The 70908-nt window shown below is 32.0% G+C and overlaps 8 protein-coding genes and 5 non-coding genes across 19 annotated transcripts; 9 read left to right on the forward strand and 4 right to left on the reverse strand.

The window, feature by feature from the left end:
- Positions 1-301: 301 nt before the first annotated feature.
- LOC108343534 (scarecrow-like protein 13) lies at positions 302-3941 on the forward strand. Of its 6 annotated transcripts, XM_017581878.2 has the most exons (3): positions 302-503; positions 1517-1651; positions 1975-3941. In XM_017581878.2, the coding sequence occupies exon 3, from the start codon at positions 2183-2185 to the stop codon at positions 3842-3844; it is 1662 nt and encodes a 553-aa protein (XP_017437367.1). In that variant the 5' UTR covers positions 302-503; positions 1517-1651; positions 1975-2182; the 3' UTR covers positions 3845-3941. The 6 variants fall into 6 exon arrangements, with proteins under 6 accessions (XP_017437367.1, XP_017437366.1, XP_052734969.1 ...); XM_017581877.2 differs by lacking the exon at positions 1517-1651; XM_052879009.1 differs by lacking the exons at positions 302-503; positions 1517-1651 and adding an exon at positions 530-624.
- A 1404-nt stretch (positions 3942-5345) lies between these two features.
- LOC108343392 (uncharacterized) lies at positions 5346-6737 on the forward strand. The gene is made up of 4 exons (XM_017581647.2): positions 5346-5420; positions 5738-6233; positions 6325-6501; positions 6576-6737. Exons 2-4 carry the CDS (start codon positions 5858-5860, stop codon positions 6716-6718), a joined length of 696 nt encoding a protein of 231 aa, XP_017437136.1. The 5' UTR covers positions 5346-5420; positions 5738-5857; the 3' UTR covers positions 6719-6737.
- A 3263-nt stretch (positions 6738-10000) lies between these two features.
- LOC128197619 (small nucleolar RNA SNORD96 family) lies at positions 10001-10089 on the forward strand. Its single transcript, XR_008250247.1, has one exon. It is a non-coding gene; the product is annotated as a small nucleolar RNA SNORD96 family (small nucleolar RNA).
- A 205-nt stretch (positions 10090-10294) lies between these two features.
- LOC128197596 (small nucleolar RNA snoR109) lies at positions 10295-10399 on the forward strand. The gene has a single exon (XR_008250226.1). It is a non-coding gene; the product is annotated as a small nucleolar RNA snoR109 (small nucleolar RNA).
- Positions 10400-10740: 341 nt separating this feature from the next.
- LOC128197620 (small nucleolar RNA SNORD96 family) lies at positions 10741-10829 on the forward strand. Its single transcript, XR_008250248.1, has one exon. It is a non-coding gene; the product is annotated as a small nucleolar RNA SNORD96 family (small nucleolar RNA).
- Positions 10830-11127: 298 nt separating this feature from the next.
- Positions 11128-11253, forward strand: LOC128197644 (small nucleolar RNA snoR86). The gene has a single exon (XR_008250272.1). It is a non-coding gene; the product is annotated as a small nucleolar RNA snoR86 (small nucleolar RNA).
- A 1391-nt stretch (positions 11254-12644) lies between these two features.
- On the reverse strand, positions 12645-16546 carry LOC108343391 (thymidine kinase a). Its single transcript, XM_017581646.2, has 4 exons — positions 16089-16546; positions 14076-14220; positions 13734-13855; positions 12645-13101 (listed from the first exon to the last, which is right to left on the reverse strand). The coding sequence occupies exons 1-4, from the start codon at positions 16403-16405 to the stop codon at positions 12846-12848; spliced, it is 840 nt and encodes a 279-aa protein (XP_017437135.1). The 5' UTR covers positions 16406-16546; the 3' UTR covers positions 12645-12845.
- Positions 16547-18068: 1522 nt separating this feature from the next.
- On the forward strand, positions 18069-18149 carry TRNAL-CAG (transfer RNA leucine (anticodon CAG)). The gene has a single exon. It is a non-coding gene; the product is annotated as a tRNA-Leu (tRNA).
- Positions 18150-20873: 2724 nt separating this feature from the next.
- Positions 20874-24250, reverse strand: LOC108343362 (U-box domain-containing protein 4). 2 transcript variants are annotated; one of them, XM_017581595.2, is made up of 2 exons: positions 22225-24250; positions 20874-21309 (listed from the first exon to the last, which is right to left on the reverse strand). In XM_017581595.2, the coding sequence occupies exons 1-2, from the start codon at positions 23533-23535 to the stop codon at positions 21247-21249; spliced, it is 1374 nt and encodes a 457-aa protein (XP_017437084.1). In that variant the 5' UTR covers positions 23536-24250; the 3' UTR covers positions 20874-21246. The 2 variants fall into 2 exon arrangements, with proteins under 2 accessions (XP_017437084.1, XP_017437085.1); XM_017581596.2 differs by having other exon boundaries at positions 20874-21398.
- A 12686-nt stretch (positions 24251-36936) lies between these two features.
- Positions 36937-38674, forward strand: LOC108342682 (cytochrome b561 and DOMON domain-containing protein At5g47530). The gene is made up of 2 exons (XM_017580476.2): positions 36937-37728; positions 38471-38674. The coding sequence occupies exon 1, from the start codon at positions 37095-37097 to the stop codon at positions 37665-37667; it is 573 nt and encodes a 190-aa protein (XP_017435965.1). The 5' UTR covers positions 36937-37094; the 3' UTR covers positions 37668-37728; positions 38471-38674.
- Positions 38675-53613: 14939 nt separating this feature from the next.
- On the forward strand, positions 53614-55702 carry LOC108341031 (cytochrome b561 and DOMON domain-containing protein At5g47530). Its single transcript, XM_017578636.2, has 3 exons — positions 53614-54631; positions 54761-55015; positions 55114-55702. Exons 1-3 carry the CDS (start codon positions 53999-54001, stop codon positions 55447-55449), a joined length of 1224 nt encoding a protein of 407 aa, XP_017434125.1. The 5' UTR covers positions 53614-53998; the 3' UTR covers positions 55450-55702.
- Positions 55703-58300: 2598 nt separating this feature from the next.
- LOC108341122 (inositol-phosphate phosphatase) lies at positions 58301-64488 on the reverse strand. The gene is made up of 12 exons (XM_017578766.2): positions 64287-64488; positions 64143-64198; positions 63978-64028; positions 60897-60977; positions 60682-60785; positions 60507-60591; positions 60055-60109; positions 59937-59980; positions 59532-59600; positions 59352-59452; positions 59221-59277; positions 58301-58567 (listed from the first exon to the last, which is right to left on the reverse strand). Exons 1-12 carry the CDS (start codon positions 64303-64305, stop codon positions 58471-58473), a joined length of 819 nt encoding a protein of 272 aa, XP_017434255.1. The 5' UTR covers positions 64306-64488; the 3' UTR covers positions 58301-58470.
- Positions 64489-66182: 1694 nt separating this feature from the next.
- On the reverse strand, positions 66183-70718 carry LOC108341778 (putative MO25-like protein At5g47540). Its single transcript, XM_017579427.2, has 11 exons — positions 70287-70718; positions 69553-69717; positions 69266-69384; positions 68841-68915; positions 68484-68577; positions 68327-68386; positions 67550-67618; positions 67054-67152; positions 66706-66750; positions 66519-66621; positions 66183-66445 (listed from the first exon to the last, which is right to left on the reverse strand). The coding sequence occupies exons 1-11, from the start codon at positions 70404-70406 to the stop codon at positions 66387-66389; spliced, it is 1008 nt and encodes a 335-aa protein (XP_017434916.1). The 5' UTR covers positions 70407-70718; the 3' UTR covers positions 66183-66386.
- Between the last annotated feature and the right edge of the window lie 190 nt (positions 70719-70908).

Genomic DNA, 70908 nt, shown 5'->3' on the forward strand with positions numbered 1-70908 from the left:
TGGCTTGTAGTATGACAAGTGAGACTGTGAGAGAGAAGATTTAAAATTTTGGTGTGCTCATAATGAATTAACGAGTACCTACTTTACTCGGAGTCGGAGAAGAAGCTTCTATTAAGTTCGGTTATGTTATTTGGTAGTATCTTTTTGATGGCTGTTAGCTAAGAATGAAACCGAGTGGTACTGTGACATGCAGGTCCCACGTAAGGGTTGTCACGTAATTATACTTCATTTCTAAGGCTGATTCTCACCATACATATTTATTTATTATAAATACATGTCATATGATCATATGATGCAATTAATGAACATTAAAATCACACAAAACGCTCACTGATTACCAATCCATTGTTTTTGGACTCCTCACAAGCCTCAAACCTTTCTCTCTCTCTATCTCTCTATGCAAAACCACCCTCTTCCTTACCACGCATCTCTGCCAAACAGCACGTAACTCAACATAACAACCAAAGACCTGACTCTGAATCTGAGCCTTCTGTCAACAAAAGGTATGTTCTGTCTGTCTTGTCTCCATAAGGTTGATGAGATGGCATGTGGTTTTCTCTTTCTGTTTATGTTCAACTTTGATCGTGGTTTGTTTGACGACATGTTTGACAAGGGTTACTCTGGGTTGGTGTTACAATACGCTGAAACTTCTATTTCTGTCTATTTTCAACAGTCAAATCTGATTTGTAATCTTCGGAGATGTTTCTTGTTTCTTTAGCATTTTGGTTACGTTTCTTTGACGTGGAGGTTGTGGACGCGCTTCCACCGTGTTTGTGGTGGTTTTGTTCTAACATCCGGGTTATAGAGCATTGTTATTTGTGTTAGTTGTTTTTCTTTTGCCGACTTTGTTAAAAAACTGCTTTCTCTTTATTTTGGCAGTTACTTGCCTTTTTCTCTATCCTAAAACCTGGTAGAGTTTACCACCGTTATTGGAATATATGAATTTTGTTTTATATCTACCAATATTATGCTAGTCTCTCTGTTTCTTTATACCGGTGATTTTCTTGCTGAACTAATGGCTTTCAATTTTGAGAGTCCTTCTGCTCTGTAAAAGGAATTACGTATGTGTTGAAAACTTAGTTCTATTCTAGAAGGGAAAAGGAATAAAACTTGTTTTTGTCTTGCTTTATAATCTGTGCTTTTGGTTGCTAAGATCTTCTCTGGTTTCTAATTACATAAACTATTATTAGTTTCACAAGTGGATGATTTTTTTTTAAAAGGTAATGCAGATTTAACTGTATAAGATATTAAGAGTTTTGACAGCTACACCTCCTTGTTACATGAAATAAATCTTATTAGAGTGCGCATCTGTTTGTCCTTATCTTTTCCCTTACTTTTGACCCTTTCTAAATTTGACTCTCTTTGAGTTTGCATCTCGTGATTTCTAGAGCAATCGAATGGTCTTCTTCCCTCTTTCTAATTACTTTACCTTACTTTGCTTTTGTGGGAAAGAAATTCTGAAATAGATAAGATATCAGTCTTCTCAGTTCTTTCATCCTTCCTTTTGCACTTTTAGAAATTGTGAGAACCTTCCAAATCACAAGACTGGGATATGTTGCGAGCTTAAGTTGATCTGTTGTGGTGTATTGTATAACATGGTTCATCACATACAAAAATCTCCTGGAATTGTTGTTTGAGTATCAAAAAACAGGTATCTAATTAAAACTACTCTCTCTCAGTTGTCAAATGGTGTTAAGTAACCTTTTTCCTTTCATTTTTAGCATTGTAATTGCGCCTTGAGTGTTGGTCCTGATGGATTCTAGGATGATTTTAATTTTTTTTCTCTACATGGAAACAATTACGTAGAAACTCCTATGTGGACTGAAATCTTTGTATTATAGAGTGCATCAGCGTGTGCTTTTCTCTACTTCGTCTTCATTTGATAAGACCTTGCTTTGGCAAACTGTTAAAATTTATTTCTCGCTTTATTTAATCAGCATTGAATCTCCGTTGACAATTTATCTTACTATGCAGGTTGTAGACAACAATTTTTGCCGATATTTGAAGCATCTGGCAGCTGATCAAAATGAAGATTGATCATCCAACTAAACGGAAGTGTAGAGATATATGCATTTGATGAAGGGGAAATCAGAAAGAGTTAGGAAGAACTTTTGCAACCACAAAATTTGACCATCATTATTCTAATCAATAACTCTCAGCTGAGCAAATAATTTCTTTTTAGATGCAAACGTCCCAGAAACACCCAGCTTCATCCGGTTTCGATTTATACCACCAGCCTGTGCAAAACGTCGATCCCTACACTCGTTACCAAGTATTGCAAAGCAATTCTTGCCATGAAATCCATGATAGCAACAGTCAGGGAACCACTATCTCGTTTGAACCCTGCAAGGAGCAATACTTTACCCTTGAATCATCCCCAGCACTCAATGATCTCATAGGTTGTGATTCTCCTTCCTATGCCAGTGTATCGTCCAATTCCAACAGAAGTCCTTTTTCTCCGCATGCTTCTCATTCATACCATTCAGACCAGCATCAGTCATCTGACAACAACTATGGATCACCAACGAGTGCACACTCCAGTGCTGATGATAGCTATGAACTGAAGCACAAGCTCAGAGAACTTGAGATTTCACTGTTGGGGCCTGATTCAGAAATTGTTGACAGTTGTCACTGCTGCTACGAGGGTGGCCACCACGGAGCATCTCCAATGGCTAAATATAATTGGGATCAGGTTGTAGAAATGATTCCAAAACTAGACTTGAAAGAAGTCCTCAGTCGGTGTGCACAGGCTGTATCTGATGGTGATATTGAAACAGCGGTGGGATTTATGAATAATGTATTGCCAAAGATGGTATCAGTAGGGGGTGATCCAATCCAGAGGTTAGGGGCCTACATGTTGGAGGGTCTAAGAGCAAGGTTGGAGTCTTCAGGGAGCCTAATATACAAAGCCTTGAAATGTGAACAACCAGCAAGCAAAGATCTCATGAGTTACATGCACATCTTGTACCAGATTTGTCCATATTGGAAGTTTTGTTATGTATCTGCCAATGCTGTCATTGGAGAAGCAATGCAAAATGAATCAAGAATCCACATAATTGACTTCCAAATAGCACAGGGCACTCAGTGGATGCTGCTTATTCATGCTCTTGCATCTCGTCCTGGTGGAACACCTTTCATTCGTGTAACTGGTGTCGATGATTCCGAATCCTTTCATGCAAGAGGAGGAGGACTTGACATTGTAGGAAAACGGCTCTCAGAATATGCCAAATCCTGTAGAGTTCCATTTGAGTTCCACAGTGCGGCAATGTCTGGATGCGAGGTTGAACTAGAAAACCTTGTGGTTCTACCGGGGGAAGCTCTGGCTGTGAATTTCCCTTTTGTTTTGCACCACATGCCAGATGAGAGTGTGAGCACAGAGAACCACAGGGACAGGCTATTAAGACGGGTTAAGAATTTGTCACCCAAGGTTGTGACACTCGTTGAGCAAGAATCCAACACCAACACTTCCCCCTTTTTCCAAAGGTTTGTTGAGACATTGAGTTATTACAGTGCAATGTTTGAGTCAATAGACGTGGCCCTGCCCAGAGAGGATAAGCAAAGGATCAGTGCTGAACAACACTGTGTGGCTCGTGACATTGTTAACATGATAGCTTGTGAGGGGCCTGAGAGGGTGGAAAGGCACGAACTTTTGGGGAAGTGGAGGTCAAGATTTTCAATGGCTGGTTTTGCACCATGCCCTTTGAGTTCCTCAGTCACCAATGCAGTTAGAAATATGTTAAGAGAGTTCAATGGAAATTATAGGCTAGAACATATAGATGGTGCGCTCTATTTAGGATGGAAGAGAAGAGCCCTCTGTACATCTTCTGCCTGGAGATGTTACTGACTCACTGGCATACATCTATCTACGTCTGCATCTTCTTCTTCCTTCTTCTCTTGTATTATCATCTACTCATTTTTCTCTAGTATCACCATTTTCTCAACAGGACCACTACCTATCAAGATACTTATGCATATTTTTTTCGATAACTTTTCTCTAAACCTTTATACAAGACAAACAAATTTTAAATTTTATTCAACTAAACAAGAAAATTAAAAATAAAAATCCTCTGCAAGTAATTATTATAGTAAACTTTGATTGATTGCTCTATACGTAAAAAAATAAGAAGTAATTTTATAACATTTTAAATTAATAAATTGTATTATTATCTTTTAAATACGTGAATATACACTCTCTTCATATTTAAATTAAATTTCAATAAGCATTTTTTATCATCACAAAATTAGAAAAAAAAAACGTTAAAAATGGATTAAAGCATTTAAGTTTAACCTTTTAATAACGATTTTTTACAATGAGAAAAAAATATTAAATTCAGTTAGTGTACTGAAAATAGATTAAATCGAGTGAGAGGAGCTTATGACTGGATTATATCAACTGGGCAAGGCTATTATTATAACATATTTAGTTCATAAGGTTACCCTCTAATATATTCAGAAATCATTTTAGGTCTAACAAATCAGCTTATTTAACCATATGAGCTAATCAAATTAATCTTATAGGTTATACAAAGTCTGAAATTAAACTTATAACATATTTAGTTAAGTCACACATTTAACGTTTTTTGCTGCAAATTTGCAATTAGTTTTTACGGATGTCACATTAGATCATAAAACTATCTTCATATTAGATACATTAAACTCAAATTTTAAAAGGTCTCAAATTCACATAGTTATCTATCTTGACGTGAAATAATTTTCTCTACATCTTAAAATAAATTAGGCCTTTTAAGAAGGTATTTCTCATAGACAAGTGAAATAATGTATTTGGGCTTGTACATGGAGTGAACCGAATATTTTTTTTTTCAATAAAAACTAAGGATCACAAGTTTTTGAATTAAAAAAAAACACCAGTTAAAAATTGCGTGAAAAACAAATTTTGTCCTAAATAAAAAAAATCCATTTCAGAAAACAAGATTCATCTAAATTTAAAAGGTTAAAAACAAAATAAATCTTTTAAAAAGTGAGAAGAAAATGAATAATAAAATAAAGGGTGAAAAAATAGCTATCATTAAACATTAAAAAAAATCTAAGTAAAGGAATTTAAATAATGTCTCCTTTTTTCGGGTTATTCTCTAAATTTAAACAAATAAGATTCATATATATTGATTACAACCTAAGTTCAGACATGGTGGACCTTGTATAGTTTGAGATTCAGGTTTGGAACCATTGATTTGGCAAATTCTCCATTGAACCGTTATTATGGGACGCAGAAGCAAGGGTGGTCCACGAACCTTGTCATGCAAATCTCAAGCAAAAAACAAAAAACAACAACACTAATTAATTAAATAAAGAGCACTATTTTTCTATCATTCACATCCCATGCTTCCTTTCATTTTAATGCATTATACCAACAAATTCCTTCGCTCTGTCTCCCCAGTATCAATTCATATCGGCACTGGCAGGTAACAAATGTCTTTTTTCCATATTTTCATTTGCCAAATCCACAAATAATACTAACCTTTTTCAAGTTCTTAATTTTTAATCATATAATTAGCCTACAAAAATATCTAATCTAGAAACTGAATTTTCAATTTTGATAAACGACCCTCTTGCTATTCGATGCCTGAAGCTAGCAGTTTTAGACTTTGCCAGATTTTCATGGATTTTATTGTTATTAGATAAAGACAACAATGCCTTATATTTACAACATGAAATGTGCATGCATTATATTTACAAGTTTCATCTTGATACAAAATTCTCTTCCTTTTTTCTTGGTTAGGAAAGTGAATAATTTTCAACGTTTTGTTGAGGACGAAACATTGTTATTCACCCAAAAACACAAAGGAAAAGAGAAATGTGTGGTGTTAAGAAGAGAGGTTTCAAGGGTGAGTGAGTGAGCATGGAGGAGTTTTCAGGGAGGGGAGAGTTAAGGAGAATGCAGAGGGAGCAAGAGAGAGAGAGGAGGCGCATCCGTGACAGACAGAGGAGACAATCAATGACTCAAGAACAAAGGGAGAGACATCTTGCAAGACGCAGGAGAAACTACCAACTCAGAAGACAAAGAGCAGCAAATGCTCATCTTCCATACTCTTCTTTTCCTCAATTTCAACCTCCAGAATCAAGTGCTGGTGAAGCCAGCACCAGTGATGAGCTTCAGGGTTTGCCTTCTCCAACCTTTGCAGAATATGGAATCTTTCCTCAAGTCATTGGTTTCCCTCATCACCACCTCAACCTAGGACAACAAATGCTAAACATGGGAACCAAAGTGGTTCAAGGTGATTCATGTTAAGTTCACATTACCAATCTTTTGTTGTTTTCTTTTCAAGCTAACAAATTTATGTTTCATTCACTTTTTTTGAACAATAGGGTCATCGGTCCCCTTGGAAACTTTACTTTGTAAACCAGCCAATTCACCAAAGCGGATGCGACTAAATCATGTCAGAGGTCTTGCACGAAACCTGACACACTCCATTGTTAATCCTCCTTGTATTCGTTTGGTTGCATCAGAATTAATACCTAAGGAACATCAAGATGTATCAGTTGGTAAGTTTGGTGAGTGCTTTTAATGTAAAAAATAGGTTGTTAGCACTTTAAGTGTTATTGTTTTCATTTTTCAGGTAGCACAGTAAAATCATTGCGTTTGAATTGTGTGAAGCGTCTTGCCCGATCAAAAAATTCTTTTTATGAGGAGACTGCATATGAGAATGACCTTAAATTTCCAGCAGGAGGGTTCAGTTACTTGCTAGCAAGAACTTCATAGTCTTTATTTAACTCACTGATATAACTTATGGCATATACCTAAACTATATTTGAATGTAATTTATGCATATAGAAAAACTTATGTTTGAGGATTGATTAATATTTCTTTTGGTAAGATAATCATAACATACATTTCATGTAGATGTTTGTGAGGTAAATCATGATGATAGATTTTACTATATTCAGTTTTTTTCCTCTTTTAATTTACATGTTTTTATTATATTACATAAGTTTAAAGTGAAACTTTGTTTTCTGTCCCTACTTTTCCTTTGTCATAAAGTTGAGTTGACATTGGTTTGAATTTCCCTCCACACAAAATAATTTCACATTATGTAAGTATATTTTGCAGGTATGGCATGCATTTCCTTCATTGCTTTTATTACTATAATTTCTTTTAACATTTTTAACTTATTCAAACAAATGGCTAAAATGGCTAACACATATTGAAGATTAGTTTGTTGACTTTTACTAAGATTTTTAAAATGCATAGTTTAGAAATAAGGTTAAGGTTTTGAAATATTTTTGTACTTTTGACTATAGAAACTAGAGCTGTCAAAACGGTTAATTCGGCCCGACTCATCATGGGTTGATTACTTAATGAGTCAATCCAACCTGACTTACTTATTAGCAAGCTGAAAAAATTTGAACCCAGTCCGATCCACATGGGTTAAACGGGTTGGCTCACTAGCTCATTTAATTATAAGTTTTTTTTTAAGTAAAAAAATTACAATTTTTTTAAATTCAAATCTAAATAAATGTCACACTAAAATGATGTTAAACTCCAAAACAATTAAAAAAAAGTATCAAACAATCCAAGCGTAATCCAAAAAAGCATGAACAAAAGGCGAACAAATAAGTTTTTAATATTGATAATTTTTGTATCACTTGTCCATTTATAATATTATAATCTTAAATAGATAAATCTATAATATTTTTCTCTCTTGAAACATCTTCTTCTTTATCATCATCTACAATATAATAAAAAAAATGCTAACTAATAATATTGAAACACAATGTTCTCAGTGAGCCGAGTTGAAAACTAGCCCACATAAAAAAATAACATTTTTTTCAAACCCAACCCGGCTCAAACTCGTGGTGAGTCGGGCTGGCTCGCGAGTTAGAATCCATTTTGACAACACTAATATAAACGAAGGCGTTGTAGATATTAATTTCTCTCATATCTTTTACAAAAACCTTGTTTTTGAAAAACAAAATCAAGAGTGATGCTCCCTTCACCACCTCATCTTCTTCCTACACTTCTCCAATTTTTTTTAAATTCTAAATTTACCCTTTTTACTTTTTATTTTTATGTTTAATACATCATTTGGTACCTACTTTTAGGGGTTTAGTTCAAATTAATCTTACATTTTAAAAAAGCTCAGTAAGACCCCATATTTTGTTAAAAAATGTTTAATCTGATCCTTTTCGCTCACGCCGTTAAAAACATAACGGTGCAAATGCCACCGTGGCATCTCATAAGCACGTGGCACACGGTAATTGGTGGACTTAAATGATTTTTTAATTTAAAAAAAGTTTTAAAAAGTCTGTGCCACGTCATTGTCATCATCTCCAGACAAACCCTAAATTATCTCCAAGAAACCCTAGCCACCGCACCATCCAGCGTCGTCATCGCCATCCTCACCGGCAGTCATCCTCTCCAACACATCACATGCCACCACCAAAGCATCTTCTCCCTTTTGTTGCACATCCATCACCTCTGCATCTCACCTTCGTTCTCGCGCCACCACCCAATGCGATCCCTTGTTATGCCGCGACCACCAATCTTCACCATTTTCACCCTTGCACCAGCCAAATCGTCGTCGCGCCAGCAACACTGCCGTCCAATCTCCACCACAGAATCGTCCACCACTAACCACCAGCTGCTGCAGATTGCGAATCGCCACTCTTCTCTACCACTAATCGCTCCGCTGCTTGCCTCCACCTGCAACCATAATCAGACCTACAAGCAAATCGTGGAGACTTAGGGTTTCTCGCATTCTCGTCGTATAACTTTGGTGGTGGCATGTGATGCGTTGGAGAGGACGGCTGCCGGCGAGGATGACGGTGACGGTGTTGGATGGTGCGACGACTAGGGTTTCTTGGAAAGAAACTAGGGTTTGTCTAGAGATGGTGATGATGACGTGGCAAAGACTTTTTTAAACTTTTTTAAAATTAAAAAATCATTTAAGTCCACCTATTAAAGTATGTCACATACTTATGAGATGTCATGGTGACATTTGTAATGGGTGAGGGGAAAGGACTAGATTGAACATTTTTTAACGAAATATGGAATCTTACTGAACTTTAATTATTTTGAACCAAACCCCTAAAAACAAGGATACGATGTATTAAACCTATATTTATTTATTCCATAGGATGATATAAGTGCAGTGCAAATCATTTTCTAGAATGTTACTATAAAATTACTATTAAAAAATGTTACGATAGCATGACTATAGAAATATTTGAATAACTATTTCATAATTATTTTGATTATAAAGTAAAATTAGTTTGTAAAACTTCTCCTGTATTAATTTATTGAAAATATTTTTTAATTTATAAATAATTTATTCTTTTTAAATTATTAATTTTATTCTATAATTTCTCAGGATGAAATTTATTTAAACAAGTGTAAATAGGATAAAATTATTATTTAATCAATTTAAAAAATTAACAAATAAAAAAGGATGACAAAAGAATCAAAGGAAAAATATTCATCAACTAATTATTTGAAATCAATCTTACCAATCTCTGTCTTAATTAGGAATGATGAGAGTTTATTAAAATTAGTTTAGTTCACAATTTTTAGGAGATCAGAGACTTTAAGTAAGTTTTATTTTATCCTTCAAAAAAATTCATCTATTTATCTATTTCTACCCGTTACCTTAATCCCATCTTTTTTCAATGAATTTCAAACCAAGGGATTACCAAAAATAAAAAACATTCAAATTAAGAAAGATATAGTTTTTTTATGTTAATGTAATCAATTTTTGACAGGTATTTATATAAAATGTTTTTTAAAATAGTTTTGTTAATTAAATCACAGATGTAGTAACAGATACTTTTGAGCAGAATAAGGCAAGAAAGATGGAGGCCCATAGGCCCAAATGACCAAAGTGTTGTATTTATAAAGAGCCCTAATAAGAATACCAAACCACAGCTTCAATGGGTATAGCATGGGAAACGTTCTTCTAAACCTAGTTTCTTTCTGGTGCCGCCTTTCTTTCTCTGTCTCTCTATTCTTACATATTTCCATTACCTCTGTTATTTCGAAACCAAAATGTAGCCGATGACGATATCAGTTACCAAACACCATCTTTCGGGACTGAATGGCTCATAAAGCCTTGTTGTTATTCTGCAATTCTGAGGCTACTTGATGTTGTTTTTTTTTTTTTTAATTTTGTTATTGTGAAAACGGCTTCTGTTCTAGGGATTGAGGAAATTGTCGATTTGTTGGGTGCAAAATCTTGAATTGAAAATTTGGTTATTTAGTTTGGAAAATGTTTTGGTTAGGCTGCATGTACCAAGGGAAGGGTGTGGGCTAAAAGCTGTACCCTTGATCTTGAATGTGCCATAGTGGCTGTAGCTAAATCGAAACCGCTTGAGAAGCTAACTGGCCGGTTGTTGTGATATCCTTTTGGGATCTCTGTCAATAAATCTGCTTACCGAGCTTCTCACAATCACTTTTTCCGCTTAAAACTTAGTTAATTTTTTTGTTTGTGACGAGAAGGTGAGAAGAGGAAAATAAGCCTAGAATTACGCTTTTTCCGAAGATCCTTCTCTTACATGTAACACCCATGGGTCACTTTCCAGGCAATCTGCCTTGATTTTCCAGCTGATTGCGTCAATAGGTGCCTACAAAACATACTATCTTTTTTTTCCTCTGCCTTCAATTTTCACTGAATCATCTTTTTTTAGTAGGACCCTTATTGAATTTCTTTTCATCAAGCTGTTTTAATGATGTATGTCCACTATCTGACTTTAAATTCAACTCTTGGAATGTCTATCCAAACTACATAGCCAGTGTCGATGAGGATAACATTCACCAATACCATCTTTCGGGACTGAATGGCATTTTATGCCTTGCTGTTAATTCTGCAATTCTGAGGCCGTAGCTATGTTATATTAATTATTTGAATTAAACTAATAGATTTCAACAATATACATCCTAAAATTTGTAGAATTTCCAAAATGTTTTTCTTATTTTAACCAGTAGTCATATAAATTTTAATAATCTTTAGACATCATTGTTATTTTAAATATTGCCTTCTTGAAATCTCGTAGAAATTTTAGATTCCTAATATTCTTACATGCTTCTTGTGTTCCAATCTAATTCTGACCGTTATGTGCGTGTTTGAGTGCGTTTTATTGAATGTTGTAAGTTTTTGCTGAAAAGAAGGCCAATTTGCAGAGCAAGTGCGTGTATTATATAAAAATGACGAAACTTGCATTGAAGGTTGGCGAAAAGAATTGCGATTCTCCGTGCCTATCAGATTCACTTTGTTTTGATTATGGCCTCGAACAAGTCGCTACATGTTCTAGATTTTTCTTTTTCTTTTGATCGATTATTTTCACTGATATTTTGCAGGGTTTTTCATTTTATGAATTCATCAAGTGAAAGGTATTTTGATGTGATTTAAGAATGAGAGAAATTCTTTAAATATGTATACATCAATGATTTGGTTTTCCAAAGCTCAAACTTTATAAAGTTTTAAATATATGGTTATTGAATTGTGATAAGTGTGAAATATATGGATATTTAAAATCTAGATTTTGAAGTTTACTCAGACTGGAAAATATGGTCATCTATAAAGCAGATTGGTTTTTATATACCAAGATTGTGTCGGAAGATGACTAAATTGATCTTTTGTCCTCCATTCCGTTAAAACACATGATCTTGTGTTCATGCAGTACTATAACATTGGGGGATACATATTTTATATTTTATTTTATTTTAATGTTCGATATGCTTTTTGCAAGACGTTTATAATTCAAAATGATACGAAATAGAAGTTAAAGAATAATGAATTGAAAAAATGAAATCAAATTTGTTTGATAACTGGTAATAAGGAATGAAAAGAAGCTATTTGAAACAAACCTAAAATATCATGTTTCATACCCATTGGACCAAATTCAAATGAAATCAAAATTGTTTGATAACTGGTAATGAGGTAAGAAATGAAAAAAGTGAAATTTGAAACAGACCAAAAATATTCATACCCATTCGACCAAATTCAATTTTCCATTTTTGTTGATTTTCATCGAATATGACTTTGCCTTCTTTCTTACTCTTAAAGGCTTTGGAATATATTCCTTTATGTTTGAGCTCAAGGTTATCTTCTAAAAGATCATCTGCTTCAAAATTTTAAGCACTCAAGTTAAGACCATATTGGAAGTAACTTAATTGATATGCTTCAGTAATAAAATGAATGTTAATGTAGTCTAAGTCATCGAAAGTTGGGTTAGGCATTGTATTTTTGTCAGTATCAAAACATGGCCCTCTTCTTCCTTTTCATCCTCAAATTTTTAGATGTCAAGGTCTTCAAACATATACAAAACTCTTGATCCGGAAGAAAATAAACCATAATAATATTATGGTTGGTGTCATATTTGGTACCAAAGATCGAATTTGTGTGGATTTAATCATAAGAAAGATGCTAAACAAGGAAATTGAAGAATTTTCTTAATCATAAGAAAAACCAGAGAAATTAAAGGATCTTATAATCATAAGAAAGGTGCAAACCAAAGAAATTAAAGAATGTTAATTTGGAAATAAATGTAAGCAAAAACTTTGATTTTTAAATTTCTAAGCCAAGACACCACTGGTCAAAATATATTACCATAAATAATCTACAATACAATTAGTACTTTCAGATGGATTAGTCCGCATCAACGAACCTGAATCTAAAAACACAACATACACCAAATGAGATTTTCAGAAAACTATATTTATATACTACCCGCAGTCTGCCTTCTTTGACCTGATTATCCAGGTTCATGAGATAAGAAAAAACAAAACCAGCTTTCCATTAAAGATGAAAAATAACCTAACCTACTCGATAGTTCCTTACAATGTAAATATGACACAATAATGGGAGACACCCAAATACTAAGAAATGTAGACCAAGTTATGTATAGGAGCCGCATTCAAGCTTGTGGGATTGAAGGACATGTCTTGCAGCTTCCACGGCAACCTGTCCACTGACATAGTGCTGTCGACACACTGGCATGTAGACATCAACTCCACCAATCAATTCAATCTGTTTATCCTGTGTCTTCCTCAGGGTAAAGGAAGCAGGCCTTTTACATATTTCACATGTAGCAGTTAACTTGGTTACAGAATCAGCAAGGGGAATAATATCAATAACAGAACCAAAACTCCTCCTGCCAGTAAATACACAAACATTATGAGACAGCAATAGACAAGTACAAACAAATGGAACTTAGATTGAACAATTCAACATGGTGCTTGAAATTAAGCTTCACTAAAATGTTGAAACTAGCTAATCAGGTAATGAAAATCAACTTTGAGTTGAAGTTCCAAAAGACAAGTCAAACTGTTCATGGAACAGATTTATTTATATTCTTAATCAATTCAAAATTTTAACAAGGTCATTTATTTATACTGGGAACTTCACCAATCAAGACTTCAGACAACACCAAGTCAATTTGATTTCTTGACATCATATATTGATTTAACATTATATTTTACTATATATTTTTCAACTAAATAATAAAACTTATTAACATATAACTGTTAAAAAATATACATTTGTAAAGCATGTGTAGGACACCATAAAAGTATTACTTAAACTCGTTTTCAAAACAAAATGTAATTGTTGACACCCGATCCCATCAGAATAAAAATTTAGGCCAGGCCAAGTAAGTTGAATGAAATGGGTCATGAACACGCCTAACAATACTAACTTGCCATGTCATAACAAAAGCATCTAAAACTTTGGCTTTATTTCAACCCCACCAAACAAAAGGGGAATTTTAAACCTATATAGTATTACCTCATGTAGTTCCCATCTAATCCTGAAACTATTACTGTTTTTCCATCATCATCAGCAGCTTGACGGCAGAATTCATAAAGATCATCGAAGAATTGCGCTTCATCGATACCAATCACATCTAGCTGTAATCATATATCAGTGAAGAGAGTCAAAACAAAAATGCAGGCAGTAAACTAGTATATTTTGGATATGGAGGGAAATTATCAACAGCCACTCATCACATAGTAAAAGTATATAATTACAAATAAGAATCCATGTCCACAACCACACATTGAATTTTTTACTGTTTAAAGAGTAAATATAAATCATTAACAACGTGTTCAGAACATAAAACTATGATACCTTCTCATAAGCATCAATTCCAAATTTCTGCTTGAATGATGATAAGTTTGCCAGTGCCCAACAAGGTAATTTAGCACCATCATGTGTAACAATTGAGTCTAATCCATATCTTGTATCCTTGCTTGATTTAATTACTGCTACATTTCTGCATAAAAGAAACATAAAGTTTAAATATTTACCTTATGAAATATTACTGAACCATTCAGTGAGTTTCCCGGAAAATAAACAAATATAACAATCCGGAACCTACGTGCTATACTTCAAGAGCTATCACAGCTACATAAGTTTCAACTATCATTCTCAGTATCAAACATCCCGAATTAACTTTCCTTGCTTCCCAAAAGGGATGAGAAAGTATGAAACTGAAACCACTTATATCTAATAACTAGGTGTTACACGATTGGAAAATTGCACTCAAGATGAGCAGAATTTAAAATAAAAAACCAGCTAGAAGCACCTTAAGTTACGAGTAATGCAGTCAGGCTTAAGATACAGTATAGGGATCCAAAACCCACTGAAGCTCCTCATGCTCAGGGCCAAGCCAACATCCAATGCTGGGGGAAGATTAGATTCGTACCCAAAGGGTGTGATAGGACACCTCATTGTCTTACCAAAAAATACTTGTTTCAATTAGAGAAATTTTATACAAGAGACTTTTGCTTTTCGTAGGGGCGCAACAATAAAATTAAGCAAGGCAACATGAGTTCCAGAAACAGTAAATCTAGACCATTCAAACATGAGTCAACTAGGTATGTTTCTAAGAGAATATGAAATGACTATAAATGGATATACACATAAAAAACTGAGTACAAAGAACTGGATCATACTAATTGACATGCATAAAATAGATCTATATACATACCTTGGAGGGGAACTACTTCTTCCAGGCATAAGCATTGCCAAGGAAGCATACTCTCCAGCATTTACACATTCAAATTTAAAGAAATCAATTTTTTTGAGTCCAAATCACCATAAAGCTCGTAAGCCCCGAGGCATCCCATATCACTGAGTGCTCTTTACAAAATTACTTCAAAACAATTCATAGGAGTCTTGTAAGTGCCCATCATACACTATTGTTTGCCATTGCTGCATAATGTTTATCTTGTGGCATAATACTATTTAATAAGTGATTTATAATATTTATGCCCTTCACCAACCGAGCCTGAAATCCCAAGCAAGTTGGTCTAAGTAATCGTGTTTCTAGTCACACTTATAAAACAGAACATGCCCAACACAAATAAAACTGCACTCAAACTATATTTATGTTAAACACTGTTGACTACGACGTTGTCTCTAATTTGACACTAGATGATTACCCAATGGGCTTGACTCCAGATTCTAATGCTGCCAAAGCTGCACAGACACTGAGAACTGATGCAGAGTCCAATTGGACTTCTCCAAGGTCTTCTTGAACATAACCAGATATAACCAAAAATACAAGTCCTTCTCCACAGAGTTGTTGAATATGAAGAGCAGTTTGTAGATATCCCAATTTTGCGTATAAATACAGTATTAACAATATGAGCTTCCAATACCCGTTATCCGACAACAAACATGTGCATAGTGATTCTTTTTCCCTCTACACTATTTCCGGAATATGCATTGCTGCAGCATCAGAAAACAGGCTCTCTGCTGCGGGGTCAATCCAGTTCCTCACAAGAGCACATTTACCACCACCAACCTTCGAGATACACAGAGCTCTCGTGACCTAACCCAAGCTGGGTTTTTTCTCCAAGGCTAACCTCAAAGCTGAAAATACCCGACCAGTGATGATTGCATCCAATATGGCGTTGCAAAGAAAAAGTATTTCCAATTCAAAGTACAAAACACATAATGACTTTGGGCACCAATAGTTTCAAGCATGGCACACCTATAACTCACCATGACAATCTACATTAAGCAACCAACTATTCAAGCAGAAAATTAAGATAAACAACAAACAAACAAAATACTTCAGGTAAAAGGGTTTTACTTTTTAATAATAAAATTACAGATAAATAGAGAAGAGTATACCTGCCGTTGGCAGTTTCCAATTGAATCCGACGGAGGAGCGAGGTGGTTTTTCCAGCGAACATGGGCCCCACTATGACGTGGATCTCACCGGAGGAAGGTGGCGAGGGCTCTGTTTGCAAGCTTCGGTTTTGATTGGTGCAAGTGAAATTATTGGACGAAAAGGGAGGTGGGTTGAGGCGGAGAAGACGATTAGGAATTCGACGTGAGCTGCTGCGGAAAGAAAATCGAAGCGTGGGTTGAGAAGGTAGTGAAAAGAGAGGAAAAGGAGAGGCTTTGGAAGAAAAAGCGGAAAACTTTGGGTTGAGAAGGGACTTCATGGCGTTAAGGGGTTTAAGGGTTTTGGTACTAAGAACAAAGACTTGGGAATTTATGCAGTTTGAGCTGGAGGGAACACTCACTGTTCTAAAATCTTAGCTGAACTTAGGAATGTGTTTCACAAGAGCTATACGTAAAATTTCCCTATTGTAGGTCATAAATAATGGTCCTCAAATGCACCATTTCATTTAGATTTCATCTAGCCAAACCTTATGAATTGAACGTTCATTCCGCAAATTTTTGTGTAATTACTTTTTTTATTTCTATATTTACGTAAATTTTACGTTTTAGTCATCTTATTTTGAAATCTTTTATATTTTAGTTAATGCACATATTTTTTAATCGAATTATTTCTATTGTCATCCATTGTAGATATAAAATATACTACACTAAAAGCAGATTAAAAATGAACATTATAAACTAAATTGACTTTTAAAAAAGTTTTTATATAGGAATTAAAACGAAAAACAAAGACATGAAACTAAAAGTTAAAAATATGTAATGACTAAATTAATAATTAAATATTAACTTCTTTTTTTCAATGCATGTTAATCAATCAGGCCCTGTTATTTCAAAAGCATGTATTTTTTTTATAATTTAATACCTTAATCATGTTATTTCTATAATTATGTACCCAAATTTAATATAAATGAAACACCAACCACTAAAAAAATATTGTTATTTGGTTGGTTATTTTATGAAGGTTATAAAAACATTTCATAAATTAATATTATTTAAGATGATTATAATAAGTTTAGTTGTTTTGAGTTCTCAAAAGATAAATAATAATAGAGATTTTAATTATTTTTTTTAAAGGTATATGATCTTTATAAATTAAGATACATTTTTCATCTTTTATTTTTCTTTCTATACTCAAATTTTACCAAAATCTTTTTTTCTATACTTAATTTTCCTACACTTTTAACACTTTTCATATTTCTTGTTTTCTTTGAGCGTTCTCTAAGTTTGTCCTCAAACTTTTCACGCATTCGTCAGTTCATTCGTCATTAATCATTCTTTTGTCTCTAATCAACAACATCATCGTTCTTGATTCATTTGTCATCGCGTCAACTATGGTCACTTTGTCATTAAACCTAAGCGTTATAGTGAGTTGATCAACCTAGACATACCGGTGAGTTCATCGGTCAACTATTACTCATTGGTCATTAATTGTCTTGCACGTGTATAATCTTCTATTCCAACATTATTTAGGGTCTTTAAAATATATTTTTATTTAAAGTATTTTTTAAAAATTTTGATCCAAACTTTGAAATATGAGCTGAATAAAAATTTGATGAATATACTACTTATGTCTTATTATTTGACTAATCACAATAAACAATGAAAAACATCATAGAACTTTTAGTTTAGAGATTTAGATTTATTTGTAAGTTATTTATAAGTATGAAATAGCAAAAGAAAAAGAATGTAATTTCTTTTTACTGAAACAGATTTTTTCTCTATAAATAATTGTTTTTCTTTCATACATGCTATTGTGTTCATAGTTAAAAATTACCATGCATTAGAATAAATTATATATTTAAATGTGAATTGCTTAAAATCTCACAAACTTATGTAATGAAACTTTTGTTTCTAGACATGGATGGTTTGTGTGGTTTGCTAGAAGGATTAGAGAACATTATTATTTTGTAACATAACATCAAAGTCAAGATGGCCGAGTTGGTCTAAGGCGCCAGTTTCAGGTACTGGTCCGAAAGGGCATGGGTTCGAATCCCATTCTTGACAATTGTTTTGTTTTTAATAAAACCTTCGTTTTCATTCTTGACAATATGTTTGATTTGTTTGTTTCAGGCTCCTGAACCTGGCGTTGGATGGTTGGGGTGGCAGGTGTTCCTGCTGCGATTTCATGTTAATGTTGTCCCTTCCTGAGTCTCCTAGATGGCTCTACAGACAGGTAATGCTGTTTGTAAAACATCTTCTTTTCTCTGCCATGCCATGAAAATTGAAAATTTCTGCCATTCATTTTCAGAGATTCATAAATTACAAAGAGATCGGGACGAAAGAGTTGCTTAAATGTTTGCCGGGTGACTGGTTTGAGTCTCATGCATAATTAATTGAATAAATTATAACATTTTCCCCTGTTAGGAGTCATTCTTAAGCATGACAGAAGCTCTGGCCACTTCTGCCACATTCCTCCTATTTGCAGGTTTCTCCCTCATGGGTCTTGGGAAATTGCTTCAGAAAGGCTTCAAACCTTTCCCATTATAACTTATTTCAATGAACTCTGGAAAATGTTATAATAAATAGGGTTTATTCAATTAATTTTCATTTTGAAAAATTATTACGAGAAAAGTAAATTTATGCTTAGACGTGTTAATTTACAAGTATTCTTAGGGTGCTCCTAATTTTACACTCACAACACTATAAGCATCCTAACAACACTTTTTATTTTATTTATTTTGTAGAACTTCACTTTATCAATCGTATTAGTTACTTTGTGATTGTACTAGCAAACAACGGTGAGACATTTAGTGTAAAATGATAGTTGTAGCTCGGCTGTTAAATAAAATGTTAAATAAATCTGAAGTCCAATTCGTGAAGAACATAATTTGAAACTTTACACTATGTTTGGAATGGTGGAAAGGAACGCAGAACAGATATAAGAATCTGATATTGCTTTAGAAAAGATGGGGGTTAGTAAATGGACCCAATACTTTTTAGTTCACCCATTTTGAACAGAAAGAGGAAAAAAGACTGGGTTTTGTTTAGTTAAAATATCGAACCATCCTTATGGTAACAACTAAATAGGACGAACTTTTTTTACCTTTCTTTCTCTTCAATTTTTTTTTCTCTTTAGACAGCTTAAAAATAATATATACTTAATTTTCTTCTTCTTTTATTTTTTATTTTCACAATCTTTCTATTATAGACAAACACATCCTTTGTTTGAACAGATTTTGAGTAAAATGTTTGCCAAAGTCGAGTATGAAAAATAATAGCTTATTATAATTAATTTAAAAACAAATGGCAAACTTGCTACTACAATTTTTAAAATAACAACTAAAAAGGAAGTTGTTGAATTGGTGGAAAACTTAGTCAATTATTTATATATAATCATCATAAAAAGAAATCATTTATGTGAGAACATAAGTTTGTAACTCGTATAGACACTAAGACATCCCTTTAAAGAAGTTTGATTGGTAGGGATTGAATTACTGTTAAAAGATGTTGAATATATGTGTAGATGGAGATGGTCGAATTCGATTTTATTTACTGGTTTTCTATTTTTCATTTTTCTCTTGAAATGACGTAAGTTGAATAGTTTGAAAGCCACTTTTGAGTATAAGTTTTGAATAATACTATAGGGTAGCAGCTTAGTGATAGAAACGTAAGAATTCAACAATCTTCGTGAGATCTTCCTACGTTCCGATATGCTTTAGAGTTCAAACTTTTGTTAAGATAAACCAGTAGCATCTCACCAAACAGATTCGCCTTTTGATGATGCAAGCAATGAACTCCATACTTTAAAATGAATGAAAGAAAGAGAACACCGACACCCGATTCTTCAAAACCTTAGATTAGAAAGTGAAACCATCCAAACAAACTGCAGGACAAAACATACCTGCTCTGCCAGCTAATTGGTGATTATTATATGCGACAGGAAGATTTGAAAGGGAAAAAAGAAAATGAAAATCAAGATGTAAGTGCTAGATGAGGAAATTTTGTACGGCAAAAATGATGCAATCTGTGGTGGAATTAAACTGCGAGGTGGGGCTATGATTTGCCATACAGATGTAACTTGGAACTTGATATGGTAGCATGCAGCGGCTCAGCCGCTTCACCACAAGGACAACGTACTCAACCCAGGGTCCTACACCATTCCCATTCCCTGTTTTCATATCACTACCCACCTAAACATGTCCCAATCCCACCATGTACACAGCCTTTTCACTACCAAACATATCTCTCCATCTGGGTTAAGATCTTCCCCACTTAGATAACGCCACGATCTAAACGGTCTTAACTCAGTTATCAGAATCCTGCTTTTTACTCTTTCCAGACTATATTAAAAAAATGTTTTGCTAAAGCCTTTTCTGTCGTTTTTAGATTTTTTTACAATTTTCAGTTGAAGTGCCGAGAAAGCACTTGCAAGCCATCATAATTCATAAACCTAGTCCTTAAAGAGGATTCTCGATGCCATACAATTTCCTGCTTTACCCAGCCTGTGTTGTCGATTTCAGAAAGAACATATTCCATGTTTTATTTCTCAACTTTTAAGGCAAGCATATCGCAATACTCATGGCAAAGAAACATGAAATAAGGAATCAAATCAAGTGCTGCTTATAAAATATAAAATATTTGTATACGTTTCAGAGTACCAGTCGAATCGTCAAAAACACCACGCTCCACAGTCCATCTAGCATATGTAATACCCTGAGCAGTATCTGAAAAACGAAACCATGCTATATGTTGACCTAAGAGAGATTATGGACACAAACAATCCTGGTATTTCAGTAGAAGCTCTGTACTTTCATTACGAGCGCGCAACTTAATTACCATACAATAATACTATCAGAAACCCTTTTCCCAAAACTAGGGTCATATAAACAAAAGGAACCAACCTAACAACCCAAAAAAACAACCATGTAACACCAGGACACACGAGCAATCGAAACAAGGGAAAGCAAACTCCCATATCTAGCTATATCCATACATCTAAAAGGGTCAGTCTATAGCCGTTAGCTTCATCTAACTTCAATAAAACCAGCTCCATTTCCAACTATCATGGCCACACTGTACAAACCATCAAAATCACTATATATACAATAATCAATTACATTGTATAAGTACCACCTTCCCAAGTAGCAATGTAATCATTTAGCTAAGAGCTCGAAGTAGACGCCTCTTGTCTTGATTCCCTCAAATATCGAAGCAGCGTTTCGGCCTGTAAAAAACAAGCCAGAAGTTTAATATCCAGGTCATTCTTTAAGATACCACGAATCCCCAACAACTTGCATCATATGCACATTAATGCTGAAGAAAATAATCAATCGAATTAGTATGTAGTAACTTTTTGACCGGGCTTTTGCAAAAATGATTTTGAATGAAATTTATTTTATAAAATTGACTTCTATTAGAATTTCTGTCGAAGTAATTTTTTTTTACGCCATTTAAAAACAACTACTTAGATTGCATAAACTAAAACCCAAATCTGGATCCAAGATTAATTTGTCAAAATAGAATTAAACGTGTGAACATTCACTTATAATTATGTTAATTACCTCGTCACTTTATTGGTAATTTTTTTTTACGCCATTCAAAAACAACTACTTAGATTGCATAAACTAAAACCCAAATCTGGATCCAAGATTAATTTGTCAAAATAGAATTAAACGTGTGAACATTCACTTATAATTATGTTAATTACCTCGTCACTTTATTGGTAATTTTTTTTTACGCCATTCAAAAACAACTACTTAGATTGCATAAACTAAAACCCAAATCTGGATCCAAGATTAATTTGTCAAAATAGAATTAAACGTGTGAACATTCACTTATAATTATGTTAATTACCTCGTCACTTTATTGGTAATTTTTTTTTACGCCATTCAAAAACAACTACTTAGATTGCATAAACTAAAACCCAAATCTGGATCCAAGATTAATTTGTCAAAATAGAATTAAACGTGTGAACATTCACTTATAATTATGTTAATTACCTCGTCACTTTATTGGTATTTTGGATGACTCGATGTAAAACCAGAACACTTAATACGACGATTGAATTGAAGTTTGTTAGTATGACGAGACTGAATACAAATTATGATAAAAGAAAAAGGGGGGGTTTGATTTGACTGACCTTGTGCTTAGCTCGAACACTCCCAGTTTGAGAAAGGGCAACGAGAGGAGGAATCCCACCCTCTCTGACAAGAAACCCTCTGTTTCTGATACTGTCAACACAGAGCTGAAGAAGGGTCAGAACAGCGAACTCCTTCCCCTTAACAGACCCATCCTCAATGGCTTCCACAAGAGCAGCGATCCCACCTTCTTCCACAATTGCGTCCTTCCCTTCCTGAATCCCTGCCAGGCTGTTCAGCACCACCATGGCCTTTTCCGCCATGCCGCTCCCCTGCTCCGCCACCATCTCCACCAGCGGCTTCACCGCACCGGCGCTCACTGCCCTCTCCTTGTTCTGCCTCACGGAACACAGCTTATAAAGGGTCGTCAGCGCGTCCTTCTTCCCTCTGCTCGAACCGTTCAGAAGAAGCGAAACCAAGGGCGGTATCGCTCCGGAAGCCCCGATGGAGCTTTTGTTCTCTTCCACCAACGCCAGGCTCAGAAGCGCGCATGCCGCGTTCTGCTTCGAAGTTTCCGTTCCCGTTTTCAGCACATAAATCAGCGACTTCACTGCTCCGGCATTGGTTATCAGCATTTTATTGTCCTCGTGGAGAGATAGATTTAACAGCGCGGTTACCGCATGTTCCTGCGTCCAAGGATCACTACAACGGAGAAGAGGAACAAGAACAGGCACCGCGCCTGACTCCGCAATCAAAATCCGGTTGTCGGCGCGGTTCTTCGCTAGCAGTCGGAGCTTCGCCGCCGCGGAGCGCTTTACCGCCACCGACTGCGACTGGAGGCCGTCGATGCAAATCTTCACCGTCGGCTGGAGATCCTCCGGCGAAATGCTCTCGATAATCTCCGTGGAGAAGCTCTCCCTCTGCAGGAAACCCGTGCAGGGCTCCGGCTCCGGCTCCGGCTCCACTTCTCCAGATATATTGTTCTTCTGCACGCATTCCGGTGATGGGAGTGTCGCAAGGCGCTGCAGCTCGCCGGAGATGTCGCTGCTACATGCGGAGAAATCACTGAAGGCCTGAGAGAGGTCGAGGAAGTCCTCCTCTGCCGGTGAGGACTTCAAGGATTTGTTGTTCCGTGACGCGAGCTCGCCGAGGCGGAGGTCGACGACGGAGTCAGTGAGGTTCTCCGATAGACAGGTGGATTTCTCGGTGAAGGAGCAGCTGCTGTCATCATCTTGGAAGAAATTGGAGCGTATCGTGCGCATGGACCTTCCTATATGACGCTGCGTTTTGGACGAAACGGAAGAGTGGTACTGGTAACTTCTGGCCAAGGGGAAACGGCTCGAATTAGACCGTGATTCCTCCAGCGAAACCATTCTCGAAGCTTCCACGCGCACAAATTGGGAATTAGGGTTCCGTGTAGTGAGGTATTTACGTTTCTTAGCTCAGAGTTTCATAGTGAAAATAAAGGAAGTGAGTGAAGGCAGCGCCAGGTTGAAGACGACGAATAATAAGGAGAAGAAGAATAACTGTTTGAGTTTTCTATTTTCGTTTTATTATTTGGCTGTGAATGGTGAACGCATTGGTATCCGGGACGGACTATTCTTACTGGGCGTTCAGATTTTTAGTGTAACAGTCGGTGCTGATAAAGCAGAATCTTATAAATGGACGGTTAGAAATGTGTGGGGGGAGGTGAATGAATTGAAGAATGGGTTTGGGATAGTATCATGTGGGGTCGTGGGCGTCGGTCAGAACCGTCGTCGTTTTGTGGTAGCTTTTTTTAACTTCAGTTGGTGTCTGGATGTAATTACTGAAAAGCCCTCAGCGGGTTTGCCTTGGTATGGTTTGGTGACATGGGAATATTCTGGTGGAGGGAGGTGTACGAAAAGAGTCGAAGACAGTTGTTAAGTGTAAGGAACAAGTGGCACGTGTTGGCCTGATGAGGACAGGGGTTTTGCAGTTTACCTTAAACTTATTATATCTGCGCCGTATGATCTAGTGATCTGTATTATCTGAGTTATTTATTGCAAGTCAAAGTGTTTTTATGGGACGTAACAGAAATATGTTTTATGGGACTGTGCCTTTACCTTATTTAGCTATGACATTAGACACACAGGTATGAATTGGCATATTGCATGGACATTTTTATCCCTATCTTTTCTATTTTTTTTAATTTTTAAATAAACAATGTTTTATATTTTAAATTATAAATACTTTCATCTTCCTCAAGTTTCATTTTTTTCTTATCCTTTTAGGTCTCCCCAAGTTATTATAGCCACTTCACTTCTGTGGTGGCCCTATACAGCTCTAAAATGAAATCAATCCTGCTGAATCACCTACTACTGTGCAAATTATAGCTCACTAACTTTCTAATCAACTCTATTAAATTCTCAAATTTTACTCTTTTAACTAAAATTATTACTCCTTTTTATTCTTTATTCAACATCGTATTTTAAAAAGTGATTCTTTTTTATTTACTTTTTGTTTTTCTAATATTGGAAAAATTTTAATTATCATTTACTTTTCACTTATTTTTATTACTATTTATATCTATCATAAAAATACACAATCTGTTAAAAAGATTTAAAACCCCCAATCTAATACAAGTCTAAATAACTTGTGCATATATTAATTTTTAAATTTTGTTAAAAATCTCAAGCTATGCCATTTAAACTTGTATAGTTAACAATCATTTAACTCTGTACAAAAACGTCACCTGGTGAAACATGTTTCTTCATTTTTTTTTAAGTCAATCATGTGTTTTGAATTTTCAATAAATATAGTCGAGATATTGAAGCTTTCAATAGTTCAATTACATCTTTTAAATGTCACACCAATGCTAAACATTTTTAGAAACTAAAAATGATGACTTTTTATGAGAAAAAAGTTATAGTTTACTCTAAACTAAAAAGTATAACGTAGCATTTAATATTTATTTGAATTAAAATATTGTGTAAATTTAGTTCATTTTAAATCAGTAATATAAAAGTTACTTCTAGAAAGACTTTAATCTTGAATTGCAAGACCAGTAAGCATTGAGTTTAATCCTATTGAATAAGATTTCAAATCTAATTAATATATATATATATATATATATATATATATATATATATATAATTAAAAAATGAGATAATATTAAAAATAACAATAAATTCCTCAACAAAACTAATCATCAATAAAAAAATAAAAAAATATATTATGCTAATTATATAGTTGAAAATTTCAAAATTATATTAGATAATAGGAGATACATAATATTGAGTTCGAGTAAAATTTGTAAAAGTACTAAAAAAGTAACCAATTCTATTAATATGTTATTTATTATTCTGAGTATTAACAGGCGATTTCTTTATCTGTTGCCTACATTTATTGACAGGTTTCATCTCTCAACTATCATACTATAATCAGTTTTAACTTTTACATTAATTATCTACCAAGTATCATACAAATTTAACTCTAATATAAAACCAGTGAACACGTGGATAAATATTCAATTGGAAATCCCTGTGCCAATGGTTGCTGCCCTGTTTTCCAAATTGGTGGCCTTCTAGATATTATGTTATCAACATCATTATTACAAATAACTCATCGTATTGTTCCATTTTAAATTTTATCGTAATTTCATTTTCAAAAGTAATTTCAAACTAATAATTATCTGTGATGAAAAAAAAAATTAAGAGGCGAAATATTTTTTTATTCAAGTTAAAACAAGCGGGGAAATATATCATAAATCTTTTCAATATCATGAAAAACTATAATAAACAGGCATTTCAATATACAAATACATTATAAGGAGAGTTCATGATAGATAAATATATTAAAATAAACAAATTATATTGTTATTCTATAATAAAGTAATTAAATTGTCAAGTAATACACATCCCATATTCTTTTAATATTTTATTTGCCCTGAATAGATAGTAGTTGTTCTTAGGGCTGGGCAAAAATAACTGATCTGTACTGTACTATAGTTAACTATACTATATTATACTTAAAAAAACTGATCCACTTTTACTAAAAGTTCAGTATACTATTTTATGGTTTAGTTTTTAAAAACTGAACTAATAACAGTTTCGATTCAGTTAACTGTGAGAACTGTATCTACTCTTTTATCTTCTCTAGTTCCCGTCCAATTGCTCCGTCTTGCTAAGAAAAAGTTAATATTAATAAAAGAAACCGTTCAAATAAAAAATTAATAATGAATTTTTTAAGACAAAATATTTTTATCACAAAATTTTTATATTTTTTTATCAATAAACATATATTACTTTTTAAATAATATTATTTTAAGTAATAAAAGTAAAATATATTTTTTTTAATTTAATTTTATTAAATGATTAAGTAATATAAATCATAAAAAAAAGACTATATAAAAAATAATAATACTTTAAATATATTATATTCTTTAACATATTAATAAATATGTAAAAATATGTTAAAAAAACTTTTAATGATATTAAAATGTGTGTAAGCGCACACACTAAAATAACTATTTATTTTAAAAATTAACTTACTTTAAAATAAATATCAATATTATTATTTTTAAATGATAGTATTTTACATACTAAAACTAAAATATATTTTTTAACGTTAAATTTTATTAAATAAATATATAATGAAATATCATAAAAAATAGTAATGTAGTAAAAATAATTAATATTATAGAAATATCAAATGACAAAAAAATTAACAAACGTTATTAAGAGTAATTTTTCTAGTACCATCTTTTATTATATTATAATAATTAATAAATACTAGTTTAATTTTTACATAATAAAATATAAATAATAAATAATTGATTAATAAAATAATTTTACGAGGGAACAAAATAAATATAAATAAAAAATTATTTTAAAATAAAATAAGTAAATAAAAAGATAAAATAAATTATATACACATATAAAACAAAAAAATATAAATAAAAAATTAAAAAAATAAATATGAAAGTAAAATAATATTCATGACAAAATAAATATAAATAAAAAAATAAAAAATAAAATAAAATAAAATAAAATAAAATAAAATAAATAAATAAATAATAAAATAATTTCCATACACATATGATAAAAGAAATATAAATAAAATAGAAAATAATAATATCATATAAATAAAAAGTTAATGTGTAAGACACTTATGAATAAAATAAAATAAATATTAAAATAAATTTCAATTAAAAAGAACATGTATTGTTATACTATTCAGTTTAAAAACTAGTACAATTCAGTTTAAAATTATTATAGTTAGTAGTTCAGTTTAGTTTATATTGTAGTTTAGTACAATTTAGTATAGTTCAGTTCAGTCCAGTCTGATAAAACAAAAAACAGTTCAGTTCAGTTTGTCTGAACTGTTTTATAGTTCAGTTCAGTTTAGACAAATTAGTTTTTAGTTCAGTACAGATTTTAGTAGTACAGTGCAGTTCAGTTCTATTTGCCCACCCCTAGTTGTTCTCCTTATTACCTTAGTTTCTCTTGTTAGTCTCCAGCATATTTCAGACTGGAGTAGCAAAAAGGATATCTTTCATACCCAAACAGCGGGCATCAAGTTTTTAAATTTTTAAATTGGGTTAGAAATCTTTAAAATTTGACGCCGAATTAAAATTGAAATTTTATTTTATTTTAAATTTTAAAAAGAATAAATATAGTTATTATAATTCAATTTTAATAGATTTTTGTTCATAATGAGTTTTAAAATAATATTTGGATTGTTTACATAAATTTCAACTTAAATTTTAATTTAAAATACTATTTAACCAAAAAAATTAACATATTCAAGTTAAAATAATTATATTCATTTATTTTTAAAATTTAGAAGCTCAAATATATTAAAGTTTAAAACAATAATAAATTTTAATTTTATATATAAATTTATAAACTAAAAATATATTTAACTCTTTTCAAATGTTTAATTTTAAAGTGAGAATTTGTAAAGTGAAAAGTATAATAATTTTAAAGTGAGAATTTGTAAAGAGAAAAGTATAATTATTTTTATATTTTTCTCATTTTTTTATACTTTTTATACTATAATACGAACAGTTACATATAGATTGTCGTGGTGTGATTGATCGTTCAAAACATAAAAAAAAAGTTATTGATCAGAATTAAAATAAGTGAAATATTTAATTAACATAAACAATACACTAATCAAATTTAAAAGAAATTAGATAATTAGATCGACCACAATAAAAATATCTAATTAGCATAAACATTCCACTAATCAAATTTTTTTAAAAAAAATGAATGATAATTAGGTCAATTATAATAAAAAAAATTCATAAAGCTATAAATATAAGTGAAATATATTATTATTTAAACATTAATTATGCTTTTATTATAACATTAACTACTGATCAATTTAGATTGAGTTTAGTATCAATTTGAACACACAATAAGTAATCAAACTACACAAGACAAAATAATTGAAATGTACCGATTTAACTTTAAGAAAACTGTTTTATAAGATGATTTACTTTAATTCAATTTAAGTTTTTGAAATAACTATTTTTTCACAATCCTATTTAATGCAATAATAACAAAAATAATATATAATCTCACTAATTATCGACAAACTGAAAATCTTGGGTTATAATCAGAATATTACTTTTATATCAAAAGGGAAACAGATACATGAAACGCTGTGTTATTCTTTATATTTAGTTGTATAAAATTTACGAAAAATCTTCGAATCCGAAAATATTATCTGGCTTTGTGACTTTACAAACGCGTTTTTTTAACGGTTTAAAATAAGATGAGCCGAATAAGTTAGTGGATTAAATATCTCCAACCTATCTTCATTAAAAAGTTGAACTAAATGAACTAGCTCAAAAGATCCAATTTATATCACCACCAATAATAATTTTACTATATAAAGAGACTTAATTGTTTTTTGCAAGAAGCTTCTGATTTAAAGAAGGGATATACTCTGTGAAACATGTTTCTAGAATCAAGTTAGGTAGACCTAAGTGATTACATTTGACCACAGTCCCAAAGTCAATCTCAAACAATAGTTATTCAGAGATTTGTAGCAACATGCCAAACTTGTGTTTAAAATTGCAGATTTATAGTAATCACTATGAATTTATTTCAAAATCACATCAAAACACAAAAAGACAAATTTAACATAAATTATTAACAAAAATATCACTTCATAACTTTAATTCATACTAAATATTTGACTATACATACGATATTGAAAATAATATAAATCTATACATGATATACTTTGCACCTTTCGAGAATTAAATTAAAGGTAATAATTTAATTTGAATGTTATGTAAGGATGTAGCATTCTGAGCTGTCCACAACCCAAGTTGTATTTTAATATAAATATATTAAAACATAACTATATTGAAATTGGTTTTATCTAATGTAGAGAATATTGGTTTAATTCATACTTGCAGGTTTCGTTTTTCTGTAAAATATCTTTTTCTTATAAGACAATGATATTACGCTGAAAATGATATTTTTTTGAGAATGACTGAAAATAACTGACGAATTGCGCAAGTTGATTTCTTACGAATAATGAACAACTTGTCGAAAATGAAATAATAATTTCAACATCTCCAACACTTTGCCGACTATATCAGCAATGGAGTTTTGTAATTTGCACTATAAATAGAATTTTTAATTTTAAGAATAATTTGCACTGTTTTTGTAATTAGTGCGATTATTTAAAGTGGATAAACACATAATAAAATGAAAATACACTGAGCTTGATTTCAATGAAAACAAATACTACCTTTATAATGTTGATTAATTTTGGAGCTTTGTGACAGGGTAACGGTAGGGTAGGTTGTTAAAGCGTAATTAAAAGATTTAAAATGTTTAAGTGAGTGATAATTAAATAGACCTAGAAATTTATGCTGGAACAGGTGGTAATTAATTTCGTTGAGTTTAATTAGTTGAACTAACGAATGTCGTCCACGATAACGCGTGTTTGACCACAAATATGATAAAGCCACCAACTGACACATTGCATGAATAGGTGCAAAGTGTGGTTAGGGAGTTGGGAAGTTAAACACGCAAAGAAGTGAGATCACCAAATGTGGGCTTTACAACAATATCTATCATTAAGAAACCAAACAGTGTGTGAATTATTGTATTCACATTAACAAACTTACTTTTTAAACTTTTATCTATTCTCTTTATCAGACTATAATCATGCCTTTGCACACTTACTTTTTCTTACCACTCATTGCTCTCTCTGCTCGCATTTCTTTATAAGCTTTTTCCAAACAAAGAAAAACTATCTACGAATTGGTCGTCTTTCAACTATGTTTTCAACTCTACAAATCTCGAATGTTCTATTCTACACCAACAGTTATCAAATACTACTATTTCTAGTATGAATTCGATAGGAAAAATAAAGTTAATACCATAGAACATAATAATGGTTTAATAATACAAAAGAACTTTCAAATATACCGAAAATTCATGAATTGGTGACCACGTTTTATAATGAAAACTGATTTTCTCTTACTATTATTAGGATGACTAAATTTTAGACGTATATTTAAGGTTTGTATTTGTAAATTATTTTGACATTAATTTTAATTTTTCCAACATGTTTTCGGATAACATAATAATGTAGATTTGTCACTTTCTTAATTTAAAGCTTGAGTGCAACATTACTCGACTCCAATGTCAATCTATATCATCTGGCAAGTGTGTTATCCAATGCATACTCAATCAACGTCCAAACCCTACCATCTAACACATTTTGGATTGAATAACTTTTACTATGATCCTGCATTATGTTTGACCTTTTTTTTTCACTTAGAATTCATTTTAAAGTTAAAATTCAAAGTGCAAAGTTTGATTTTTTTTTCTTACTAAAAATATGACCGAAGAAAAAAATGCGGAGAGATGAAAGAGCAAGAAGAAGAGATGAGAGACTGGTAAAGTGAGAAAAGTGGGAAGAAGAATTGTGGGAGCAAAAACAACTATTTTCTCCTCAAATTTCTTAACCTTTTACAAAATTTCCTCTTTCCTTTCCTTTTAAATTAAATATATATTTTTTAAATATGAATTATATTTGATGTTATTATTTTAAGTCTTAAAAGAAATAAAAAAATTAAAATTGAACTAACATCGCCTAGATTTCTTATTTAATTTAAAGAAACGAATTTATTTATAATTTTACACAAAATGCGTGAAATTAAGAGAACGATTCCTAATAAAGAAAAGGTTGGCAATAGGTCAAATAATCCGATAGATATTTAAGACTTGGCCTATATGATCAAGTCAAATATTTTTCAAAAGAATAAACTAGTAAATGTTTTTAAAAATATATCTAGTTAAGATAGAGAGCTTCAAACTATTAAAAAACATTTTACATACCAATACATTTAAATAAATATAAATAAATTTTAGTGTAATTATTCTTTTTATAACATATTAAAATCTAACATTTCTTTATATTTTTAAAATACCATGGTAATTTACATAAAGATCCAAGTCTATGAGTTCATTAAAAAAATACGGTGTTGTAATAAAATCGGTTCTTAAAAGTTTATAATAAAATAAATTTTTAAATAAATGATTAGGATGACCAGAAGTAGATTTATATGTTATATTTATTTAAATATTTTTTAAAAATTACATAAATTTATGTTTAATAGTTATATATATATATATATATATATATAGTTGAATTTTGTGGTATTGTTAAAGATGGTTAGGATAAATATGGCATTTGAAATGAAGAAGGATGTGTTGACATCACAATATATTACGTGGTTGTCGAAAAATGAAAGAGCTTAGAATGCTACGGATAACCTCTCATTTACACCCCACGTGGGGGCTGTGTATCCAACACCTATAGATTCATTTTCCTTCCCATCCATTCAAAACGTTTATAGGCCACCACTACCATAATGCCTACGAATGAGATTGTGCTTCCTTTCTGTTCACATCCCACACGTTTTGAACCATTGCCAGATGCAATATAAGGATTTAATTAAAAAAAAAGTTTTCTTAACAATTTTTTAACAACGATAGTTTGTGATTTGTCCATTGAATATACGGATTATTAAAACATAAACATATAATCTATTGTAAAAAAAATTAGTTTTAAGAAATTGAGTTATTAGAAGTGGTTGGCAATAAAGTGGTAAAAACATGGTGATAATATTGTTGACTTTTACAGTGTTAGTGAGTTAGTAAATATCCCATGCATGTTGTAGAAAAAAATTGCATGATTATTTAAAAGAATTAGTTCCGTACATAGCGTGTGGTATTGGAGCGTACCAAGTACCAGTCGCGTATAAAACAAATCCCTCCCGTGTTGTCCTTTGCATCTCTTTATCTATTTCAACTTACAACTAAGATACACACTATACACTATTCTAAGACAATATAACTTTCATTTTCCAATTTTCTATGCTGTTTCTCAACTTGCTCTAACCATCACCACACTCAACTAACAGCGTCAGGCACACTATTACGACACACTTCCTTTTATCCATATTAATCCACCAAAGATAATAATTATTTTAGTTCTTTAAAGTTTTAGTTTCAAGACAGCATGTCACAGCAACTTTTTTTGTACACTCTTGTCTTTCTCCTTAATTTTTTTCGTGATCTCTGCAGTTGTCCCCACGAAAGCGTTTATTTTTGCAAAAATATGAAAATGAATACCGATTCTTCTTTTATCATAAAAAAAGTCTAGATCCTGAATCGAGTTGTTAACTTTTTCTGTAGCCCATAAAGAGATACAGCTATATGATATCTTCATCAGCAATTTGGTGCATGCAGAAGAATAAGAAAAAGTTCAAAGCGACAGATACACGAATGATGTATGCAGAAGAACAGAATCTACAACCCCATATGGAACAGTTGCATATGGACCTGGTTCCTGAGACACAAATTAAACAAATAGAGATTTTGTTCCTCTTCAATCGTACGAATCTCAAGCCAAAATGGCACCAAAAATTGGGACAATTCATTGGAGATTTTTATCAATTCAACGTATTAAAGTACTGAAATTAAATCTAAAATTTGGTATTGTATTCTAATACTGTACTATAGCAGTAAATCAAATATGATTATATCTAACTAAGCCGACTCAAGTATAATTTCAACATACTATGAATTGATGTTATATTTGTAAGTTACAACCCAATCTTTAATTAAAATATGTTGTATGTGAAAATATGTAACTGGTAAAGTCTCAAATATCTTAGGATAAACAAATGAGCGAGTGTGATGTCTATATAATAGATAGATTCTAAGTCTATCATGATTTTTGTCTTAAATTTAAGATATTTTGAGTTAGAGTTTGTTTGTTTTTTTATATTTTTGTATTAAAGTGTGATAATGTGTAGTTAAATTTTTGTTTTAAGTATATGTATATTTGGAGTCAATAGTAAAATGGCTGAGAGTTTTCTTTCTATTGTACAAATATTCACATAATATTATTATATTATTTGGTCGATAATAATTATATAGTTTTTTTTTACATTGAAAATTTTCACATTATATTATTTGTGTATTCTTAGGTTTATTTATTTTTTTATTAGTAGGGTGACTATAAAAAATAAAGAAGATACAATTTTTTTTTAACAAATTCACTTAATAGATAGGTGAATGGCTTAAAGTGATGGTAGAAAAATGGAAGCACAAACTTTTGGAAGATTCAAATGCAAAAGGATTACGGTAGGTAAACTGTGTAGATTTCATTTTTTACTTTATAAAGTGAGTGTTGTGTGTACTTTTAACATAATTAACACTTATAACAACCTCTTAAATATTCCTTAAGAAACAAGTGCAAAATATTTACTATTTTTTTTATATGAAGAACTAGTCAGAGATATGAGTCTATATTTTTTATGGGATGTTTTGTGTTATTCTCTATTGAACATTAACAATACAGGCATGTTAATACTTTAAAAATCCTTTTAATATATTTGAAAATATTAAAATCAATCTCAATGATTATATTTTAAAGACACAGTACAAGACCAGCACACAAAAAGTAAAAAATGATAGAAATATAGGTATATAATGAGGTTTTTTGGTGAGGAGTAGGCCGTTGAATGGCATGGTGTGGTCCCAATCTGAACTTTAATTATAATGTGTTTTGAAATGGAGTGACAGGTCCCCCATTCCCTTTTCTGGAACGTCATAGTTAGTCCTACCACTGGACCAAAACAAGCTTACCAATCAACCGTGCATAATGGAAAAAGCCCATCACTTTTCTCACCAAAATTCGGGTGGTCCAAACTCACCCTATCTTAAATTGGGCTTTCTATAAACTACTTTCACTTTATCACTTTCGTCCGCACAAACGTCACTGTTTTTTTTTGAGCTCAGATTATTTTTGTGAGAAAATGTGTTTGCCATGATTTTTATCTCTTCACATCTTCATGTGGAAACACTACACAGTCGCAAACAAATAATAGAGTTATAAATGCACAGTGTTAAAGCGTTTTTAGATGGTGATTCTCCGCTCTACTACTTTGAGAAAATAAATAATTTTGTATACATGTTCAGAAAGTGAATGAATGAGTACGAGGTTTACAATGTGGTAAGTCAATAATTTAGACGACTGATATGCTTCAGTGCTAGCCTACTCGGTTCCTTCCATAATCATGAGATGGTATGCTTGGAGTAGAATATCAATATATAAAGGAGGTGCATTTATGATTCCAACTCCAGGGTGTTTCAGAGGCCTTCAAGATGTTACATTTGCTAAGAAATAAAATAATTTATAGTATAAATAGAACAAAACTCATCTTATTCATATGCTTTAATAGAGTTGAATTGGACTTAAATTTTATTCTTTTCATATTGTATCAAAATTATTCAAAATCTATTTAATAGACTTGAATTTATTCTTTTAATATTCTGTTCTCATGTTTGCTATTTTTGTCAGTATTAAAAGATGGGTTAGAGATTTCACTATTTATAAATACAATGCATCTTATTTTACCTAATGAAATTAAATTAAATTTAAATTTCACATTCTTAACATCGTACGAGGAGAAAGCATTGGGGCTATATAATATTTCTTTCAATTCGGGTAGAGGTTTAAATAGGATTTAGGGTGCCAAGAGTTAAACTCTTTCCAAGAAACAATGTTGGTGTTGACAATAAAAGGAGGTCAATATTATGTTTCGTTAAATGGATCACTAGGAATAGTACCCAACAATTACCGGCATAATGGGCTACGGAATTGGGCTTGTCTAATTTATTATTACCCAGAAAGTAGTATTTATTCCTACACCACCCCATATTTCTTCATGCATCCCTTTATTTTTTAAAAATTTTAAAACTATTCACTTTCTTTCAAAAACTCAACACCTCATTTCTTTTTTTCAACGGATTTTAAAATTTATTGAAAGATTTTTCAAACCTTCAACAAATTTCAAAATCCGTTAAAATTTTAAAAAAGAATTTAACCCATTTTGAAATCAGTTGAAAGAAAAGTCTTCAATAAATTTCAAAATTTAATGAAATTTTCTTCAACACATTTCAAAATTTGTTTATTTTTGAATTGTGGAAAAGAAAAAAAAATGAGATAATATAAGGAGAAATACTCTTCCATAAAGTATGTTTTGACTTTCCCATCATGGAGGTATTTTGTAACATAATCTTTATGGAAATATGGGACAAGAAAAAGAAATTGTTTCTTTAATTTTGAGTCGCGCTTTTAAGATGCATTAGTACCAAAGTTACGAAAACAGAATTGTGTGCAGTATTACATATGATGTTAGTGATTTAAAGAGAAAATATAATTACTAGAATAGCAGTAGATATTGGGACATGAGAAACAAGAAAAGGGTTGTTAAGAAGCCCGTTATAGACGCGAAGCATTGCTTTGACCTCTAAAAACATTTCGCACAGAATATTTCCAGCAATAAATTTGCTTTTGAATAATTTGGTAGGTTCAAATCGTAGCTTCTAATAGAGATTCAACCGTTCCTTGGTCCTTTTTTCTAAGAGAAAGATCTCACGTTGAATATTTGATAACAGATCATCACGTTAATCTCCCAAGCAACACGCCACTCGAAGGAAAAGTTGATGCGGTGCCGAATTCTATGCACAATATTCAAATAATGAAATTGCTAATTCAAAGATTAATTCTTTATCCTCCTTTAACTGATACCAATTAATTGACTTTATATTTTTCTTTCATCAACAAAATGTGAATATATAAACATAAGGGGTGTTTGTCCGTACACATGTGAAGACACAACCTTCCCTAGCTACGTCAGAGGGATTACAGCCTATTTTACCTGTTAGGCATTTAAATGTTATAATAACCAAAGAAATGCTGTACAATATGAACCTATCTGTAGTAGCCCAATATAAATATCTTGTTTCAACATATTGAAAATTTCATATAATAAAAGAATAAAGAGAATTTGAGATTTATCTAAAAAAAATAGGATGAAGGATATCAATCCCGGTTAATAAAAGGTATTCATTTTCTTAATTATTATATACCACGACCACCATGCACTTTACTTTATCCTTGTTGAATATTTCCTCTTAAAAACACACGAGTTATATTGTCTCCATAGATTTGAAGACCGTCACAATCTCCATTCAGTTTTCCTTTTTAATCTCAACCTGAAAAATGTCAGTAATAGTACATTTTCTATTCATTTGAAATAGCAGTAAAAACATTCATCCAATCGTAACAGTTTTGTCATAAACATGGACAAATTTTCATACATATAAAAGCCTTTTATTTGAATAAAATGTTAAACCATTAGACTAGAGACTCTGAAAATGAGGATTAACGTTAATTCATACTTTACGAAAGCTGAGGATGTTTCTCTTTTTCTTTGTGTTTTTCTTCTCACGGACTAGTCTAGTCATCCTTGGACATTATACAGACGAAATAACCCACAGCCACTCCTACAATAACCCCTTCTTCCCTCTCTCCCTCTTCAGAACAAGGAGATAAACAAGGAAGTGTAAGGTGTAGAAACATGGTTGGAAAGTTGAAGCTTGCGTTATTTATGTTAGTCTCTCTTCTTCTCACATCCTCAGTACAGTCACAGACATGCATGAATCACACCTTCACAGACAACAAGGTCTTCACCTCATGCCGCGATCTTCCCCACTTAACGTCGTACCTTCACTGGACCTACGACCAGGCCACAGCCAAGTTGGACATGGCATTCAGACACGCCGGAATCAACGCTTCGGATAGGTGGGTTGCATGGGCCATCAATCCCAACAACAACCTCGATTCAGCTATGGTTGGAGCACAGGCTCTGGTGGCTATCTCAGAATCCGGTGGTGCCCCAAGAGCATACACTTGTTCCGTCCAAGGTTACTCAACCCAGTTGGCAGAGGGAAACATCTCTTATCCTCACTCTGGCCTCACGGCTACCCGTCAGAACAGTGAGATCACCATCTATGCCACCCTCACTCTTCCAAACGGCACCACCAATTTGGTCCACCTTTGGCAAGATGGTCCTCTTTCTGCTTCTACTCCTTCACAGCATCAACTTGCAACTTCTAACCTCCAAGCCAAGGAAATCTTGGATCTTCTCTAGTTCAATGCATCCAAGATCAAGTGGGAAGTATATATTCACTTAGAACAAAGAATAAATTAATGTAAGTAACTGGCTTTCGCAATCTTTTTTGCGTGCTTCTTGTTAATTGGCTTCCTTTATGTGCATGATTTGTTTTGTGCATGTGCCTGTGTTGAGGAATCGCATGACTTAATTATATCTATTTGTTCGATGTGTTTATATTCATGCCGAATATTAATGCCAAATACGTAAAGTTTTGTCCTTTGGTTTGACTACTCTGCAAGTCTTCAGTGCCTGCATGATATAAGATTGGCAACGGAGAATTTAAAGTCAAACTTTTGGAATAAAAAAGCTTTTTTAACAAATCACATCTGTATATTTTATCCCATGTATTCTTCACGTTATCTTTTCTCCTAAATCGAGTCTCAACGCGTATATAAATATCTTTTAGGCTTTCTTGACTTGGATGATTTAGACAAGAGTGATTGAATAGATTTAAAAATAAATTTTATATAAATTTATTTAAATAAATTTGGAAGCGAGTGAATTTGAAAGTAATTTTTTTTAATATGTTAAATCAATTAAATCTTACACTAATTCTTATAAATATGTTTTTAAATCTATTCTCATTTACTTCCAAATTTATTTAAATAAATAAAAAAAAATTATCTTCAAATCCTCTTAAATCCATTCAATCACTCTCTCTCAAATTCATTCAAGTAAAAAAAGGTTAGTTTCGACTTTTAAGAGATGAGAGTTTTCGAATTATATAAAGAATAATACAGTTCTATAACCTGACTCAAATTGTTATGTTTCTTTTGCAGGCAAATAAACAGACACCCATACATTTTGTTCCTTTCCTTCTGCAGAAGAATAACGATGTTACATCCCTCGTGCAGCCAGAATCTATAACCCATGAGGAAGTGGACGTTTTTCATTTTGCTTTTGTATGATTCAATATATAGTTACATTTATAAGACTATAATAAATAACACTTGATCTATATGTATTCATAGATATATTGTATATATTATTACTATTCTTAAATGTGATAATTTAATTCACGCATATTATTGTATCTATACAATATATATATATATATATATATATATATATATATATATATATATATATATATATATTTGTTAGCAAACAAAAAAAATTGTTAGTAGAAAAAGTGGAAGTAATAATTTTATTTAATAAAAAGGAGGAGCATCCCTTGCCAAACCATTACAAAATTAAGAAGAGAAACGAATTCATGATGACTAAATGGTTTTTTTTACCACTACAAAAAATTAGATTTTTACCGGGGGTTATTTTTTGCGTTTCCGGCGGTTTTAACCCCCAGAAAATATGTTACCCGCGGTTAGAAAAACCGTTGGGAAAACCTGCGTCGCTAAGTAATTACCGGCGGTTTTTTGCAGAACCGCCGGAAATAACGGGGGTTTTCAAAAACCGCCGGAATTACCAGGGGTTTTGTGAAAACCGCCGGTATTAGCAGAGGTTTCGAGAAAACCGCCGGTATTAGCGGGGGTTTCAAGAAAACCGCCGGTATTAGCAGGGTTACTGAAAAACCGCCGGAACTAACTGGGGTTCTCCCAAAACCGCCCCTAATTTACATGATTTAGTTAACCGGGGTTTTAAAACCACTGGAAATGTATCCAGTTAATTTTTTTTTATTTTTTTACTGTATTAAAATTAGATTATAATAAAAATGGTTTTATTGAGAAAACAAACAATAAATTAATATGAACTAAAATTGAATAATATTGTATAAAATAAACATCATTCATACAACTAATTGTTCATACATAAAAATTATAAAGAAAGATGTTGATTACATATGTTCTATATATATATGTTCAATACATATATTCAATACAAATGTTCAGTACTAAAAATGACTCATAAAGATATTCAATAACAATATCTAATTTTCTTCGTCTTCATTACATCCATTGTTTGGTACACTCCCTTAATCAGATACCTACAATATAAAAATGAAATCACAAAAAATTAGTTGACTTTTGTTTTGCAGAAAATAAAGTTTCAACTGAACAAGCATGGGAGTTAAACCATTCAAGTCAGCTAAAGCAAAGAATTATAAACTAGCTGCAGCTGCGTAGCTTTAGTTTACTATAGTTCACCTGTAATCAGGAGCAATCTTGTAAGTTTCCAGCAAATGTGTTCCACTTCTTTGCCTTTCAATAAAATACATGCACAAATTAGTGACAATCTAAACTATGAAGGATTGATATATTAACAGGCGTTAAACGTGTGCCAATCTGCATTATTTTGTCATTGGTAATGCAATTATATTTTGCTATATCACATAATGATAAATAACCTTTTTATCATCACGTCAATGATATTTTCATAGCTATATATATATATATATATATATATATATATATATATATATATATATTCAACAAATGAAACACTGATATAAATACTGTAAATTTAATTATATCAGTTGTGTGTTAAATTATATGTACAGTACACACATGCATTTCTAAGATCAAGAATATGGTTGACATTTGCAGGAACAACTTGGAGCACAAACTCCCCAACAAAACTGTTATCTACCATATTACCATAACATATATATTACGAATTTAGCTCTGGACAAAACAGCATTACATTTTGATGATAGTGCGTTAGGAATCTTAGGAGAATTAAATGCTAAAAGAGAAGGGTTTATAATTTTTTCATTAGAATTTTTTTGAGCATGTCAAAACCTAACTGAAATGCACGTTTACTTCTGAAAAACACCACCTCCATGTTCTTCTACTACCAAAATGCAGAAAAATTATAAACATGTAATACTCTCTCTCATCTCATTTCCATATATGTTCTTTAGTTATCATATCACTTATAATATTTATTATTATTATTATTATTACTATACATTATCCAAAAAATGGAGTTAATCACTTATAATGTTAGTTTTCCACTAAATCAAATTAAGAGCTCAATCAATCACAACAATCCCATCACGAAGGGTTAGCAAACATGGAACACATACTTTATACGAAGTAAATAGAACACATAATCTCGAATTGGAGAGAAATTGTGTGAGAGTGTTTCTAGTATAACATTTTCTGAAATAAATGATTGAGGACAAAATCTAAAGAAAGAAGAAACACCCCCACTTAAAGTACACTTCTAAGCTCTTAAGCTTTTGCAACTTCTCTAATTCTTTAATTTGAAGTATACTAATAGTACTAAGAACAAGAATAAGCCGTTATTAATTAAAACACTTAATAAAGTTGTCTGTCGCTGAAGAATGTCTTAGTCGACCAACATATAAGAACAAATCCCAGATCATCATAAATAAGACATAAAAGTAAGCAAAATTGAAGCAAATCCAGTCTGTATTCAATCGGAAAGCTATGAGAAGAATGATTCTCTATTTCTAACTTTCTTAATTAAAAAAGTTCTGGGTCAACTGAAAATAAATACATAATTAAGATGCTAGCTAAAGATCAACCACAGAATAGAATACAAAGTTTCTTATCCGTTTCAAGTACAACTACACAACAATAATAGATTTAACATTCAATTTAAACTAGCAGACAAAGCACACACTGGTTTGTTTATTTTTCACTCGCATGACCCACATTGTTCACTTGTATTAACCTGCAACAAAAGGGAAACTTAATCCCTTACTTGATTTGATTTTTTTTTCTTTTTACATTCTAATAAAATCAAATTATAGGTGATTGATTCACTCAAACCTCACACAGATAAGCTACAATAAAAAGTATCGATTCTCCTTGTTAGATAGCACCAGTACTATCAATCAATGTCGGAGAATGAAATATCACTTATCTCCAAACAAGTATCCAAGCGATGAATGACCAACGGGAACCGATTTGACTTTTGTCGATGGAAGATCCTGTAATACATATATATATATATATATATATATATATATATATATATATATATATATATATATATATATATATATATATATATATATATAGAGAGAGAGAGAGAGAGAGAAACTATATTAACGAAAAACCTATAATTAAGATGATCATGAAGGTTAATAAAATGGGAGATTATCTTACAGTCTTGGATCCTTTTTGGGGAAGATGAACCAGTTAAGAATAAAACCAATTACACAGATGTTAAACTATGCTGACCACTCGTCACCGCTGATTCACAACTTGTGTCTTTGGTTCCCTGTGTAGTCTGCGTCGAAAGCACCATGTTAAAACATTTATATACAAAAACTATGAAAGAGTAAATGAACATTGAAAATTGAGCATGCAATTGCTAAAACTACACAAATTAAAAGAGAAAATCAAGCCCTGGAGTCTTTTACATTGGGCATCATTACTTATAAAGCCCCCCAACAAAAAATAAATCTTACACTTTGAGTGTGTTGACGAAAATAACCATTTTCATACACCAGTTGAGACACTTGTTTCTGCAACCTATCGTTCTCCTCCATGAGCAATTTATTCATTGTAGTCAACTTCCTATTTACATTATTTCCACAGCAGCCAATTCAAATTCTCACTAAGACCTTCTCCTTCTTTAGCTTCCTACCATAACTCCTAACCAAGATCCAACGCACATAGTTTTATCAAGAAGCAACCGGTTTCTTCCACGGCTGCTTCACTAATGTGAAAGTGTGAATCGTCTCTATTATTGTGCGCGAGCAAGTGCTCCTACAAAAAGAGGAAGAAGAAACGTGAAACCAAACCCTAGCTCGTTCTCTCTACATGTTCAGATTCACTCTTTGCTTTGCTCACAACTTTCATTGCTTCCCCACTCTGTAGCAAGACCGTCACTGTTATTTTTAAAAATATTACTAAACTAAACAAGAATAAGAAATTTTGGAGAATGAAGACAAGACCGGTCGTGGATGGAGATGAAGAAAGGCCCTGACTTTTCACGAGCGAAGGAAATAGGAGTGGAGCTGGCTGCACCAGTGCCGTTGCCGGACACCATGCTCGCCGGCAGTGATTCCAGGAGGAGATGTGCGATGGCTGGCTTCTCTGTTGGTTAGAGGGTCATAAAAGAAAAGAAGATGAAGCGTTAAAGGTTTATTTTGGAGAAGACGAGCAAGCGGTGTAAAGAGGGAAAATGAAAAAATATTAGCGCGGTGTAAAGAGGAAAAATGAAAACATATTTTCACTTGAAAAGTTTTTGAATAAAAAAAATAATTTATTTGCGGTTTTAAATGAACCGCGAAAATTTCCAGAGGTTTTTAAAATAAACCATCGAGAATTTCAGAGGTTTCTGAAACCTCCGGTAATAAACCCCTCCTATAAAATATTATTTTTGTAGTATACCCATCTCATGTACCTTTGTTTCTCGGTAAAATACCATAATGAAATAATTTTTTTTAGAGTAATATTCTTTGACACATCTAAATATTTTATATTAGTTTAACATTACTTTTTCTTGTTTTTCAGTCTTTTTTTTTTAAAATATAAAAATTTATACTTTTATGATCATTTTATCCTTGTATTATATGTCAAATGAATGTAAAAATGTGTTATAGTACCATTAATTCTTTTTTTATTACAAATTTTTGGTATAAGTCGTGGTTTGAGGAAGCGATTTTATTATAACTTAAGTAAAAGTTGTGAACTATGATTACAATATTTGCGGAAAAAGAAAAATCTTGTTTTAAGGTTACACTTTGCTTAGTGAAATAGTGAGTATTGGACACAAATTCCAATTTTTTTTGGCATTAGAAGTGTGTGTTTTGAACATAACTTGTAACATGAAATCAAACCAAATGAGAATAACTTTCCATGGCTAATTTTTAATTGAAAATGTGATATGAGGACACGTTTTTATTACACCAAAACCTGTAATAAAAAAATTGTATATTCCAATATTTCAAAAAAAAAAAAAGTACACCAAATAAGTAAATTTGTCATACTAAGTGGGTTAATTGATCCCAAGGTAAATTGACCTTATTTAAAATATTTGAACCAAATTTAAGTTTACTTATATTTATTTTGAGTTAAATAAATAAATTTAACTAAGTATTTGATTAATTAAAATTAAATAATTAACAAATGATTTATTTCGTTTATGCTTTTATTTCTTTTTATCAAAATCATGTTAGATTGAACGTTGATCACAATGTTAAAAGTTATAATATTTAATTACGATGCAACATTTTCTATTTAAAAACCTAATAGTCTAAACGTCATAATTGAGTTTTAACTTGACTCACTTTTCCTTGTTCTTTTGAGTGGATTTGAGGGAGGGAATTTGAGAGGATTTGAAGATAAATTTTTTTGTCGTTTATTCGAGTGAATTTGGAAATAAAATTTGTGAGAATTAGTATAGAATGGTATTGACGTGACAAATTAAAAAAATTTATTTCCAAATTCATTCTCATTTACCTCCAAATTCACTCAAATAAACGACAAAAAACAAGGTCTTAATCTCTGTCGCACGACAATTAATGTTACATTAAACAAATAATACTAACAAATATTCTTCATAAGGAAAAACTAACAAATATTAAAAGTAAGGAAATATTGATACAAAATATTTAATAATATGCTACTATACGCAAAAAAGTTAAAAGATTGTAGTATTTGTCTTTTTAAATATAGCTAGTGTATAGGATTCAATTGAGTTGGAAAGGAATATACTTTTTATGCATGTTTTTATTTATATTTTATCATATTAAAAGAATAAATTTTTCAGAAAATATATAATTCTACAAGAATAAGTTAAAAGAATGATTATTTTATGTAAAGAAAATATATATTACTTTTAAGTGGAGAATTTATATAATTAATTACATTTTTTTATTAATTTTAATAAGGGTTAAATATGTTTTTGATTAAAAATTTAAATTAGTCAATCTTCAAAATTTTGGTCCAATTTAGTTCCTCAAAATGTATGTATTTAATCTTTTTAATCAAATTTTGTTAAGTTTATATGATGTTTCAAACCTATTTCACGGTAACATATGTGCTATTTACATTTTTTATTTAATATTAGTTGAGAAACGCATTTAAAATTTTACTAAATAAATTAAATTTATCCAAAATTTTAAAGAGAGATTGATTTTAATTTTTACATTAAAAAACTAAAACCATATTTAATCGTTTTAATAATTATGAAATTGAATTATTTGTTTTTTTTTTCACTGTAACAATTATTTATGATGAGTAATTTTTAAACATAATTGAGTCAATAAAGTCGATTGCATTTATAATCTTAAAGAAAAAAATAGTGTGAAAAAAAATGAACGCTATTAATTATGAAATAGTGGTCAGATTTCCTGAACACTTTTAATCCAAAAATAATGTTTTAATGTATTTGTGGGATATATTTTGTATGCATGTTTAGAAGAAAGATAAAAATTTAGCGAAAGATGAAAATAGTTAAACAATATGTTTGATGTGAATGTCATGAGGCGTATTGAGTAGTGAATAGGAGTGAAAAATGGTGAGGATTGAAAGGGAGAACACATGAGAATTGTCTTGTAATAAGGGTGAGAGAAGAGAACAAGTAAAACAAAACATCAACCAAAAAACATAAAAGACATTTCTAGAATGGTTGGAGTTAAAAGCACTTGGTCAGGATTGATAGAGATGTTACAATAACCTTGTCCAATCCACCAAAGATCTTCTTATTCTGAAACTTTCAGCTCACCTACCATTACACACACATAATGTCCTTTTATTAACTATTACTTTAACGCAATCAAATATTATAAGGGAATGTTAATGGACAATTACCTTAAACACTTGAGACTTGACTAAGCTATCTTCTACAACCCTTTCAAATTTACTAATCGTAACTTGTAATCAAGTTTTCACCCTAAATTTTCCACTGGTCATAATTAATGAGTCAATTTTCCAAGCAACACGCCAAAAAAACAGGGGTGTGCTGGGACTAAGAAAAAGTTGGTCATCTAAAATAAAAGTCTTCCTAATAATATATCAACGAAGATGACGAATTCATGGCTTAATATTCAAATGCAACTATTTTGGAGCTTTTCAACTTTTCCGCATCTAACATGCTTAACTACGTCTCTTCTTTAGACTATTTTATTAATAATTTTCCCTGCAAACCAAATATAAGACACATACATCTCTTTTCTTTTATTGGTTAAGAAAATTCAGAAAGAGTTAGACCTTCATAAATACGGTCAAACTGAACAAATTTAAAGTAAGTTCAGTTCAAGATGAGATAAATAATATATAAATAGAAGATTCTATTTTTTCTTATTATAATTCCTTATATATTTGTTTGTAATTCATTACTGTTGAATTTTCTTAATGTCTATTATCAAGAACGGTGTCAGAACTTGATTTATTTTAGTAAAAACTGAGAAATTTAAAAAAAAAATGAAATTGTAAAAATATTTGTTGTGAATATATATATATGAAATTAGAGTTTATATATAGTATAAAGTAGATGTCTTTGTATTGTAATTTTTCTCGTGATTTACATAATAATATAGCTTTTTGGATTCTTCTAAAAAATCTAATTAGCTACAAACATAAGAAGGAGAAGATGCATGTAGTTTTCTAGTTTATAGAATAGAAGTATCAAACGTTACTTTTCCTTTATTTTTTGTTGGGTTTGAAATATTCCCACGCCGTGATTATAGAAAAAATGTTTAAATTAGAGGTATTAAAGTAGATTCTGTCATCGTTAATTAATATAAAGAAAGATATTATTTAGGCCATTAGGGTCCCCTTCTACATGTTTGCTTGACTTCCACAAAATGACTTCAAACATGTTTCCAGTAAGCGTCTTTCTTCCGTTACTTTTCTTTAATATTCGATCAAAATGCATGGTTTTGAAATTCTAAGAGTCTTACTATTATGTTACTAAATATTTGTTTAACTCCAACTTGGTTGATAAAATCTATTATGACTGTCACAAATATGCACACTTTTTTCTTCAATGTTAGAATCAGCATTCACGTAGTGCTTTCGAAAGTTTCTGTCACAGATTCATAGTCTTACAATTACGTATGCATAAGGCTGCGCAACGTATTTACATGTATATGGTCATGGATCATATGGTTGAACAAATCAAACAAAAAACTGAATGAGAACTGAGATTATATATCAACTATTAAGAAGTTGATTTCAAACTCAATTTAATCTTATAAAATGGATTTACGCAGTGATATTTGTATTTATTTATATAATATAAATTTATTCATGTAGATTTTCAATACATTTTTTTACCTCGAAACATATATTAGATATTAACATTGGTTTATAGTAATCCAATAATAAATGACACATATGTCTAACTATCAAATAACAAATTAAATTTAGTTTAGATAAATTTTATATAATTGTAAGAAACCTGACTTTAAATTTAACTAAATTTTATAAAATCAATTTAAAAATAAAATTTACAATCACCTTTTATATATTTAAAATAATTTTATATCTCTAATTAATATAGATGTCCAACATTAATTAATAAATGTTAAATTTTAAACTTCAGTCTAGGACTCTACGTAATAAAATAGAGTTAAAACGCTTAAGAACATGAACGTGTTTCCAGGAAAAAAAACAACTTCTTTGACACGATTTCATAAATTAATTTTAATTTGGATTTCTAAATATTATTGAGCATTTTAATTAGTGGGGTGCATAATTGTCTCCCTAACTCAAGATTAAAGAACTACAAGGTTTGACGATATCGGGTATTGTTTTAACCTTTTCTTTTATCACCTGTGTTTAGATAACTTTTAGTTTTTTGTTACTTTAAATTCTAATGGTTTTTTAAAGATGATAAAAACTTCAGGTGATTTTTACCTTTTTATTAATTTCATAATTAATAAATACATATATATTATTATGGATATTTTTATTTAATTTTATTATCAATGTAATGAATAAATAAACTGATTTTACAATGTTATTTAATCATAAATTATTGATGATATGAGTTTTTGGGTAATTATTATAAATTTTAACAAACTTACCGAAATTATTTTATATTTTCAATGTATAATATATATTTTTTAATTTATCTAATAACGTTATATTAGTTATCTATAATTAATTTTAAAACATATGTTTTTCAATCATCGTTATTTATTATATCATTTTTAGTCATACTTCAGTTCATTTTAATTAACATAATAAAAATATGATGTCTTCTGAAAAGTATGTTATTTTTGCTTTATTTTAATTTTAAACCACAGATATCTCAACATATGTAATATAACACGAATAATATAAATATCTTTATAATTGATGTATAAATGTAAATGAAAATATTTTATAATTAAAAAAATAAAATTATGAAGACTCCAAAATATATTTTTATCAATGAATTAAAATAAAAAAAAGTACATAAAAGTATTATATAACATGCTGTCATTTTATATTTATTAATTGTTTTAATGAATAACTTTGTTAAATATTTGTAAATTAATAAACTAATCTAACAGCTCTTATTTTTTAGTTAGTCTTGTAGTTTCAATTATTTTTGTCAAAAGTATGGTTGAAGTCTGTATGTAAGACTTGTCCCAGACGCAGTATTATCTAAAGTTAAAAAGTTAATGCCTATTTAACAACTTAATAAAAAATAACTTATAATTTGAGTTAAGTTACTTTTTAGGAAGACTTTGAAGATATTATCTAATTCAAAAAATTTACTGAGTGTATTTTGATCCGAAATTTGCAATCTGTTATCGTTTAAAATAATTATCATGTTTTTCTGATATCTTATCTGTTTTGGAGAGTAAAATTTTATTATGATTTGGTGTTAAAAAACATCTTGAAAAAATAAAAAAGATAAAAATATATTTAAAATATTTAGATCTTAACTTTTAAATATTAATAAAAATATATATTTTTAATCTAATTTAAACATAATGTTATCGGTTCCACAATAAATATCCATTTTAATTTTACTAAATAACATTATTAGAATTAATCATCGTTATGATAAAAATATATTAATTATAATATTATTTTTGATATAAAATTTTCTACATTAACATGATTCTTATTTATTCATTGCATACATTATTAATAAAAAAGTAACAAAACCAAGAAACTATATATACTTTCTTTTTTCTGAACATTTATTTTAAATATATGATACCAGTGTTTATACTTTTCACGAAAAAAAATACTAATTGTAATGATTTTGTTATCTAATGTTAGAAGTTTAGATGATAAACCATGCTAATAAAAGAAAAAAAATCAACTGACCAACTTTAATAACTTTAGTAAAATTACTGACTGGATAAGTATTTTGTTACCTCAAAAAGCCTCAAAAACATATCTTCCGTTAAAATTATTTTAAAGATTAACAAGTTAATCAGTTATTTTGAAGGGGTTAAAAGTTAATTAAGGTAAAGGCGAGGCATCCCCTCTTACTTTGACGGAAAATGTGAAACTCTTTGACGCGTTGACGCGCTATGTGTGTCGTTTAAACTTTCCACACGCAAACTATACTTTATCTTTTTTATATTGCTATTAACCACCTTTTTTTTATTAACTTTACGAGCCACTAATTTTTGCCATCAATTCACCCTTCTTTTATGAATTTATTTTTATGACATTTTCATCACTTAAACTTCACTATATATTTAAGGATTTTGAAAACCAATTCCAAACCATTTTTGTCAGATTAACCTCAATTTAATTTTTAAAATATATTTTATTGTAAATAGTCTATAAACGCTAATAAAATATATTAAAAGAGAGACTGAATTGATGAGTGTTTAATATTTTTGATCTCACTGTTTTTTCTTATTTATTGCGTAGAGTACTTTTACCAACAACTTTGTGAGTGTCAATTGTTTTACTTTACCAATATTTTTACACGACAAAAATTTCAGCATTAACTTAACTTGTATACTCTTATTATTTTAAGAACTATTCAATATAATATAATAGTTGAATCAACACAAAGTTATGAATTTCTCATTTCCTCCTCTTTCATTCACTACCAATTTTTATTTCCTCAGTATTTTTTATATTGTTAGTAAATCATGCACTCTTTTTTTCCATTCAAGAAGATCGTCTGGTATTAGATAATGACAAAGAAAAGAAATATAAATTTTTGAGTATTTTTATTTTATTTTCCATATATTTTTTATTTTAAATTGAAAATATTTATTTTTATTCTATTTTTCATTTATTCATGTTCAAATTTCCTTTCTTTCTAGCAAACCCAAACAAGTTAATTAAAGGACGCGTAAAGAAAAAGTTGTGGAAATTTTATAAAGCACTCACTCAACACTTATTTAATTACCAAACAAATGCATTTGAATATACGAGAAATTTAAAAAGCGTTAAATAAATAAAAAAAAATCAATCTCAATTTATACTGTGGAAGTGGTAATCTACGCGGAAGCTTTCAGTTTGATTCGAGCAATAATAGTGTTTATCACTTTAAATCACTTCAGTCAGCTATTGATGTCATGGGGCCAAAGTATAAATAGTACTTTTTCAGGGAATTGCTGTGTTTATTATTACCCTATTTAATACTTAAATATAAAATACGTCACTTTAACCTAATTTTTAATTGAACATTAGTAGAAGGTTAGTTTTTAAGCTTAATTTAACCCCAAAAATCCAGTTTGTAAGGTGAAGTTTGATAGTAAAAATTAAAACAAAACTAAGGTGAAGTTTGATAGTAGAAATTAGAACAAAATTAACTTGTAAGGTAAAATTTGATAGTAGAAATTGGAAAAATAAAAATACTCACTTAGAACTCGTTAGGATAGGCTTTAACTATAACTCTAATACTATATTAGAAGTGAACTTTTAAGCCTAACTCAACACCACAAAACCAGCTTGTAAGATAAAGTTTGTATCCCACTTATATATTATAATTTGATCTTATCTTAGTCGACTGTAATAAATCTAAATCTATGATCAATATGAATTGTCAATAATATTATTTTTTTAATTAATGTAAACTAAACGACACGCCTTAAATTAAAAGTAACACGAACACGAAAAACAAGACTCAGAAAAATTTAACCATAATAGAAAGCTAGTACTTTCCATCTGGTTCTACACTAAATCAGAATCCAAACTGATTTTCTTCACGCGATAGACTGAAACAAAGTATATTCTATAAATACTTAAAACAATCAATGCACTTTTGCTCAGACATTCAACGAGCTTTACCAAATGGTCATGAATAAAAAAATAAAAAAACACTTTTGCATTGTTTATTCAGAAAAAAGCATGAAAAAAAATGCAGCATTATTCTTGGAACAGGGATACGAAGTGTTGGTGGGCATTGGTAATGGTAATTATGGTGACTAACCTAGTCCTATTTGGTGTATGGATTTGGTTGCAGTAGCTTAGTTCCGCTTGCATTTCTTGACTTGCGACGCGTATTCCAATTTACATGTCACTGTGATATCTAAGTTTGTTGACCCACTCAATCAAATGGAGCAGCCACAAATGTTGAACTAAATTACTCACAAGCACTTCATCACCCCATTCTCTCACAGTTGACTCCCACCCATACTTCCGGATTCACCATTAAAGGAACAAACACTAAGAATCTTCAAACGTTGACTACCATATTCTGTTACACTTAACAACCATTTTCTTAACACAACATGCTTAGATTAAGATCCCATAATTACTCAATCATCGCTGCTAAATAAATTTATTCCCAGTCACATGGTAACGGTGTACTGGACAACAACTCTTATCTTTGGCTCTTAGCTCTATTAATGTAAAGGCTTAATACCTCTTTTGATCCCTCAAAAGAGGACTAATGTTCAAAATAGTCATACTTTTTTTAAAAAGTAACAATTAATCCCAACTTTTAAAAAAACGGTTCAAGTTAATTCTTTTTGTTAACGGCGTCAAAAATTAAACGGTGCAGCTGCCTCCCTGAACAAAACTTAATGATGTGTCAATTTTATGTGATTATGTGGCAGTGTGAGATTAAAATTGTAAAAATAACATAAATAACATGGTAGAGGTTAAAAAAAGAGGGGTTAAGATTTGGATTCCTCCAACTTGGTCTATCAATCATCGGAAGATGAGAAGCCCCCGACAGTGTCAAAACTCCGCAGGAAGTTGAAGACGTCGTCGTCCGAGGACAAGGATGATGGGTCCATTCGGAGGTCGTCGGAGGACAAAGAAGGTTCGTCAAGGAGGGTGCCATGAGGACGAAGACATTCGAAGGGGGTTCCTGAATTCTCCTTCTCAGAATCTGGACCTCAATAGAAAGATAGAGTAAAACGATGGACCACCAGCAGATCAGTTTAGAGAGAGATTTAATCATCATTCGATATCAAGTACCTCGTACGCATACATACTAAGTATATAACTTGCTTGGTGTTCTGTCAATGTCAACTTTTTATCTTCATTTTGTTCAATTCCTCCTTTTTTTGTAATAGTGTCACTGACTATTTTGGATCCTCCATATTCAATTGTTACCAAAACATGTAACCATTTTTTAAATTGGTATAAAGGGCACCTTATTTACTAAAGTATTTTGTGCAAAATTAGCTTCACTGTGCATGGATCGTGGTAGGAATAATAGGAATTGATTTAGATTGCGATGAAATTCGATTGATTTTGAACCTAAAAACCATTGGAAGATCATATAAATGCTTCTAAGGTAAATGCTTATAAACTTATTTTACAAATAAAACAGAGTAATAACACAAAAAATGGGAGACATATATATACTTCTTATGGAAACAAAGTTGTACACAACTACAAACAAATAAAAACTGCAAAAAGAAGAAAGAAAAAGAAGAAGAAGGAACGAATAAGAATAAGTCAACCCATATTCCAGAAAGTGGTGTGTGACCACCAAGCTTGGGAAGGAGTGGCTTATGAAGGAGCTTTACAGCGAGTTTGATGGATAAGAAAGGAGGTGAAAGCTGTACATTTTGCGAAAGAAATAACAATTCAATGGACATTGGACAATGAGGGAAAAAGTTGTAATTTTTAATCCCAAATCGGGATTTTCATTCTAACCCTAACCCCTCCTTTTTTTAACCTCTTACCTGTTGCAACGTACTTGATTTATTTTCTCCCAATTTTAATTTGACACGTAATAAACCTAACACTGCCATACAATCACATAAAATTAACACGTCATTAAGTTTTTTTCAAAAGTTAGGATCAATTGTTACTTTTTAAAAAAAGTAGGACTATTTGAATATTCCTCCTCGGAACAAAAAGGTATAAGTCTAATGTAAATTATTCAATCGCTTAATTATGATTAGTTTCGAAACGACTTTAAATTTCCGGTTATTTTTTAAATAAATTTAAAAGTTCATATAATTTATAACGAGTAAAATCTGAGAACGTAAAATGTTTTTTCTGTATTGATGCTTACGAACTATGATTTGTAAGTTAAGAAAACATGTTGATCGAGAAAATATATATTAAAGTTGAAGCGAAGGTTGCATAATGTATAAAGTTAAAACTAAATATTTATCCGTATGTCTACGTTTTGGAGAAATACGGTCAACCTGATGGGTTTTGGACTGACGACATGGCTACGCAAGAAAGACGAAAGGGATGATGAAGAGGTTGCTTTTCTGTACACATACACACAGTACACATGGAACCTGTTTGGTTAAACCGTCCAACAATTTTCTCATTTTTCACTTCAACCATCAAAATCACCGTTCCAACTTTAGATACGAAAAAAATATAAAAAAACGAAATGTGTTGCGAAGTCTTAGGTTGCACAAAGAGAGAGATGTGAAAAGGTGGTGGTTTCACAATGGTGGAAAAAATTGTCCACTTCACATCACAGGTCGGAATTCCAAATTTCCAACTCTTGTTTTTGGAACAAATCAAATTGCTTCTACATGACACACGTAATGGAAGCTTCCTCTTTGGAGAGAAGGTGGACCCGGTAGGGAGACATAACACGTCGTTTGTGTAATTTCATAATTAAAGGGGTTTCTTTGTCAATACAAAAACTTAGACTTTTTTTTTTCCTATTTGAGAGTGCGAATATCATAATGCAACATCAATTCATACTTTAAACGAATTAGAGCATCTAGATTATGCGTGCTTTTATTTTAAAAATTCAATCTTTTTTTTTTGTGTTTTTTTTTTCATTATGGTTTTCTTGTGTGAGACTTTTAGTCATCTTTGGACATCAACTACTCAACTACCTAACCCCACCCAGTCCTATAATAACCCCCATCTTCCCTCATTCTCTCCCACAACCTCCTCCACTTCCTTTATCTTGAGAGGGTTTGTATTTGCCAGAAACCGAAACCGAAACCGAAAACGAAACAATCAATCGAGCAAGTCTTCAACAGCCACTTTCTGTAAGTTGAGATCTCCCAGCAGGAGCCAAGCAACCTTTTGAGGATCAAGCAAGAGAGGTGAAAGGGGCTGTGTAGTTGGAGAAACATGGTTGGAAAGCAGTTGGTGGTGAGGCTTGTTTTGGCCATATCTGTGTTGAGCTCTCTCCTTCTGATAACCTCGGCACAGTCACAGACATGCTCGAACCATACCTTCACTGAGAACAGGGTGTTTGCCACGTGCCGTGATCTTCCTCACTTAAGCTCTTATCTTCATTGGACTTATGATCAGGCCTCAGGCAAGTTGGACATAGCATTCAGACACTCTGGAATCTCCGACACAGACAGGTGGGTTTCGTGGGCTATAAATCCCAACGGTGACCTCACTTCATCTATGGTTGGAGCACAGGCTCTGGTGGCTATCTCACAATCTGGTGGCGCCCCAACAGTACACACTTCTTCCATCCAAAGTTACTCAACCCAGTTGGCAGAGGGAACCATCTCTTATCCTCACTCTGGCTTGACGGCTACCCGTCAGAATAATGAGATCACCATCTATGCCACTCTCACTCTTCCAAACAATACCGCTAGTTTGGTCCACCTTTGGAATGACGGTCCTCTCTCTGGTTCTACCCCTCAATCGCATTCTATGTCAAACCTTCAATCTAAGGAAAGTTTGGATCTTCTTTCTGGTGCCAGTCAAGCAGGATCAAGCGGGGGTTCACTTCGAAGAAGAAGAAATGTAAGTACCTATTTTTCTGGTTTGTTTCCTTGAAAATAAAGATTTATTCTACATGGTTTGCCAAGAAGGTGTTTGAAATATTGTTCGATTTTTTGAGAAGTTGATTGAAGGATGTTGGTTTGTTGTCAGGTCCATGGAATTCTAAATGCTATGAGCTGGGGGACTTTGATGCCCCTTGGTGCCATCATAGCTAGGTATTTGAAGGTGTTCAAATCTGCTGACCCTGCCTGGTTTTACCTTCACGTTACCTGCCAAACCTCTGCATACATAGTTGGTGTTGCTGGTTGGGGAACCGGTCTCAAGCTTGGCAGTGACTCGGTTGGTGTTACGTACGACACCCATAGAGCACTCGGAATCACCCTCTTCTGCCTTGGAACCCTTCAGGTATGATTTATGAGATGCTCTTCGTTTGTTTGTTTCCGAACCCTCTTCTTTTGAATGCTATGGGGACTCAAAGAAACTACCTCTTTCGCTGAACACAGGTTTTTGCTCTTCTTTTGAGGCCCAACAAGGATCACAAAATCAGAATCTACTGGAACTTCTACCACTACGCCATCGGATACGCCACCATAATCATCAGTATCATCAACATATTTAAAGGGTTCGATGCATTGGAGGTTTCCGTAGGGGATCGTTACAATGACTGGAAGCATGCTTACATTGGCATTATTGCAGCTTTGGGTGGTATCGCTGTGCTTTTGGAGGCTTACACATGGTTCATTGTGTTGAAGAGGAAGAAATCAGAGAACAAGACAGCACATGGCATCAACGGAACAAATGGAGTTAATGGGTATGGTTCTAGTGCACAGCATGTGTAGGGAAAGTGACCATATAGATACTGGATTTTTGGCTTCTGAATTCTATCTATACGAGTTTTGTTGTTAACTCCATTTCTGTCTGTATATTTGTTTACACGTGGAGTGTGTTTAGCACACTCCCACTAGCTTAGAGTTTGGTTTTGATATGAAATTCTTTGATAGGATAGTTAACGAGTTCCTGCTATTCCAGAGGATACTTTGTATCGGTTTCCATATTTGTATTTATTTACCTCCATCTCACTCTTTCTCTATACCTTTCAGTTTCAAATATCTTCTTATGTTTTATCTTTTGTGGTTAGATAAAAGCTATTGCATTTTTCTCTGTTATTGTATGAATTGAATTTCTCTCTGCACCTTTGAATTCAACCGTTGAGAGCTATAAAGAGTACAGGCTGGACATGAGATGTTTGGGTGAACATTATTGACCTAACATGTTTGGAATGGTGTGAATTTATCGAGCCGCGGGGATGGATGCATTATGCTCTTTTTGGACTATTCTCTTCCTATCTGCCTTAAACTAATCCGTATCAAATCAATATTTAATACACGTTCATCTCCTTTTTCTCAGAGTTTGAAAACCGAACCCCAAGTAGGTGCGCACGCCAGCTTATTTTTATGTGTAATAAGTTTCTACTTGCATTTGTTCTTGTATTTCGGCCAAACTCATGCGAAAAGGCCAAGGCACTATGGACTGTCCGTATCATAGGAAATTAGAAAAAAGAGTTTATCGGAAGTCTCCACACCCCATGTGAATGGAATTAATTTAAAGAGGTTCAGTTTTTTTTTTTCTGAATAACTTTTCTGAACGGTGTTATTAAACTGATATGCACTTCCACACGGATAACTTCTGGAATTGTTTGTTTCCTGATTTCCACAATTAAAGTACCAAAAATACTCCATAATGATCTCAATTAAATAAACTGAATTTCGATGAATAATTGGCTAGATACATTTTCACCAAGATTCTTGCTTAATTTTCTTGTTTCACGCCACCATTCCACCTCGTGTGGGGACAATCTTTTTTAGAACATCGTTTAGTTGATCTTGTGAAACAACAAATATGGAAAACAGTCTTGCCCATGTGATATATGATGAAGTGGTGATATTCTTGTCTTATCTCAATATAATAAAATCGTGTAGTGCAGTTTTATCCTTAATAATTCACAGACCCCATTTGTCATCTTGTGGAACTATGCTTTTGCACTTGATCGTGTTCGTGATTAAGCTCTTTCCAAAGAGCATGAAGTAAACCTTTAGTTTCTCACCATTTAAGGCATTGTATGTGACAAGTAAATTAGTCTTCCAATAACTAATCTTTGAAATATCAATCTCAAACTTAATTTTCATGAGATACTTAAGGAATACGATAATATTTTTTGCTTAAAATCTTATGACTAACATACTTGTAGATTTCTTCTTGTTACATGTGAAGCTGTTGGTTTGTTGGTTGAATTTTTTCCTTTTGAAGATTGATTAGGCCCAGGAGGATAAAAATGGATCAGATAGCTTGAGGTTTTTCATAGGGTGTGGTTGCTTGTGATCCATGCGAACATATGCAAAACATGATTAAAAATCAAGAGGAGGATCCTCCATCAAAATATCACTTCAAGCTTGGTTAAATTCAGAATCTAGACCACCAAAAATATTAACAACAGCTGCATCGTTAACACACGAGACATTGAACCAAAATTATATTACATGTGTTCAAACAATCACATTCTCCCCATAAAATTCTATTGTAGTGCTGCTTTCACTAAAAGAAATATACAGAATAAACGAATTGTTTAAAAAATTGTTATGAACTTAAGTAAAAATAACGTTAATAAAATATATTATTAGATTATTTGTGTTAACCTTGCTACATAATTTAAATCAGCAGTTAAAGGAGCCCATTCACTGCACAATAGCTGATGTAATGGACCTTAATATTGGATGGGTTAATCAGATACCCGTTGTTTGGGTTCCATGTTAGTTTGGATTGTTTGGATAAGTTTATATTCAACCAATTTTTTTAAGATTTTTTTTTTTACTTTAAATAAATGAAATAAATACAATGAATTTTTAACTAAAAAAGTAATATGTACAATTTTAATAATGATTTTTATAATAAATTTTGATTCTATTTCTCGAGAGTTTAGATTTTATATAGTTTATATTAAATTTTATGAAAAAATATACTAAAAATAAAATTTAAAATATAGCATACAAATTTATAAATATAAAAACATAAATTATCAGATATCATAAAATCTAATTCAGTATCTCAATATATTACTCAATTTTATTCATTTAAATTTATTCGTTTACCCTACCCAACTCGATTATATGTTTAAATTTTTAATTTCTTTTGAACCTATTATATGTAATGATACTAAAACGAGTTTGAACCTAAAAATCAATCCGATCCACATGGATTCGGACTGGATTAACTCACCATCCAACCCAATTTTATTTAAGTTATATTACAAAAGTAAAAATCTTAAACTTAAAATGCTCTTACTTTTGAGACTTTGCAAACGCAGACTGTCATCAGATATCTTTGTAGATCGTGCTTTTTCCAGGACGATACATTGCAGAAAAAATATTATTCTTTTGGGATTGAAATTTTTTTTTTTATAATTTAATCTACCGATCTTTGGTGGACCGAGTTCAAATTTTTTATACTCCCTAATAAATTATTAATCAGGTTAAATTAATTCACTAAATAATTTATTCATGATGACGTCAGGCCAGACTAAGTGACTCATTTTGACATCCTAATGAGATGCGGATGTTTTGCTTAGGCCTACGACGTCATAAGAAAGTGCACTTCTTTTAAAGGATTTAAAGTGATTTATTATGCAAACGAAGATTTGTCATCGAGCACTTTTGATTCATATAAGAACTTAACAATTCTGATAACTTTATCAGATCACTTTTACAAAAAATGTAGAATCTTAACAATTAAATGACCAAAAGGTAAATAAACTAGAAAAGATGGCTATACGATAAGTTCTTGCCATTGATTAATAGTAAATTTGCTCACACCATATGGCGCAGAGCATCAACAAATGCATCCTTTAAGAAAGGGTTTGAAGCTGCTACTCGCTGAGATGTTATGTCAAAATCTGCACCAGACCTGAAGCAAGCGAAACATCGGATGTTGACGTAAGCATGAAATATTTCCAACATATCTGCAACTGTGTTTGATAGCACAACTACTACAAGTCCTAAAGCTCCTATCGAATTGGACTTTCACATTGGGACTAGGCCTAAGAGGAACGTGGGCAAACCAATCCGCTACAGACACTAGAATCCCTTGGGTTCTTTTATTACAATTATAACAGATTCTAGTTTTATTTATTCTGCAATTCTGTTACGATGTCATGTTACTGCAATTTTTTTTTATTCCGTTTCCTTTACTTGAGGGCACCTAATGACCTGTACTTTGAGTCCAGCCAATTATTACTTTGATATGAATAATAGTAGAAGAATTCTGAATCGTTTATTATTTTCTTTGTTTGGACATTCTCCTAGTTATCTTTGCATTCAAGGAATATTAGTTTCCCTATCAGTATTATAGCTTTCTAAAGTGCTAGTAAGTCCTGTTAACTGTTTCTACAGTATGTCACAATGCATGTCCATCTAATAATGTCAGCATAACTGTCCACAAGATGAAGATGCTTGCGAAGAACCAACTGCACTATGTACCTAACTGGGCAGAGAGACTACCTAGAAGTTAATACTTAGTCCCTTCATGAAGAATAAGGATATCTAATCAAAGTTACTTACGGATCAAACACAACTCCTCCAGCTTCTCTAACAATGACAGCACCACCTGCCACATCCCTAGAAAAAGAAAGAGACCTTGTAAATTACATTACCACATTGCCTAACATTAATGTAGTTTGAGATATTCATACCAAGGACCACCAAAGCCAAGTTCAAAAAATATGTCCAGTCTTCCACATGCAATTCCACATAGATTCAGAGCGCAGGAGCCACTCATTCGAAGAGATCTCACCTGATATAGAAAAGGTGTTACAGCAGAAACAGTAATATCACCTTAGTCCAGTAGATTCCATGGAAAATCCCAGCTTTACCTTGAAAAGCAAGCTTTTAATCCTATTGGTAGATTCATCTACTGTTTCTTTGTCACGTTTTGTTCCAACCTGCTCTTTCAGAAGAGAAGAAAAATGAGTTTCAAATTTGTCTTGATTCAAAATGCACAGTAGTTATGAATCTGACCAATAATCTCAGCGTTCAAAGTTAGAGTGAGATAACCTTACTAACCAAAAAGGACCAGATTTGTAGTAAATAAGCAGATTAATGCGGGTAAAACACAAAAAACTCACTGGGGATACAACCTAAAACAGACTTCGTAATCACAACTTACAATTTGCTAAATGATCACATTGATCTTTTGGACGTTTGCACAAGTGCACAGATATGCGGAAAGATATATAAGAATGGATTTCACGCCATAAACTATAACAGGCTTGACTTACCTCAGTTGCAAGAAGAGAGCTAATCAGTTCAGTTTGTGACGATACTGTGAAATTTCAAGGCATCAGCATAACATTTAAATTAACAACAATCAATAAAAAAAATAAACAGACGACACACCTTTTATAGGATTCCCATTTAAAAAGGCACCCTTTCCACGGATTCCAGTAAAAAGCTGCATACAACAATCCCAAATTTTAGTTTGTATGCTATGCAACAAAGGAAAATGAATTAAAAATACTACAAAGTGTAAAATGTCATACGGTTAAGGCTAATTTACAGATATATTAAAGTCTCATGTTCCTGAATGAATTAAGTCAATGTCTACTCTCAAACATGTCTTCTATAACATTAAGGTTAGAGGAAAGAAAACAACATAACAATTGATTACAATATTCCAATAAAGTTCAATATTACCCTGTCTACATTTGGACAGTATCCCAGAACAGCTAAGATAAAACAGCACATGCAGAATTTAACGTTGTATAAATTTTTTAATATTTCTAACTGAAATTTTAATTGTTTTATAGTCAGTCACTTGTAAATCATCCGCAACAGGGAAGATTTCTCACCTCATTAATAATTGGATTGTATACAACGCCAATTGTAGGAATTTTTCCAATTGTGAGACCAATGGAGACACAAACGAAGGGGAACCTGCACATAGTAGAACTCCAGTCAACCAATATGGACATATCAGTACATCACAAATCCACTGTCACCCTAAACATCATAATTAATTATTACCCATGCACAAAGTTAGTAGTTCCATCCAGGGGATCAACTATCCATGTGGGTTCATCTGTGAGTTCGGAAGTGCCATAGGCAGCTGTGGTTTCTTCACCAATGAACTAAGAAAACCAATTTCAAAGAACTTAAAGGAAAATTATACAGGCAAAAAAGAGAAAATAGTAACTCATCTTAAACTTAAACTTGATTAATGAATATATGTACAGTTCAACCTTGTGAGTGGGATAGAGCTGTTTGAGATGATTAAATATGAGCTCTTCACATGCTTTATCGGTTTCTGTGACCAAATCAACCTGTGCATCATGCAAAAAAGTAAAAGACAGTAAGCAAATGAGATATTGAGCAAGTTTATTATTGTACTTATTATTATTTTTTAAATAATTGATTATTATGATAAATTAAACAGATTTCTACCTTTTCATGTTTGTCCAATCAGCTTATTTAAAAATAAGCAAATCTTATGCTCTTCTTAAATAGGCGATTATTTTTAATAGATCATTTCAAAGACGCTTATTTTAAGTTTAAACAAATTGACCCATAATCTTTCATCATTTTTTGCCATGATAATGTCCATAACACTTAATTAAATTTCAGTCTGAACTTCTTTACAAGAACATAGGACAGGTACACCAAACTTCTCACTTAATTTTTCCTATAGTCGTTCATATCCCACCTTTTTGGGCTTGGAGAGTCTTGGTTGCTTAGACATTGATAAGAATTAAAAATTAAAAACAAAAAAACACAGAAAATTAACCAGAAGTGAAACTTTTGGTTCCTATTTAAGATGATAATTTTACCTTGATCCATACATGGAAAAGAAAAAGTTTTCAAATCAGTCCATACGCATGAAATAGTTTTCAGTTCACTCACCGCCATCTACAGCTGTTATAACACCATCTAATCATCCCTCATGGCTAGAACAGACTATGACGTTATGTCAACATGCGTACGACTAGATCTGTTAAGGTTTTGGTCTCTACACATAAAACTATTTTCAACTTGTGTTTGTACATCAAAAAAGACGTTTTCATATTCATCACTATATGTGAAATCATTCACTCTTTGCCATCAATACTAGTGATAATCTAAACAAAATTTTATATTGCTTTCTACCTAGGCTCGAGTAGCATGAAGAAAGAAAAAGTGGAATGCTACATGATAAACTCTAATACAATTATAAAATGTCTCATCCCGGGCATGAAAATAAGACCTAATGAAACAAAAGTAGGGTGGCAAACCAACCCACAATTTCCATGTTCCCCACTCAAACACTTCCTTACTTGCATCCCGTTGATAATCAAGACTGAAGATCAGTTTCACACTCTTTAATTCTTGCTTTCCATATCTTAATGATAATCTCTCAGGACCAGTTGTTAAATAGGGATTCAAATCATAAACTGAGAATTATTTCTGAATCATGAACTGTGGAAATAACACAAGGGCAATTCAGGAAATGGACAAAGATAAGAAATTCTGTTGTGGAGAATGGACAAGTGTCAAACGACCCTGTGATTGTGGGCATTAAAAAAGTTGAAAGATGAGGATGGTAAGTTCATGCGTGCGGATTATGTATGAGGTAACAATTAGTTATATAGTAGCTTAGAGGAGGGGAGCAAGTTATGGTCTTGTTGCATTTTGTTTCTTCTCTCTAGTGTCTCTGTAGTTGCTATTGCTGAATAGCAACCTTTTACTCCATTGACCCACCGCTACAATAATACATACGGAGCTTTAACTGTAATTGCTCATTAATTCATTATTTCACTGCTTAAGTGATTTTTACCACATTACACGAACCAAATTGTGTAAAGAATAGTAAGATTCATAATCAATAACTAAAAATAATATATATATATATATATATATATATATATATATAGAGAGAGAGAGAGAGAGAGAGAGAGAGAGAGAGAAATAGATCTATATAGCTAGAAAAAACATTAAACAAAAAACTAAAAAGCATAGATCTAAGAGTGTTTCATATAAAGAAACAATAAAAACATCTATATATTGTCATTTTAAAGTCCAATAACTCGTTGCATACCTAATAATGTGAATTGTAAACTTCAAAAGAAATCATAATTCAAGGAATAATAGTCAAAATGAACTTCAAAAGGGCTATGTAGGAGGACGCTTGCTGGCTTCCTGTAATAACTTAAAAACCCCTTCTCATGGTGGCTTCACAAAATAACAAACTCTTTCTCTTTATTTTGACTCATTTTTCACTCTTCCGGCACACACAGCCAGAAACCAGAGTGCTCGCACTGGGCTCAACGAAAAAATAGAGAGATAACAACAGCAGCAATATACAAGAGTTAGACGTAGGATACCATTGGCCTGGCAGGAATTTGAATAATGAATGCAAGCGACAAAAATGGATACACAGAATATACAAAGCATGTGCAGTGTGTGGGAGGGGCTAGACACAATCGAATTGATTATGAATTGACACCGGGTGAATCATGGCCCCTAGTTTGAGTTTATTAACAGGTGAATGCACCTTGGATTATGATAAGAACGATATGCCTAAATGTGTTGAGTGCATAATAATCAATGGTAGTCTAAAGTGTAAGAGAAAGGTATCACATAAGGATTGTCTGAAGTATTGTCTCTTGAATACATGTACTATTTCATTCGAAATCAAATTTAAAGTTTGTAATGTGCTCAGTAAACTAGAGTATAAAGACGCAAGAAAGAATGAGAAACAATGTTGTGTAAATAGTTGCAACACGGAAAGAAGAAAAGCACTAACACAAAAAGGAAAGAAATATATGACATGCAGATTGCCTCGCAGATTAAGCAATGAATACATTATACAATAACTCCCAAAGAATGGCCCGTTTTAAGACTATATTCAAATCCAGACTTTAAAGATTGTTCGCAATTGCAGCCGCAATGTCAAGCCTTGCAATGGCAGTTGTGGCCCCACCGGTTGCAATTTCACAACATTCAGGGTCATGAAAAAACAGCAATGGTAGCTGCAATCCCAATTTAAAACCTTCGTTGAAACTATAGGGTTTCAGGTAGAGAAGACGAAAAGGCAGATAAACGAGACTGCAGAGCCTAAAACAGACTTAAACTTCATGTGTTGTTATACACCAAAATGTGATGATAAAACATTAGCTATGATTCTTGTTCATAAGTTTCTCATAAACACGTTACGTTTAAAATAAATTTATCATTATTAATTCGGTTTATGCATAAATCAAACCGAGCCGCATAGTGTTGGTGAGGAAGAAATGAAGCGAGAAAGGTAAAAGAAAAGAGAGTACACAACGGAGAGAACGCAATCAAACCTGTCCTTTGTGTTCCACGTGTTTGGTCTGGTAGAACCCTTTTCGAATAATCTGGAAACCATGCGCGTTCAATAGAGTAAGATACAGGAGACAAACGCGTAGAGTGAAAATGAACGGAAAGAGAAACGAATCAATGGAGAGATTTTGGAATGAAAATGAAGTGACCTCGCCAGCTTTCTGAGCCGCGTGAACCGCAGATGCGAGGAATTCCGAGAGCGAATCTACAGTTCAATTTCGGTGAGCAGAGTTTGCAATAAATAACAATTAAGTGGAGAAAAGGATAGAAATTGTATTGGATGGAACAAATACCATTGTCAATGTCAACCATTTTCTTCTTCAATTGTTGTCTGCGAGAGAAAGAGACTGAGAGTGAAGAAGGTGGCGAAATGAAATGATGTAGCAGAGCCTGTGCTTTTAATCTTGAACTTGTGTTTGCATGTACCGGCAGCGTTCACTACACTACCACACCACCAACGATCAATCGCACTTTTTCAATAACTAAATTCATCCGTTATTAAATAACTATTTATTCTACAACTGGCAATTTATAATAAAATCATTTTCGTGATTCATTTTAATCTTCAATTTTCTTTAAAATTGAACTTTTATTAGCAGTGTAGTCTTCAATTTCTTTTTGTAATTGAAATTTTAAAAACTATGTTAAAGGTTTTAAATTCTCATTCAGACGATCTTTGGGTCATTGAGTTTAATTAAAATAATTGATGTCACAGCATAGACACAGAAAAATTTGAGATTAGTATAGAGAGATTTCTGACGTCATTAATTCAGGCATATTCAATATTCGAATTGCAGAGAGGGAACTCAAAAAGAATCTCAATGAAAAGTGTACTTTTTTTAATTTGTTTGTCATAAAAAAATGTAAAAATAGCTGTATTGACACAAATCTAGATAATTCTGAAAGTGTAATGAAAAAGTGATTTTTTTAGAATCTAAATAACTATTGGTAAAGTAGCAGTGATGAAAGGCATATGGAATATGCCGGAGATTATCCTGATGCTTTGATTTGTTTTTTGGCCACACACTTTCAATGTTTTAGGTTCCCTGGTTGTGTCCAAATAGGTACCAAACATGTACCTGAAGGAGGGGATGTGATGTGAATACCCTAATCACGCTCTTCTTTTATTGGTTTGTAAAAGCCTCCTCTCATGTATGAGCCACAAATGAAGAGGCCCACAGCCAATCTCAATGCTGTTGCAAAAATAGGGAAAAAGGCAAGAAGAAGTTGACTGCTACCTCTTCATTCCAGGAAATGCAATTATGTATTCATTTTTTGGGAGCTAAAGTTGGAAATTGCGTTATTTGAAACGAATTAGCATTAAGAAAACAACTCAATAAAACCTGTGGAGAGTGCAGACTGCAGACACCCAAACCTTTCAACTGCAATGCTAATGATGAAGTGTGCGTGCACCACCCTGCTTCCCACACTCAACTCCTTCCTTATATCATATCATTACCTCAATTATTTCACAAAATAACATTAATCTATCCGGCTAAATTATTTGAGCTGGATAATATTTTAAAAACTATGTAACTAGGTAACTCATCAATTTATTTTTCTTTTTAAATTTTATGTTGAAATTAGCACTATTTCAAAATTTTATTTAATTCGCTTAGAAGCTGTATTGAAAAACACAATTCCAAGTATGCTTTTTTCCAAGTTTAGGGTACAGTTGAACTCCCAAACATAACTTCATATTTTCATTTTACTCTATAATTATACTTAAAAATACAATTTTGACTCTTTAAATTTAAACTAAATAAGTTTGTAAACAATATTTTAGTGAAATTAAAAACATTAAGGTTGTGCTTACAAACACAAATTCACCATATTTTAGAAAGAAAACTTAAACTTAAAAAGTAATATTACAATCTTGCTACAAAACCAACTTCTACACAAAAAGAAATAATAATAGTTTATGTAAAGTTACATCACTTGTGTACTTTGCTGACAAAGGCGTTATCTAGATATGATTACACTAAATTAAACTTCTCCCATGAACTAAAATCAACTCAATTCTTGAACAAATTAAATGAGAACCCTATGAAGTTACGGAAACTAATCTTAACTTTTTATTTTCTTTTTCTAAACACTACACAAAATTTAGCGAAACAAATATTTTGAGATTCCATGACCTCGAATACCTTTATTACTTATAGACCTACAAAGACATAATAAACCGCACGTAGCTCATTAAGCAATTTATTTATCTACAGTTTTTAAAGGGCGTAATAAAATTACAGCAAGAAAGCATCAAAGTCTGTATGAAATGATAGTCCCATCATGATAAAAACTAATAACTATTACAATACACAATTCGCTAAAGTGAAATGCCACATGGTAACGTGCTACTTAACACAATATGCACTTCAGGTGCATTGTTCCCTGGGTTAAAGAGCTTCGATTTCCTTCATCACTTGAGCTTTGTCAGCTTCAAATTGTTCATCCTCTGCACAACCACAACAAATAAGTGATCATGAGAAACTGATAATTGATACCACAAAGAGGAAGGCATCACTTACCTTTATCAATTTTGAAGTCTTCCAATAGTCTCAGCATCTTACTTTTGTTTGCGACAAATATACTAACGATATCAGCTGGTTTATGTTGGTTAGCAGCAAATAACTGGTGTGACAAGCAAATATCAATAAACGCATGATTCAGAACAGTCATTTCCAAATGTGTGGTATAATATTATTACAGTAATACCTTGAAAACATGAAATGCTTCAATTTGTATGCTCTTGCTTGACTCCTGTAGGAAGAATCAGTACGGACCATTAAATCCACTTTAAACACATGCCAAGGTTCTTAATCTTCCCTCCAATATATAATACTATCACCAAAACTTATTTGAACATTAATCTTTACCATTGTAATCTTGACAAACTACAATAGTACTAGGGTGAAGATAATTTGATGGAACTGATGCACTTCCACACGTTAAAAACGGCAAAATATATCAAGTGTGGATAAGGATTGGCAGACACAGATGAAGCACACAAACAAAGGTACATAAAAAGGCACGTCATTCAAGTTTTGTGTAAAGGGCTCATACTCTTAGAAGATTCATTAAAATCCTCAAGTTGTCTCTTGAGCTCACGTATCGTGTCATTACTGCTGAATTTGAACGGTCAAGTAATATATCTCCCAACAACTGTGTACGAGAAAGAAATCAACTCAGTAATCATAAATAGATCATACTCAAATGAACAGAAGACTGTAAAGACCAAAACTCCAACATTCAGGGGGGGCGGGGATGGAGAGTGAAGAAAATTCAATAGCAATTCAGGAAAATTCATAGGTCAAATGAACTACAAATGAATGCATGAACAGGCAAAGATACTACCGAAATCCACTAGGAAAGTATCTGTTGACTAGCTGTGATACTTTTGTTTACAATTTTCAGGAAATTTCATTGGTCAAATGAACTAAAAATGTACACACAAGGAGGTGTACGTTTCTCAAACCCAAATTTAAGTTTTCAACAGGCAAGAATTATAGTTGAGATCAAAATTAAATTTATATGGATAAACCAAAAACTTATATAGAACCTTGACAGCTTGGCGCCTTGTAATGTAATTGGAAGATTCCAACAGCTTAGTGTTATATTCTGCAAAAAACTGAAAGCAGCAATAACAAAGTGAGTATTCGTTGATAAGTAATGGGCATTAACTACTTGAATAAACCAGGTACAAATAAAACATGTTAATATAAACTGACAACCAGATAATTATATGTCAGCCGCATAAAGTTTTAAAACAAATGTTCGAAAAGGTAATATTTTAAAAAATCCCTAATTACATTAAACGAACATACTTGTGAAGTTAATAATCATATAAAAAAAATTAAACACGTGGTTAATAATCACAAAAACTAAATGACTTTTTGATAGAAGATATTTTCATCCACAATGCATGCAGAATAATTTTCTACAATATCTCTTATCAGTTCAGAAACCAATACTTAGAAGTTAGAAGCAGAGAAACAAAAAATATAATTCTACTATGGTCATTTCATATGAATGAAAAGGATAAATTTAAAATAGTATCAGAACTTGAGTTTTTAAAATCGTTTGTCAGTTTATTATAATTTATATCAAAGACACTAACCTTTAAAAACTCTATAAAACTAAAACAAAGTCGATATCATGTTCATACCATCAAATTATAAGCTGTTATATGAGAAATTTAACTAAAAAAATAAAACTCATGCATATTATTTAGCAATAGAATGTAATGAAAAGACAAAGGTAGCATGGAAGTGAGGTGTATAAATTAAAATTGAAATGCTACTTTATACAAAGATTGAACTTTGAAGGGGTAACTTACCCATTCATAATTCTTGGAAAGGAATTCGGCTACAGTAGATTTATGTCTTGTCAAGAGCTCCTGAGACAACACAAAACTATGTGTCATGAACTCTGTTCAAAAAATGTGCATTGCACAAAGGAATTTGTAATCACAAGTTCTTTCACACAAAATGCACCTTAAAGGTAGCTGCAGCATCCGCAGCAATGTCAAAATTTGGGAGTTGGATATAGTCAAAGAATCTCTTCATAAGTGGTGAGTTGAGAACATATCTGATATAAAAATATGAAGAATTAAACAACACTATAGTTATGATGTGAGGGGAAATTATATGTCCTAGGTCTTTCCTAACTTCACACACAACACCAATCATTTTGTATGAATCAGAGGAGGGCACATATAAGAAAAGTATAGGAAATGCAGGGCTATTCTAACATAGATTACAACCTTAACAGTAGTTTCTAGTATTCACCAATCATTAACAGCTTGATAGTACACACACAAAAAATGAATCGATCACATTCTATTTCCTTACTTTGCGACAATTTGATGTCGAATACACTCCCTTAGCATTGCACCATAGTGTAAAGCCATATCTGTGTTTTCATAGCTGAAAGGCAAGCAATTATTAGTCAGTTGCATACAGGAATTAGAATCATTACCTTGTTAAGTATCACTTATTGACAGGCACAGTGAGAAAAAAAGAAATAACATAGGCATCGAAATATGTTAAGAAAAGAAGACATACAAGTCACATAACTAAATTAAAAAATCACAAAAGAATTTACAGAAATTAAATTTTTAAGCAGGACGTGAGATTATCATCATGGCTGATTTACAGAAATTAAATTTTTAAGGTTGACAAAAGAATTTATTTACAATCATTTGATTAAGCAGAAGAGTCCACCATACTGATTGCAAAGCTAAGAAACAAAAGAATGTCATCCAATGTTTTCTTACCCAACTATCAAGACATCCATAAGATCCAGATTTTTTTCCAGGTAATCAGATGCAATCAACTTAAACTGAACCTGTTGCCTTTGTAAATTTGCAACAACTTGAGTGGCATCTTTTCTGGCCTGCAAAAGCCCACAGTCACCAGGTTAGCAAATAGTACACAATCACAGTACAACATCTGGATAAACATGTGATTCTACCCCATCCAAATTTTTAATAAGCATACTCATCCTACAAAGGGTACCTAAACCAACGGCATAATCAGGAGGTCAAATAAATTTCCCTAATACCTCCAGATTCAATTTTGGAAGACATTTGATAAACAGACGCAATGTGTCCTCCTTAAAGAACTCCTGAGTCAACTGTGCGCAAGCTTCCGCAACTGGTTCAGAATCACTATTTCCATACAGGATTTGCTTAAGCTCCCTGACGTTTTTAAATAGCTCGGACATTTGCTGTTAAATGGACCACACAAACATCATAAAAATCAAATAAGAACTCACGAATTCCCGCACAAAAAGCCAAGATCCAATAAAAAATCATCAAACGAAATAACTCCACCGGTTCCAATTTGCTTACACAAATTCACTACAGCTCCGACAATGCATGATGATAGCATATCAAGTTTAATTACTTTTACCACTAAGTTCCACCCGCCAAACCCAACAAACCAACAAAATTTGCAATATTAAAATACAATCGAACTATTAAAAAGCAACTTAATACCAACCACAGTGATTAATCGTATCCTCTAAACTAACACTCTATTGAGAAAAAATATCAACCATGAGTTAAAGATTGTCGTAAACAACATGCAGCTGTTTTCGTGATTCACAAATCAAGACCCTAAGGTTCCAATCAATGGCGAAGTATTAAGCATTGGGAACTTCTTGTTTATTATAGTTTTCCATTCAACAATCACAGTTACAAAATTAGTTGAGATCAGAGAATCAGGAAAATAAGAAATTGAAAAAAAAAAACAAAAAGTAAAAAATGCGATCTAAAACTAAAGGAACAAGCGAACCTTCTCTTCTCTTTTACTTTCGCGGGATTCGAAGTTCCGATCAACGAAGAGTAGAAGATCTCTGGTGTGACGCACTACATCTGCAGGAGTGCGAGGTTTAGACTTGAAGAGACCCTTCATCTTCTCAAAGTGCTGTGTGTAATCTTTCCTTTTCTCTCTGATCACACAGTCTAGTTAGGGTTTGGGATTCTCAGGGAGTGGAAGGGATGGGCAAAATAAGAACAAGATGAATCTGGATATTTTAATTATTTCCAAATATAATGATTATTTATTTATTTATTTACTTCTGAGATTTTGTTGGGGAATTATAGAGGAACTGAACATGGATGGAAGAAAAGGATGAGGTAGAGGATTGGGATTGGACCTCACACACTAATACCAGAAAAAACAACCCTCCTCCTGCTTTCGTAATTCATCAAAATTTTATTTACTGGCTCCAGTTTCAGCCAAACACAAAATACACTCACTTAGCAAAACTTAACTTACTATTATAAAAACTCGACTGCTGTCATAAGTAACCAAATTAACTAAACAACACTTCAATTCCATCACTGTCAAACTTATAATATTTTTAATATATAGATTTTTAAATAACATAACTTGTGTTTATTTTTAATTATTT

Source organism: Vigna angularis, chromosome 6 (genome assembly GCF_016808095.1).
Source record: "Vigna angularis cultivar LongXiaoDou No.4 chromosome 6, ASM1680809v1, whole genome shotgun sequence".
In the NCBI taxonomy this organism is placed as follows: Eukaryota; Viridiplantae; Streptophyta; class Magnoliopsida; order Fabales; family Fabaceae; genus Vigna; species Vigna angularis.

Coding starts and splice junctions, on each gene's coding strand:
- LOC108343534 (XM_017581878.2), top strand. CDS start 2,183: ATGCAAACGTCCCAGAAACACCCAGCTTCATCCGGTTTCGATTTATAC.
- LOC108343392 (XM_017581647.2), top strand. CDS start 5,858: ATGGAGGAGTTTTCAGGGAGGGGAGAGTTAAGGAGAATGCAGAGGGAG. Junction 6,234..6,324: donor GGGAACCAAAGTGGTTCAAG/GTGATTCATGTT, acceptor TTTGAACAATAG/GGTCATCGGTCCCCTTGGAA. Junction 6,502..6,575: donor ACATCAAGATGTATCAGTTG/GTAAGTTTGGTG, acceptor TTCATTTTTCAG/GTAGCACAGTAAAATCATTG.
- LOC108343391 (XM_017581646.2), bottom strand. CDS start 16,405: ATGAAGTCCCTTCTCAACCCAAAGTTTTCCGCTTTTTCTTCCAAAGCC. Junction 14,221..16,088: donor TTGGAAACTGCCAACGGCAG/GTATACTCTTCT, acceptor TCTTTTATGCAG/AAATGTAGCAGTAATTAAAT. Junction 13,856..14,075: donor GAATTGATGCTTATGAGAAG/GTATCATAGTTT, acceptor ATATGATTACAG/CTAGATGTGATTGGTATCGA.
- LOC108343362 (XM_017581595.2), bottom strand. CDS start 23,535: ATGGTTTCGCTGGAGGAATCACGGTCTAATTCGAGCCGTTTCCCCTTG. Junction 21,310..22,224: donor GTGTTCGAGCTAAGCACAAG/GTCAGTCAAATC, acceptor TGTTTTTTACAG/GCCGAAACGCTGCTTCGATA.
- LOC108342682 (XM_017580476.2), top strand. CDS start 37,095: ATGGTTGGAAAGTTGAAGCTTGCGTTATTTATGTTAGTCTCTCTTCTT.
- LOC108341031 (XM_017578636.2), top strand. CDS start 53,999: ATGGTTGGAAAGCAGTTGGTGGTGAGGCTTGTTTTGGCCATATCTGTG. Junction 54,632..54,760: donor CACTTCGAAGAAGAAGAAAT/GTAAGTACCTAT, acceptor GTTTGTTGTCAG/GTCCATGGAATTCTAAATGC. Junction 55,016..55,113: donor TCTGCCTTGGAACCCTTCAG/GTATGATTTATG, acceptor CGCTGAACACAG/GTTTTTGCTCTTCTTTTGAG.
- LOC108341122 (XM_017578766.2), bottom strand. Junction 64,029..64,142: donor CGGCTCAGAAAGCTGGCGAG/GTCACTTCATTT, acceptor CATGGTTTCCAG/ATTATTCGAAAAGGGTTCTA. Junction 60,786..60,896: donor AGCTCTATCCCACTCACAAG/GTTGAACTGTAC, acceptor TGGTTTTCTTAG/TTCATTGGTGAAGAAACCAC.
- LOC108341778 (XM_017579427.2), bottom strand. CDS start 70,406: ATGAAGGGTCTCTTCAAGTCTAAACCTCGCACTCCTGCAGATGTAGTG. Junction 69,718..70,286: donor AAAGTAAAAGAGAAGAGAAG/GTTCGCTTGTTC, acceptor TCCATTTAACAG/CAAATGTCCGAGCTATTTAA. Junction 69,385..69,552: donor TTCCAAAATTGAATCTGGAG/GTATTAGGGAAA, acceptor GGGCTTTTGCAG/GCCAGAAAAGATGCCACTCA.